The sequence below is a fragment of the Sorghum bicolor genome, chromosome 7 (assembly GCF_000003195.3).
Source record: "Sorghum bicolor cultivar BTx623 chromosome 7, Sorghum_bicolor_NCBIv3, whole genome shotgun sequence".
NCBI classification, from domain to species: domain Eukaryota; kingdom Viridiplantae; phylum Streptophyta; class Magnoliopsida; order Poales; family Poaceae; genus Sorghum; species Sorghum bicolor.
This window is the reverse complement of record NC_012876.2, coordinates 5185325-5255962: the sequence shown is the minus strand read 5'-3', so window position 1 is coordinate 5255962 and position 70638 is coordinate 5185325. Positions and strand designations below refer to the sequence as shown.

The window sequence follows — 70638 nt, the reverse complement described above, 5'->3', positions numbered from 1 at the left end:
CACGGCATGGGGAGTCGACGGCGGCTGAGACGTCGCCCTCTCGTGGAGCTCGCAAGGACAGGGAAGAGACGAGTCGAGAGATTTTTTTTCCAAAAGGAGAAGAAGAATCAGAAGCCATCATATATATATATATATATATATATATATATATATATATATATATATATATATATATATATATATATATATATATATATATTCAGTGGGTTGGCTTCGAACAGAAGCCGCACAAAGCTGATTGAAGCCTAGAAAGAACAATGAAGCCGCTTCATGGCGAAGCCACTAATGGAAAATCCAACTGCCTGCCAGGTTCTCTAGGGGAGAATCAGCAAAGGCGATCACTGCATATATATATATATTTATATATTTGCCCTATTGGTGCACCTACACATGCACACCGTTGGAGTGCAATCGTGTAGGAGTATGTAGGAGCTGGAAGACCGGATGATACTGGTACGTGTCAAAGAAGCATGGACCTGCTGGGAAAGAACCGAATGCTTTCTCGTGCTGGCAAGTGGGGCACTCCGTGCCTTCCGAGTTTTGGAACATGAAAAAAAAAAGATGCGGTATGATCGTTCTTGCCGGCTTTAAACCCGTACTATGTGTCAGTGTTGCCGACCCAATCATCTACCAGTGGCTAGTGGCATACTGGCATGTGCGTCCTTTCCCCATCCACGCCGGTTAAGAAGCCTTTATCTAGGGATGTCAATAGAACGTGTACTCCCTTTGTCTTAAATTACAGGATTTAAATTTTATCCTAAAATAATTAACTGACTTTTCAATGCACTTTTCTCTTATCCTATACATTTTTTAATACATACATCTGTATCTCTACTTATCTCCATCTTTCTCCTTGTTTTCCTCTCTTTTGGGACGAAGCGAGTACTCTGGGTCACAAAATAAGGTCAAACTTTTTTATATTTGTCTAGGTTTGTAGAAAATATTACTGTCTCTGTTCTAAATTATAAGTTGATTTTGACTTTTATGGTACATCTATTTTGCTATGCATCTGAACAAAAAAATCAAAACGATTTATAATTTGGAATGGAGGGAGTAACAACATTTGTATCTTCAAATAATCTTATTATAAAAATAGATTCAATGATCTATCTAATGAGGTTTTCAAATAAGTTTATTATGAAAATAGATTTCCGTAATGTTTAGGTGAAGTTTTCTCAAAATTTCACATTGTGGATCGACACAGACAAATTAGAGTCTGTTGGACCACTATTTTCTTTCATCATGTCTAAAATGAAGTTTTAGGATATATTAGAGCACCTCCAAGGGCTATGCATTTAGACTTTGTATTTACTAATTTGCAAAAAAAACTTAAAATGTGCTATCCAATGGTTTTACAATTAGACTTTGCAATTTGCATAACTTGGCATTTAGAGGTCTAGACTTGGCATATATGCCAAGCCCCCAGGCTTTGCAAATCGTGATCGTCCTCACGCCCATGCGATTCGGGCTGCGTTCCGTCCACCCGCACGACTCCTCCACGCGCGAGCGCCGCCAAGTTTTGCCGTAGAGGATTAGGACGGGATGAGGTTCAGGACGGGCGAGGTTCAGGACGGGACGAGGTTCATGACGGGTGAGGACCAAACAACGCGGCGCGAGGACCTGGACAGGGTGACGACGGCTGAGCGAGGAATACCACGATACAAAGGCGCGCGACGCGCGAAGAATTACCGGCGACGAAGAAAATCGCGCGCCAAGAGAAAAATCTTCAGGGGAAAAAAAGTGTGGGCCCAAAATTCCCTCAAATGCCAAGTGAAAATGCAAAACCGTTGGAGATCACGCCTTTTTATCCTTGCTATTTTCATTTAGAACTTTGCAAACTCCATCAAATACAATAAATGCATAACCCTTAGCCCTAGAGATGCTCTAAAGCTCCGTCACGGAGGGCCAACCATCCCGATAACGTACTTTCTTAGTCCCAGAATAAATATGTATCTCGTATTCTGAGAAGTTAATCAATTTTGAGTTTAGCAAGATTTATAGAAAATAGTATTGACACTTGTTTCTCTAATTAAGTTTAATATGAAAATGTATAGCATGATTAATCTAATTATGTGTACTTTGTATCACATTAGTTGATTCCTGAAAATGTGGCATGTGTAATAGAGTTATTTGGTACTCCCTCAGTCGAGGAAAAAAATCTCATTTTTGAAGAGTCAAACAATTTGAACTTTGACTCAAGATATAAAATAAGTAATGTTGGATTAGTTATTGAAAATATTTTTATAACAAATTTTGTTTGAAGACAAATGCTAATATTATTACTATATACTAGATTAAATTTGAGTTACTTTAATTGACACGGAAACCATAATTATATATTTTTCTAGAGAAGGTAAATTAGACCTTACATCTAAAAATTAAAAACTTTTTAAGATTCTTTATCACATCGAATCTTACGGCGCATGTATTAAACATTAAGTATAGATAAAAAATAACTAATTATATAATTTATCTATAATTTACGAGATGAATCTTTTGAGCTTAGTTAGTATATTATTAGATAATAATTATTAAATACAAATAGAAGTATTACAATATCTAATTCTAAAAATAAAGTTTTGGACTTAAACAAGTCCTTAGGTGCCCATGTCAGTGCAGCTTCTGGTGCAAGTGCGAGTGGCAGTGACACGCCTCCTTTGACTTTTACATGTCAGTACGGCTAAAGCTTGTAATCTCAAAAAAAAAAAGTACGGCTATAGCTGAGGGCCTGGCTTGTTTAGTTCATCCCGAAATCCAAAAAGTTTTAAAGATTCTCTGTCACATCGAATCTTACGGCACATGCATGAAGTATTAAATATATACGAAAACAAAAACTAATCACACAGTTTGACTGTAAAACGGAAGACGAATCTTTGACTCTAGTTAGTGTATGATTAGACAATATTACCACAAACAAACAAAAATGCTACAGTAGCGAAATCCAAAAAATTTTCACATCTAAACAAGGCCGATCCATCCAAAAAACCAAAATTTTTCAAGATTCCCCGTCACATCGAATCTTTAGACGTATGCATGAAGTATTAAATATGGACGAAATTAAAAACTAATTACACAGTTTGGTCGAAATTGACAAGACGAATCTTTTGAGCCTAGTTAGTCCATAGTTTGACAATAATTACCACAAACAAACGAAAGTGCTACAGTGTCACGAAATTTTTTCCTTCATGAATTAAACACGGATCACCACCTCCGTATATGCGATCCAATGGGGCATCTTTCCTCTTTCCTTCCTCTGCCGTTTGCACACATAGCATTTTCGTTTATATTTAATAATTATTATTTAATTATAGACTAACTAGATTTAAAAAAATGTATGTGGTAAATTACAAACAAAGTGTGTAATTAGTTTAGATTTTGCCTATATTTAGTATTTTATATATACGTTTAAAGATTTGATGTGATAAGAAATTTTAAATTTTTTTTAAAACTATCAGACCTAAGATAAGATGGAGAGAGAAAGCTGACTGTTAAGGAGGTAAGGCCACAGTATCAGCAGGTTTGGCTGGTATGCACCGTGCACATGCGCAAAACTGAAGCTACCACCTTCGTACTCGTACTGCCCTGCCACGTGTTTGCATGTTTTTTCACTTTAGGCCTTGTTTAGATCCAAAAAATTTTTGGATTTTAACATTATAGTATTTTCGTTTTTATTTCACAAACATTGTCCAATTATGAAGTCACTAGCCTTAAAAGATTCGTCTTACGATTTACAGGCAAACTTGCAATTAGTTTTTGTTTCCATCTATGTTTAATGCTCCATGTATGTGCTGTAAGATTTGATGTGACGAGAAAATCTTCAAAAGTTTTTGGGTTTTGGGGTGAACTAAACAAAGCCTTAGAAGTGTTTAGTTCTCATTTCATACAAAAACTTTCTGGATTTTGATTCATCATTTTATATAATGAAATTAAACACCATGCAATTTTTTGGCAAATGGTTGTTATTCTCTATTTTGGATTTTGTCTTGAGAGGTTAAAACCCCCCAAAAAAAAGCCCCAAAAGACTATAATGTGGGCAATAAATTCTGCATTTTGGATGAGACTAAGGCCCTGTTTTTTTTGCGAACGAAGGCCCTATTTAGTTACACCCGAAATCCAAAAAAATTTTTTAAGATTCGCCATCACATCAGCACATGCATGAAGAATTAAATATAGATAAAAAATAAACTAATTGCACAGTTTACATGTGATTGAAAAGATAAATCTTTTGAGCCTAGTTAGTCCATGATTGGACAATAATTGCCAAATACAAACGAAAGTGCTACGGTACCCAAAAACTTAGAAAACTAAACAGGCCCTTATTGCTTTTATGAGATGTTCTGTTTTCTCTTCTCAATGCCTTTTCTGCAATTGTTGGGAGCATGACTACTAGAGCGGTTTCAACCTAGTAACTGTGATATAGTTTCTTTACGAGTCAATTCATGTGGATTTTACATCTAAAAGCATATTCCCAATATTTTTTTTAGATAGTTTCTCTAAAATAATTTCTTGTTCAATCACATGTGTTCCCACTTCTACCATCAACCTATCATGTACTATCTTTACATTTTGGTTCCCTCTGGACATAATTTCTTATCTAAAAAATAGTTTCACAACAACTATGGCGTGGCACCTGTATATATCATTCTCATGAAACCATGGAGGTCAACACTATTAGTATCTTTCGATTTCCTGTGGTTAGGTGTTTTCTTTCACGGGTCATATTCTGGATTTGGTTCATAATCGGAGGATCCATATTGTAAACATGAAAAAGTAGAAACTTAGCGGGTCCTTGCTCCTCTTTATCTGATCAAAAGGGAAAGGCCCCGCATAATTCTTATTGTTATTATAACACGGTTTTATTGCGTAACCTAGAAATTGGTTCCCTTTTTCTATTTGTAAAATATAATAAAGAGAAAAGTTTTGCTCCGACGGTTGGAATCCCTCTATCCATTCTTTTGTTTGTTAATGATGTTAGTGACTGAAGCAATCCATCAGTCGATTTAAAGCCCATGCCTTTCGTTCGTAAAATGGATTCACTCTTACAAAGCAACAAAGAAAGAGGGGGAGACCTATTCTTTTGTTTGTTAATGATGTTAGTTAGTGATGCAAGTACAACTGACCAGTAGCCTTACCATTTTGTTTCATCACAGTGACCTGCGTGCCAAGTGGGCACACACACGAACAGTACTTGCATTGTTCCTGCATGTTATCACGCTGATTAGACAAGACTCGCCCGGGCAGAGTACGTACCAATTCCTTTGCCACGCCTACCTTCGCTTTTGCGCACCTGTTGGCCATCTGCCATTGGCCAAAGTTGCACTGCGGGCTGGTCCGCTTTTTACATCGTGCTGTGTCCACAACCTCACAAGCAGCAACCGTACGTACGTGTGTAATAAAATGGAGAGGCACACGTGTTGATGTTAATTCGGTCCATTGGTTGCGTTGTCACAGTCCTGACTTTTTGTTTAATTATTAATCTTTTCAGATTAGAGTACAGATCTTGGGTCCTGTTTAGATGGAACCAAACAACCAAAACTTTTGGAGAAATGAGCATTTTTTGGAAGAATAGATCTAAACAGGGGGTTTGTAAAACTTGGCTATAAAAATTTAGAATTTAGGACCTTAGAGCCCTAAAACTTTGTAAATTTGCTTAGGGACCCGTGTCTTGTGTGTTGCAGACCAAAAAATTTAAGAAGCATCTAAACACCTATTTGAATATAAAGTTTACGGCCAAAAGTTTTGGGATATAAAAATTTAGGATCTAAACAGACCCTTAGATCAAGTGCTGGTTACTGGAAGGTCAAATTTTTATTCATACAATAATTAAAAGTCAACACGGTTTAGATCACAAGAAAATCATACCGAGGAAATTCGTGGAAATAACCACCAAATTCTGGCAGGGTGATTCTATCATAGAGTTTAAAAGTTATTTATTATCTCGAACAATGTGAACTTTGAGTCTAAATGAAACTTAGAGTCTTAATTTTCTACCTCTTTCTTTAATATAAATATGCTACCACATCAGCAAAATACCATAAATAATATGTAATTAATTGTCTTGGATTCTGTAATAGAGTCTTGTGAGTGTCTTAGGCCAGTCTCAGTGGCCCGTTTCAATGCACTGTTTCCAAAACAAATCCGCTGACAGGGCATCAATGAAACGAATAATGAAACAACCTCCACAATGCATGAGTTTTACCTCGACGTTTCCTAGGCTGGGCAAAACATTTAATTACTACAAAATAATTAGATCACATGCAAGATGACGAAACGATTTAGCCCTCAGTGGGGATTTCATCCCGTTTCACTGCGTGGGAAACAACGCCCGCGGGGTTTCACCATGGTGAAACTACTTCCTTCTCTCTCCTCTTCGTTTCATGCAAAAAGTGCAGTTTCGCTGACGTGGCGCTCTAATAAATGTGCATGACATCCTGGTGAAACCCCCACTGAGACTGGCCTTAGGTCAGTCTCAATGCATAGTTTCATAGCATAGTTACCAAGACTATAAACTAGGTAACCGAGCCATATGAGTTTCATATGGATGAAACTACTCTCTCATCTGATGAAACTTCTTCATTTAATAACTTTGCCAAGTCAGCAATTTTGCTTATGTGGTATCATATTTAATGTGTATGACACTTTCATGAAATATGCATTGAGCCGCGGTCTAGCGAAATCGCTAGCTTATGTGGCGCTAAAATAAAATAAAAAAAGTGCTCAAATCTGCATGTCCTGAAATAACGGGATGAATAGAGACTCAACATTCTTCGGTACCCGTGCGAGACTATGGTTAGCTAGATCGTCAGCTAAGGGCCGTCGATTTCTTGACGTTATTTCCAAGAGAGAAAAAGAGTAATTAATGTTAATAGAAACCATCTCTCCCAATAGATAGTTTCTATGACTTTGTCCATACAAAAAATAAATTAAATGCAACACAAAAAGAGTGCAGATCAGCTGTGGCAATCATCCGTGTAGCCTCCACAACACGCAATTTGTACCGACACTAGCATGCACACAAGCTTCAGAACACACTTTTTGAATTTTGCCAATACTAGTCCATCGGGCAGTGGTTGTGATACATACGTACACTAGAATATCACATCCAACAATCTACGAGGTAGATCAGAGTACAGCTGACAAGAAGAAACTTGAAATAAGTAAATGCACACATTGTTCTACTTCAGCTCCCTCCAAATCTGCAGATCAATATCGCAATTCAACTACCCAGATTTTCAGATAATGAAATATTCTGACCTCACGGATGCATAGATGCAGATCGAAGGGCCTAAAACCAAAATTACATTGTTTCCGTATACTAGGCCGAAAAAACATGAGCAAATTCAAACACGTCACACGCCCCCACACCTCACAAAGAAAACTATCCACATCCACCATGAGATCCACGTACCAGGAGCTCCAAGCCCACATTCTCCCACGGACACCGCGCCAGATCTACTGAAACCGGACAAGAAACGACAGGCGAGCAAGGCAGAGAGGAGGAACGCGGTGACGAAGAGCACCCTCGACGAAAGAGACGACCCCCGTCTCGGCAGCTGCGGCGGCGGCATTGAGGCTACTACCGGGCGGGAGCAGGAGGCAGGTGCCGCGGCGATGGGGACCTGGCCTGTGGAGCTCTCTCTGGGATCGAGACGACCGGACGGGAAAAGGGAGGAGCTCGCGCGGGAAGGGAAGGGAGAGCGCGGGAGAAGCGGAGGCCGCGCGCGGGAGAAGCTCAGGCCACGCGCGCGAGCGAGATTGCGGGAGAAGCAGGCCGGCGGCGACGGCACACTCGATCCGCATCAATGCGGATGGAAACGTTTAGTTTCTTATTAAAGCCTCGTTGCGAGCGTCGACGTCGTTTCGTTCATTCTTCAGTCTCTTTCTTCATTAATTCCACTGCCACATCAGCAAAATGATGAGTTGTTAAGATAATTAATAGAGATAGAAACTATCATTAATATCCCATTGGGACTGCCCTAACAATTACTCCATCCCGTTTTACTCGGCGTGAGAGCCCGGATTACAGATACCAACAGGAGTACACGGGGTATGCGAAGCGTATTAAGTACACGTACGTCCTAAATAGCACCGTGCCGCCGGCCGCCACGAGTCATCCTTAATCCCGGTTCCGGTTAGGATTCTGCAGCCCAGTTTGCTTCCGGCTGATATCTCGCACTTCTGGCTATTTTTTTTTATCTTGACTACTATATCACTTTCGTTTGTATTTAGTAATTATTATCTAATCATGAACTAATTACATTTAAAAGATTCGTCTATATCGCAAAATTTGATGTGACAGGAAATAAGTAAACAGCCAACAACCAATCTGATGCTACTTTGTTACTAGCATTTAGGGCAGTCTCAATGGGAGTTTCATGTGAGTTTCATTTGCATTAAATAAGTTACCACATAGGTTTTTTATGACATGACAGTGTATTTAAGAAAAAAGAGAAGAAATGGGTTTCAACTCTCTTGTCACGATTACTAACTCTTTATGAGTCTTGGAATTAAATGCCGATGAAAAATCTCCATTGAAAATGACATGGCAGTTTTGGAAACAACGCCATGAAACTTCTCAATGAGACTGGCCTTAATGAATGTTCGTTACCCCTTTTAAATTTGAACAGGTGGCTGGTGCCCATGACCTTGAGCAAATAAATTAAATGCTCATTTGCCTAAAGTCAGTGTCAATGCATAATTTCATGGCACAATTACCAAAATTATAAACTAGTTAACCGAGCCACATGAATTTTATAGGGACGAAACTCTTCTCTCATCTGATGAAACTCCTTCATTTAATGATCTTGTTAGCAATTTTAGAAATTTTTTGCAAACTAAACAAGACCATGTGGGGCAACATGAAAAGTGGTATTTGCAGCACATGGCACCAACCTTTGAGCTTGCAAGGCCAACATCGGTGGTACGCGTAGCAGCAGAGGCAGCATGCATGTGATGGTCCCCAATCCTACACACATGCATGCATGCAGTGGTACCACTGTACCAGCACTCAGTACCATCTCCCTCTGTGCACGTAGGGGAGTACTACTACTAGAGATCCGGTTAGATCGCCACCTAGACTACTCGTCATCTACTTCAACTAAAGTTTTGCTTAGGTCTTGTTTAGTTCGGAAAAGATTTGGGATTTTATTATTGTAGCATTTTTGTTTTTTTGTTGCAAATATTGTCCAATCGTAAACTAACTAAGTTCAAAAGAATTCGTCTAGTAAATCTATACCTATCTATAAAGAGCCAAAATTTCAGTTTGCCTAGATTTCTATCCGTCACCCGCGCCAGCCACGACTCCGACTCAAGACCGATATCCATAGTGTCGACACGAAACGAAGTCTTGAATTGCGGCAACCATCGCTGCCGACCAGTCGGACCCAATCCTCCCACGAGGGCGAGCGCAGCCATCTATTTTCGTTGCACGTTGGCCCATCTACGTTTCTGTGAGCTCGGGTCAGTAATCTTTGGAACAACGTTCACATCTCCCTGTCCGAGGTCCAAGGTATGTATGATCCTTTCTTTTCTTTCTTCCTTTTTTGAGAATTTCTTTTTCTTTTTTCTTTTTTTGTTCTCCGTGTATTTTCTTATTTTCATATTATCAATATTTATTTTATTGTTTATTCTGCATAATTATTTCTTTCATTTATTTATTTTTAGTTTCCTTTTTATTCTTTCTTCTATTCTATTTTTTCTGTCTCGTTTAACAACACCATGTGGGACCTAGAAAGGTAACTATTATAATATCGTATCAATGGATTGATAGTAAAATAAATTTTCAATATATTTATTTGGGAGTTATAAATATCAATAATACTTTCTATATAGTGGGTTAAATTCAAGAAAGTTTAAATCAATGTAAATCTAAAATTATAAGTACTCCTATCTTTTTATTTAAGGATGGAGATGGAGAGGTAATACGTGTCATGTTCTCATTTTTTTTCCAAAGATTATGGCATGAGGACTCCTGGTCCAATTGGGTTCTCGGGCTTGATAGAATTCAAGCAAAGGACGCCACATACATGCTACTTGGTGCTCTCGTTCATCTAAACAGTGTATAATCAAATTAGCATTATTAGCAATTAAACAACTTTGTTTTGTTTTCCTTGGACATCCACATAGCTGCTTGCAATTGAACTCTATCATCGAGTACCAAATGGACGCGACTGTTTTTCCTTGGGCATCCACAAAGCTCCTTGCAATTAAACTCCATCATCGAGTACCAAACGGACGCGATTGTGCATAGCCTCGTCAACATCCATAGCCCTACATCCTAGACGTATGGATACATATTGGCATTGGTTCTGAGTCATATTAGGAAGGACATAGATATGTTGGAGCCAGATTCGATTGATTAGTTCGAAGTAGGATAGACGAGGACAATAGCCATACCAGTATGTCCTCCTGGCATATGCGTCTAGATAAAGCTATACCTTTTCACCCGTTGCAACGCACGGGCACTTTTGCTAGTTACAGATAAACTGTGCAATTAGTTTTTGTTTTCTTCTATATTTAGTGCTTCATGCATTACCACAAGATTTGATGTGACGGGGAATCTTGAAAGTTTTTTAATTTTAGGGTGAACTAAACAAGGCCTTAGAGCAACTCCAACAGATATGCTATCCATCTTGTCTAGGCTATTTTTACATTTTTAAAGTAAAAGTTAAACTCCAACAGATGTGCTATCTGGTTTGCTAAAATAACAAGTTTGCTATTCCTAAACTTTCGCTTGTCATATATACCATATCGTCCTCACTAGCTATCCTATACAAAGTCTGTTGTGGAACTCTATGCTTTGAGTGAATTTTTTATTTTGCACAATAGCTAAATCTTATAATTTAGAATATAATTTTAGCTAGTCTCTTGGAGATGCTCTTAGGCCTTGCTAGTTCACCACAAAAATAAAAAACTTTTCAAGATTTCTCGTCACATCGAATCTTGCGGCACATGCATGGAGCACTAAATATGGATGAAAATAAAAATTAACTGCACAGTTTATCTGTAAATCACGAGATGAATCTTTTAAGCCTAGTTACTTCATAATTGGACAATATTTATCAAATAAAAACGAAAGTGCTACAGTTCCGAAAACCCAAAAGTTTTCGCAACTAAACAAGGCCTTAGGTCTTCATAAAAAACCAAAAAAAAATCAAGATTCACCATCACATCAAATCTTGCAGCATATGCATAAAACATTAAATATAGACGAAAATAAAAATTAATTACACTGTTTGCTTGTAATTAAATCGAGAGATAAATCTTTTGAGCCTAATTAGTTTATGTTTGGACAATAATTGTCAAACGAAAGTACTACAGTACCAAAACAAAAAAAAATTAAAACTAAACAAGGCCTTAAAAATCTGGATCTTTAAGTACATTATTTGAATGAACTGTAGAAAGCAAATTTTATGACCTCCTTCTCAAAAAGAATATAATTCTAGATGTATTCTCAATCAAAGTGCGTAATATGTAATGAGATATATAGATAAAAAATATTAATGTGTCGGCGTCTAGACTCGTGGTCTAGGCACTAACAAGTATAAATCTGCGTGCCTACCCAAATTTGGATGGTGATGCAAGTGAGACACAGAGAGTTTATACTGGTTCGGGCCAAGAATGCCCTACGTCCAGTGTGGTTGTGGATTCTGTATGACCTTGCACCCAAAGGTGCTTGTAGTAGGGGGTACAAGCTGGTTGCGAGAGAGGGCTAAGTCCCAGGTCTCGGCTTGGTGGTGGACAGAGTGGTGATCGCTGCTCTGTGGAGGAGTGTGACGGTAGTGTGTGTGTGTGTGTTTTCTGAACTTCCCTGCCTCTAGCTATGAGTCCCGGCTCCCCTTTTATAGCCTCAAGGGGAGACAAAGATTTACATGAGTTGATTTCCCTGGGTGGAACGGTGAAACCACAGTCCCGACCCTGTTAGAGCTGGTCCATCTTGTCCTTGAGGGATGGTTGACGGTATGGCTGCCCCTATAGAGGGTTACCGAGCCCTGTAGGGGTCGCGGGGGTCGGATCGCCAGCACTGCTGCACATCCTGTCAACAGTGGGAAAAGACCTCAAATAGTGGTGCTGATTAACCTCTCCCATTCCCTTCCTACTGTGCGGCAGTGCGCTACAGTGAAAGGGGTAAGGATGTATAGTGACAGAGGTAAGGCCACAGTGACCGGGGTGGTTGGAACAGTTGGCACCCTGCCCTGCCACGGTATGGAAGTCATCGCGTTTGTCACCTCGCGGGTATGGGCGCCGTATGGTGAAAGTCTTGTTGACCTGGTGGATCGGGATCCGGCGTCCGGGCCCATAAGGGGTCGGGCGAGACGGAACCTGCGTCCGAGACCCTGAGGGGTCGGGCGAATCGGGACTTGCGTCCGAGACCCTGAGGGGTCGGGCGAGTCGGAACTTGCGTCCGAGACCCTAGGGGGTCGGGCGAGTCGGACCTTGCGTCCGAGGCCCTGCGGGGTCGGGCGAGTCGGACCTTGCGTCCGAGGCCCTGAGGGGTCGGGTGAGTTGAATGAACTGAGACCCGTACCCCGGTGATTGTGGTTAGTATGTTTTTTGCGTTTTTTCATTGCTCTGATTTGGGTATCCCTTATTATGGTACCCAACTGTAGCCCACGAGCCTCTGAAGGGGTGAGGTCACCTCTTTAGAGGTTCTTTCCCCACGGACTGTAGTTGACTCGGAGCCTTTTACTTTTCTCCGGGGGGTGCGCACGAGCGCACCCGCCGGGTGTAGCCCCCGAGCCTTTTGGAGGAATGGTGTTATTCCTTCAAAGGCTTTCACCCCTTGACAGCTATAGTCTGGAGTGTTTTAAGGGATAGGTTGCGTGTTCTTTACACGTAGTGCCTGTTCCCATGGTGCGAGGAAGCCCCCGAGCCCTTTCCCCGCGAGGGTCAATCAGGTTCTTTCTCGTCTTGTAATTACGTCCCTCATTCTTCCTTTCGCTCGGAGGAGGGGTGGGTCGTGCCGTACTACCCTCGATGGGCGAGTGACGACGCTTCCCGGAAGCTACAGGCGGGTAGATCCGAGTGGATGTCCGAGTCCCGTTCGATTGGGGTCGGCTAGTGGCCTTATGGGCACATCTCAAAAAGTATCCGAGGGCAGTCACGGTGGATGTCGGAACCGTTCGTTAGGTTCCGAGGGCTCGATGCCTCCCTCGATGGGATCCCACTCACGTGACACCCGCATGGGTCTCGGATATGACTTGCAAAGATGCGCCGACTCCCTGTTGGGCTCGGACCTTGGCCTCTATTGTGCTCATCTCCAGTCATCCCTCGCTCAGTCATCCTGAGGCGACTGTTCGAACCTGTGTCGCAGGTCAGTCTCGCAACCTCTGGAACGTAGGTGGCCATGGCCTGGGGATTTTGGGCCTCGAAAGGCTTTCTTCAGACTCGTTCTTTAGTGTCGGGCTCGGGCGAGACGGAATCTGCGCCCGAGGTGAAACCGCCTTGCAACTTTAGCTCGGGGTCTTGATGGGGTCGGGCGAGACGGAATCTCGTGCCCGACGGAGACCTCCCTGTGACGCTTGGTCCGCGGGGGGTCGGGCGCCGCGTCCCCTGGAAGGAACCGTCCTGACATGACTTTTCAGGGCGCTCCTTTTGAGGCGCGGCGCGTGGGGACTCGAAACGGCCGTGCCGTCTCGCCCCGGCTGGATGGGACGTTTCGCCTGCGAAATTAATGCGCGCGTGCGGCGGGCGCGGGAATCGAAGGGAGTTGGCGCTTCGAGTTTTTCACCTGAGTGGGTGACAGTTGCTCTCTCTCCCGCTTGGCCTTCCTTGTAGGGGCGTGGTCGTGGCTCGCCCCCTTCTATAAAAGCGGCCGCTGGGGGTTTGGATTCTTTCCTCTCGCTCTTGCGCCACAAAACCTTTGCCTCCTGCCCCTTCTTCTGCCGCCATCTCTTCCACCTCCACCGCGCAGACTCTCCTCTTCCTCCCAGAGCCATGGCCGGCGTCGAGGCGTGGCCGCCCAGCAATGTGACCAAGTCCGCGCTGGAGGCGCGCGTGAAGGCCGGGATTCTCCGTCCTCTCAAGGACGTCGGGTTCCCGGAGTGGATCGTTCCCTCGGCGAACGATAGGGAGCCAAACCCGCCGCCGGGCTATGTGGTGTGCTTCCTGTCGTTCTTAGACCGGGGGTTTGGGGTTCCGGCCGGCCGCCTGATCAAGGCCATCCTCCACTACTACGAGGTGGAGTTACACAACCTGAACCCAAACTCGGTGATGCAGGCCGCCGTCTTCACCACGGTTTGTGAGGGATTCCTGGGGGTTCCAGTCAACTGGAATCTCTGGCTTCACCTCTTCAAGGCGGAGATGGCGGCCCGTTACGTGGGGAAGGAGAAATTCCCCCTGCGGGCCGGTGGCTGCACGCTGCAGCTCCGTCAGCAGCGGGCCGGGCTGTACGTCTGGAGTTCGATGCCCTCGTCGAACCGGGGGTGGCAGAGCGGGTGGTTCTACCTCCGGAATGACGGCGGCCTGCTGCCGAAGTACACCGGGAAAATGGTGACGGAGGTTCCCATGAAGTGGGTGTGGGTTGCTCCGGCCGAGGAGCAGAAGAAGCTCGCCCCGCTTCTCGCGGGGCTTCAGAAGTTGCGAGATGCCGAAGTCACCGCGGCCACGGTGGCAATCGCCTTCCACAAGAGGAGTTTGCTTCCGCTGGCGCAGCGGCGAATGCCCATGTTCGAGATGACCCGGGGGTCCCTTGGGCAGGGACGAGGATGTTAGCCGAGCCGATATCGGCTTCGGACATCACCGCCCGGGTGGAGAGGACGACTCACTCGGACATGAAGAACTTCCGGGTGGTTCCGATGCGCCCGGAGAAGGGTTATTTTTCTCTGGTAAGTGTAGATATTCGCGCTTTCTTCTCTTTTTCTTTCTGCGTTTTTCTTGATCCCTGATTGTTTGCAGAGGATGGGAGTTGTCAAGGATTCCCTACCCCCTGTCCCGGAGGACAAGGAGATCCGGGCCAAGAATCGGGCCCGAAACGAGGAGCAAAAGAAGGCCAAGGAGGACAAGAAGGCCAAAGCAGCGCGGAAAGCGGAGCGGCGGGAGATCTCCGCCAAAAATCACCGTGAAGCCGAGAAGGCGGGGGTCGCCCCGCCTCCGTCTCCCGAGACTTCGGTCTCGGAGATAGAGGGCGGAGGAGACAACACCGACTGGCTCGACGAGCTAGCGGAGGAGGATGACGTTATCCCTCCGGCCGGCGGGGGGATCGAGGCCCCGGAGGGGTCGAAGGCCCGAGGGGGGTCGGAGGCCCCCCAGGGGGCCCAAGCGCTGGGGGGCAGACAGGCCGCCCCCCACATCATTGTGGATGATGAGGACAACGCCCCTCGTGAGGGTTCAGCCCCGGTGGGTCCTCAAGAAGGGGAGAAGGCGTCGGAGGTCGGATCCGAGGCGCCACCTCAACCGGTAGTGCCAGAGGCTCTAGCCGAGCCCGCCCCAGCGTCCCGGGCGGGAACCGGTGCCTTGGTGGAGGCGTCGCAGGATGAGACCACCGTGGTGTCTCCTGCGCCGTCGGCAGGCGAGGCGAGGGTCGGACCGGCGGCCCCTGGCGCCGGGAGAGGCCCCCTAGGAGCTCCGAGCTCCCAGAAGAAGTCTGCTCCCCGAGCGAGGTATGTATAGGATTTCTGATTCCTCTGCTGATTTTTTGTTTTTCTCTTTCTTATAACTTGATGTTGTTCCCCCAGCCGTAAGCAAAAGGCGCCTTCGGTGGCGCTGGCCCCCCTGAAAGCTGTGAAGAGGGGGGCTCAGTCGACTCCCGGGTCGGCTTTTTAGGCCCGTGTCGCCGCCGCCTCCGGGCTACGAGGAGGGAGGGCGCCACCAGGAGCAAGACACGGGGGCGCCGAAGCCCCAAGGACAGGAGGAGACGGCCCTTGCCCCCGGGGCTGCGCCTCCTTCGGGAGATGCTGATCTGGGGGGCGCGGTCCGACCTGCGCATACCGAGGAAGGCCGAGCCATCATGGTGTCCAGCGCGGCGCCCGAGGCCCCCGCGGCGGGAAGGGAGGAGGATGCGGGATGGGGAAAGAGCCCCGTAATCTGGCCCAACCTCGGCGATGCCGAGGGGGGAGCCAGATTCGTTCTGGATGACCCGTCAGAGAATTACCTCTGGCAGGGTCTGGACGCGTGTGGGCGTGCCGGTGTCGAGGCCCTCAACCGAGCTTCTTAGCTCGTGGCCCGTGACATGTTCAATCTGGCTCAGGTAAGATTTTTACCCGTGCTGTGAAGTAGTTTTGTCCTTACTTTGCGATACTGACTCCCTGTGTGACTTCCGATCTTGTAGGCGCTCAAGGCCACCTCCCTGGAGAAGTCAGTATTTCTCCGTCGTGAGAGGGACGCTCAGGCGTCCTTTGAGAACGAGAGGGCCGCCAGGGAGGCGGCTGAGGGAGAGCTCGCGAAGGAGTGCGAGATTTCTGCCGAACTTCGGCAGAAGTACTCGGCACTGGCCACCGAGGCTCGGGAGGCACGGGACAAGGTCGCCCCCTGGAGGAGAGAATTGGGGTCCTTGCCCGGGAATCTGAGGTGCAGAAGGCGGCGGCTGAGGGGTACAAGGGTGAGTTTGCTCGGCTTGAAGCTTTGCTCGCCGAAAAAGACCTTGCCTTGAACCAAGCTCAGACCGACCTAGCCGGGGCTCTGAGCCAGGTGGCCCGCTGGCATCAGAGCTCGGCGGAGCACGAGAAGCGTGCCGAGGGTAAGGCTTGCACCCTTTTCCTTGGACCTCTTTGTACTTTTGAATTGGTCTTTCCTGACTCCTTATTTCTTGTTGTATTTTTTGATCAGAATTGGAGATGAAGGTAGTCGAGACGACCTCTACTGCCGAGGCCCTGCAAAAGTCCCTCGACGCCGAGGCTTCGGACCGCTCGGCTCTTGAAGCCGTGGTCACCTCGGCGTGTGAGGGGCTCGGGGTATCGGTGTCGGGGTCGTCGCTGCGCAGTCGGATCGAAGCCCTTTACTCCCGGGCCGGGGAGAGGATGAGGGAGGCGCTCCACACCGGGGTGAAGAAGGCCCTGGCGGTGGTGAGCTCTCACTATGCCGGCATTGACTTGCCGGCGGTTTGTGAGGGCTACGTTCTCCCTGATGACGAAACAGAGGCCCAGGAGGAGGTGCAGAGGCTTGACGATGCCGCGACTGTCCCTGGAGACGCCTTGGCCGCCTTCTTCGACGATGAGGCGGAGCTTCCCCCCCTCGGGGCTCAAGGACCTGGGCAGACAGGGCAGTAGGATTCTTAGTTTTCTTTTTTCTTTTCGTGGGTGTTGAGGCCAGTAGGCCTTGTATTATACAATGTTTAATGTTGAATGCAGACATTTGTGTAAGTGCTCTTTAAGCTTTTTTCGTAAATGTCTTGTTTTCTTTTTCCTTATGCCGATCCGACCTCGGCAGCGCGAGGTCGGGGGAGCTACTTAGATTTTTGCGCTAGCCAGAGTCCCCGAGCCTAAGTGCTTTTCCTTTTTCCTTAGTAACTCTTGAAAGTCCGAATTCGTTCCCCGACTCTAAGGTGAGTAGAGGCGGTCTTTGCTCGTGAGCGCAGATCCTTCCTCGGGCTCATGCCTTAAGATTTAGGGGACGGATTTTCGGTTTCTTAAGTCTTTTTAGGAGGGAGGAGGAAGACCTTGGGTCGGGGTTCTTTTAATTTGCACGAAAAACGAAAAAAGGAAAAAGATTTGGAGTTGACACGAGGGGTTCCCCCCCCCCATGTAGCCCCCGAGGGAGGCTCGGACTCTGCTGGGCAGGTCCGAGGCTCCCCTATTAAAAAGGGCCATATAACTTAAATTTTCATTTATTCCTCCAAGGTGGTGAACAAACAAAAAATTTTACAAAAGTTCTAAGGGTAAAAGCGACGTAGCTGTTCTATGTTCCATGCGTTTTTGAAGACCTCTCCTGCTTCATTGGCGAGCTTGTAGGTGCCGGGTCGGAGAACCTCAGCGATGACGAAAGGTCCTTCCCAGGGGGGTGTGAGCTTGTGACGACCCTTGTTGCTCTGTCTGAGCCTTAGCACCAAGTCGCCGACTTGAAAGGCTCGGCCTCGGATTCGTCGTGCGTGGTATCGGTGGAGGGCCTGCTGGTATTTGGCAGAGTGTAGGAGGGCTACATCCCTGGCTTCATCCAGCTGGTCCAGCGCGTCTTCTTGGAACGTTTTGCCGCTATTTTCGTCGTAGGCTTGTACCCTCGGGGACCCGTACTCCAGATCAGTGGGGAGGACAGCTTCTGATCCGTAGACCATGAAGAACGGGGTGAAGCCTGTGGCTCGGCTTCGGGAGGTTCTCAGACTCTAGACCACGGCTGGTAGCTCTTTGAGCCACCTTTTTCCAAACTTGTTCAGACGGTTGAAAATCCTGGGCTTCAAACCCTGGAGGATCATGCCATTGGCACGCTCCACTTGACCGTTGGTCTTGGGGTGAGCCACTGCCGCCCAGTCCACACGTATGTGGTATCTGTCGCAGAATTGCAAGAACTTTCGCCCGGTGAACTGTGTGCCGTTGTCGGTGATTATGGAGTTTGGTATTCCAAATCGATGGATGATGTCTGTGAAGAACAACACTGCTTGCTCAGCCTTGATCCTTGTAATGGGTCGGACTTCGATCCACTTGGAGAACTTGTCGATTGCGACAAGCAAGTGTGTGAAGCCCCCGGGCGCTTTCTGTAGAGGCCCGACCAGGTCGAGGCCCCAGACAGCGAAAGGCCAGGTGATGGGGATCGTTTGTAGGGCCTGAGCGGGTAGATGTATCTGCCGAGCATAAAACTGGCATCCCTTACAGGCCCTGACGATCTCTGTGGCGTCGACTACGGCGGTGGGCCAGTAGAAACCTTGTCGGAAGGCATTTCCTACCAACGTCCGAGGTGCGGCGTGATGGCCACAAGCCCCCGAGTGAATGTCCTGTAGGAGCTTGACCCCCTCTTGACGTGGGATGCACCGCATGAGGACGCCCGAGGGGCTTCGCTTGTACATCTCCCCATCAAGGAGGATAAAGGTCTTGGCACGACGAGCCACGTGCCTTGCTTCGGCCTGGTCCAGGGGCAAAGTGCCGTCGACCAGGCGTTGAAGCAAAGGGTAGCGCCAGTTAGGCGAGTCGTCAGGTGCAGGTGGCTCTGGCTCGATGTCCATGGCCTCCTGTTCTTGAGCGGCAGTGTCCTTGGGGTCGGAACTCTGTTCGTCTGGGGGTTCGTCCGACCCCCCGTCGTCCTTGTAGTCGACGGAAGGTTTGTAAAGATCGCTGACGAAAACGTCCGGGGGGACCGTGGCCCGCTCGGATGCCATCTTGGCGAGCGCGTCGGCGGCCTCATTATACTTCCTTAACACGTGGTTAAGTTCGAGGCCGTCGAACTTTTCTTCCAGGCGTCGAAACGCTTTGCAGTACGCGTCCATCTTGGGGTCATGGCAGCTAGACTCTTTCATGACTTGATCGATGATGAGTCTAGAATCGCCTCGAATGTCGAGCCGTTTGATCCCAAGCTCGATCGCGATGTGGAGACCGTTAACAAGGGCCTCGTACTCTGCTGCATTGTTCGAAGGAGGGAAATGGAGCCGGATTGCGTATCGCATCCTTACCCCGAGGGGGGAGATGAAGACAAGGCCCGCGCCAGCCCCAGTTTTCATCAAAGACCCGTCGAAGTACAAGGTCCAGCACTCGTGCTGGATTTGAGGTGGCGGGAGCTGAGTCCCAGTCCACTCTGCCACAAAGTCTGCCAGAACCTGGGACTTTATGGCTGTGCGAGGCTCATAGATGATCCCATCGTCCATGAGTTCTATGGCCCATTTGGCAATCCTTCCGTTGGCCTCTCGGTTCTGAATCACTTCTCCCAGAGGGAAAGATGAGACCATTGAGACCGGGTGGGATTCAAAGTAATGTCGGAGCTTGCGCCGGGCCAATACTACTGCGTAGAGTAATTTTTGGATCTGGGGGTATCGGGTCTTTGTGTCGGAGAGTGCTTCACTGATGAAGTATACCGGCCTTTGGACCGGCAGGGCGTGCCCTTCTTCCTTCCTCTCGACCACGATAGCTGCGCTGGCCACCTGATCAGTGGCTGCGACGTAGAGAAATAGTGGTCCCCCTCGGCGGGGGGTACCAGGATGGGAGGGTTGGTGAGCAGAGCCTTGAGCTTGTCAAGGGCTTCCTGGGCCTCGGGGGTCCAGGAAAAGTGCTCAGATTTCCTAAGTAACCTATACAGAGGCAGCCCTCTTTCCCCGAGGCGAGAAATGAAACGGCTTAGGGAGGCTAGGCATCCCATCACCCTCTGTACTCCCTTTAGGTTACGAATCGGGCCCATATTTGCGATGGCCGAGACCTTTTCTGGGTTGGTCTCGATCCCCCGCTCAGACACAATAAACCCAAGGAGCATGCCTCGGGGGACCCCGAAAACGCACTTTTCGGGGTTGAGTCTGATCCCTTTCGCCCTAAGGCATCGGAATGTTTCTTCTAGGTCGGCAACCAGGCCGCTTGCTTCCCTGGACTTGACGACAATGTCGTCTACATAAGCCTCTACCGTTTTGCCTATGAGGTTCCCAAAAACCTGGAGCATACATCGTTGATATGTAGCCCCCGCGTTCTCGAGGCCAAAAGGCATGGTAACGTAGCAATACATTCCGAAAGGGGTGATGAATGAAGTCGCAAGCTGGTCGGACTCTTTCATCTTGATTTAGTGGTAGCCGGAATAAGCATCAAGAAAAGACAAAATTTCACATCCCGCGGTAGAGTCAACTATCTGATCAATACGAGGTAACGGAAAGGGATTCTTTGGACATGCTTTATTTAAACTAGTATAATCTACACACATCCTCCACTTCCCATTTTTCTTTTTAACTAGCACGGGGTTGGCTAACCACTCGGGATGGAATACCTCCTTGATGAATCCGGCCGCCAGCAGCTTGTGGATCTCCTCCCCGATGGCCCGACGCTTCTCCTCGTCGAATCGGCGCAGGCGTTGCTTCACGGGCTTGGAGCCGGCTCGGATGTCCAAGGAGTGCTCGGCGACTTCCCTCGGTATTCCAAGCATGTCCGAGGGACTCCACGCAAATATGTCGGCGTTTGCGCGGAGAAAGTCGACGAGCACCACTTCCTATTTGGGGTCGAGGCTGGAGCTGATCCTCAACGCCTTGCCCTCACAGGTTCCGGGGTCGAGGAAGACTAGCTTAGTTTCCTCCGCCGGTTCGAAGCTCCCGGCGTGACGTTTTGGGTCGGGGACGTCCTGGTCGCAGTCGCCGAGGCCGGTAAGGATGGCCAGAGACTCTGCCAGAGCCTCGGCCTGCTCGACGCACTCGACGTCGCACTGGTAGGCGTGCTGGCTGGTCGTGCTGACGGTGATGATGCCCTTTGGCCCTGGCATCTTGAGCTTGAGGTAAGTGTAGTTGGGGACGGCCATGAACTTGGCGTAGCATGGTCGTCCCAGGATCGCGTGATAGGTCCCTGGGAACCCGACCACGTCGAAGGTGAGGATTTCCTGTCTAAAGTTGTCAGGGGTCCCGAAGCAGACGGACAGATCGATCTGTCCGAGGGGGTGGGCACGATGCCCCGGCACCACTCCGTGGAACGGCGCGGTGTCGTTCCTCAGCCGGGACTTGCTGATCCCCATGAGGGCCAGAGTCTCGGCATAGAGGATGTTGAGGCCGCTGCCTCCATCCATCAGCACCTTAGTGAGACGGGTCTCGGCGATGATGGGGTCGACGATCAGAGGATAGCTCCCGGGATTGGGGATCCGATCCGGGTGATCCTGTCTGTCGAACGTGATCGCGCTCTCAGACCATTTGAGGTACGAGGGCGCGGCCGTGCTGACTGTGCAGACTTCTCGTAGTTCGCGCTTCCTCTGACTCGCAGTGAGGCGAGCCGCTCGTCCCCCAAAGATCAGAAGGCAGTTCTTGACCTTGGGGAAATCCTCCCCCTGGAGGTCGTCGTCCTTGGGAGGCTCTTCGGCACTCTCCTTGGTGATGATGTCGGTGTAGTACTGACAAAGGACGGTGCACTCCTCAAGGGTGTGTTTGGTTGGCCCCCTGTGATAGGGGCACGGCTTCTTCAACATTTCGTCGAAGAGACCGGGGCCAGCAGGAGCCCGCTTGGGGTTCTTGCGATCTGCCGCGGCGACCAGGTTGTCGTCCGACTGTCCCTGCTTCCCCTTGCGACCCTTCTTCTTCTTCTTTGGGTCGCGTGAGCCCGAGGCCTCGGTGGCCTCAGCCTTCTGTTTCCCCTTGGCTGTGCTGTCGGAGAAAATGGCGCCAACTGCTTCTTCGCCTGAGGCAAAGTTGGTGGCGATGTCGAGCAGCTGGCTAGTGCTCGTGGAGGTCTTGCGTCCGAGCTCGTGTACGAGCTCTTTGCAAGTGGTGCCAGAAATGAAGGCTCCGATGACATCGGAGTCCGTGATGTTGGGGAGCTCGGTGCACTGCTTGGAGAATCGATTGATGAAATCTCGAAGAGACTCATCGGGCTTCTGCCGGCAACTCCTGAGGTCCCAGGAGTTCCCAGGGCGTACGTACGTGCCCTGGAAGTTCCCAACGAAGATCCTAACCAGGTCGGCCCAGTCGTGGATCATGCGCTCAGGAAGGTGCTCAAGCCACGCCCTGGCCGTGTCGGCCAGATGCAGTGGGAGGTTGCGGATGATGAGCAGGTCGTCATCCGCTCCGCCTAGCTAGCATGCCAGGCGGTAATCCGCCAGCCAGAGCTCAGGGTTAGTTTCTCCTGAGTACTTGGCGAGGTTGGCGGGCTGTCGGAATCGCGTCGGGAATTTGGCTCTGCGTATGACCTCGCTGAAGACGCGGGGACCCGGAGGCTCTGGTGACGTGCTTCGGTCGTGATCGGGGTCGTACCTCCCGCCTCGGCGTGGTCGGTAACGTCGGGACTCGGCCTCGTCCCTGTCACGTCGCCTGGCCTCGAGGGTGGCCCGTACGTCCGCGTCAGCTCCGACGCGCTCGTGTACTGACGGGGCTCTGTTGCCCCCTTGTGGGTTAGGGGGTGGCAGACCCTGTATCGTTGGTGCCTTGTTAGGAGGGGGTCGGTCCCCACGACGTCTCGTGCTATGGGATTGTGAAGCAGAACTTTCCGCGTTCTGCACCACAGCCTGCTCCAGGAGACCACGCAGCCCCTGGCGCACTCTCCTTCCCTCAGGAGTCGAAGGCTCGGGCATCGCCCTGAGGAGGAGCGCGGCGGCCATCACATTCTGGCTGGCCGTGCTGAAGACTGGGGCGTCTTCCCCTTGGTCCGCGACAATGCGACGGTTGACGTCACGGGTGCGACGTCTGGCTTCACCCCCGTCTCCACGGCCTGACGGCTCTCGGACCAGGGCCTCGCGGAGTTGGCGGAGGCGTGCGCGCTCTTCTTCGAGCCTGGCCTCCAGCTCATCGAGCTGTGCGAGGTCAGGACGGTGTCCCCCAGCGGGGGCAGATGCTACCCCACGGGCGCCGGGATTGGTTCCGGGAGTTGGATTGGGAGGTGGAGTTGCATCCTCTTGCCTAGAGGGCCCTGCGTCCCCCTGGGCGCTATGCGGCGTGCCTCCGACTTCTAAGTTGAAGCACTCTCGTGACGGGTCGTAGCTTCCGTCGTCGGAGTCGGAGTAGCCGAGACAATAGTTGCTGGCCTCCAAGAAATGCATGAAGGTCTCCGGGTCGCCACACCCGGAGAAATCAGTGCCAGCCCACTCGTCGTCGCCCGAGGTGAGGTCCTCTGGGTATGATGAGACGGGCGGTGTGGAGACGAGGTCCAGAGTAGACCTCAAGTGGTGCCCTGGAAGTTCCGCGTACGCACTTAATGAAGTGCTCACGGAAGAGGCGTAGGTGGCGGCGGCATTCCTGAGCCCAAAAGGTAACTCAGGAGGTGCCGCTGCTGCTCCTTCATCCGTAGGTGGATGAGGACGGGACGTTGAGGCCCCTTTATCCCCCTTACGGGGGACGGGCGCGGGCCGTGCCTTCCCCTTCGAACGGGGTGGGACGGGTGGCCGCGATGATCCTCTGTTGGTCCTGGGAGCGGAGCTTGATGCCCCGCGAGCCCTTCCTCTAGCGCCTGTCGGGCCGGAGGAGCGGGCGACCTGGTGAGGAATATGCGGGGGGAGGACTGGACGGATCCTGGCCTCAGTGGTGGGGTCGGAGATCCTAGATCTCTGACGCCCCCGCCGGGCGCCCCCCGCATGGTGTCCCGAACGGTTCCCTCACAACGACTGTGGCGGGATCGGTTCGGAACTGGGCTCGGCATCACCACGTGGCGGGAGGAGGACCATGTCATAGCCGGATCCGAGGGACATGAACTCCAAACTTCCGAACATCATGATGGTGCCGCGACGGAGTGGGTGAAATCCGTGTGCCATCCAAACCTTCCTAGTAGGGACGGGTGAATGTCACGCAGAAGGCCCCTACCTGGCGCGCCAACTGTCGGCGTCTAGACTCATGGTCTAGGCACTAACAAGTATAAATCTGCGTGCCTACCCAAATTTGGATGGTGATGCAAGTGAGACACAGAGAGTTTATACTGGTTCGGGCCAAGAATGCCCTACGTCCAGTGTGGCTGTGGATTCTGTATGACCTTGCACCCAAAGGTGCTTGTAGTAGGGGGTACAAGCTGGTTGCGAGAGAGGGCTAAGTCCCAGGTCTCGGCTTGGTGGTGGACAGAGTGGTGATCGCTGCTCTGTGGAGGAGTGTGACGGTAGTGTGTGTGTTTTCTAAACTTCCCTGCCTCTAGCTATGAGTCCCGGCTCCCCTTTTATAGCCTCAAGGGGAGACAAAGATTTACATGAGTTGATTTCCCTGGGTGGAACGGTGAAACCACAGTCCCGACTCTGTTGGAGCTGGTCCATCTTGTCCTTGAGGGATGGTTGACGGTATGGCTGCCCCTGTAGAGGGTTACCGAGCCCTGTAGGGGTCGCGGGGGTCGGATCGCCAGCACTGCTGCACATCCTGTCAATAGTGGGAAAAGACCTCAAATAGTGGTGCTGATTAACCTCTCCCATTCCCTTCCTACTGTGCGGCAGTGCGCTACAGTGAAAGGGGTAAGGATGTATAGTGACAGAGGTAAGGCCACAGTGACCGGGGTGGTTGGAACAGTTGGCACCCTGCCCTGTCACGGTATGGAAGTCATCGCGTTTGTCACCTCGCGGGTATGGGCGCCGTATGGTGAAAGTCTTGTTGACCTGGTGGATCGGGATCCGGCGTCCGGGCCCATAAGGGGTCGGGCGAGACGGAACCTGCGTCCGAGACCCTGAGGGGTCGGGCGAATCGGGACTTGCGTCCGAGACCCTGAGGGGTCGGGCGAGTCGGAACTTGCGTCCAAGACCCTAGGGGGTCGGGCGAGTCGGACCTTGCGTCCGAGGCCCTGGGGGGTCGGGCGAGTCGGACCTTGCGTCCGAGGCCCTGAGGGGTCGGGTGAGTTGAATGAACTGAGACCCGTACCCCGGTGATTGTGGTTAGTATGTTTTTTGCGTTTTTTCATTGCTCTGATTTGGGTATCCCTTATTATGGTACCCAACATAATGCTTAGGACATCCAATGTATTGTAAAAATATGTTTCATAACGAATCTAATAATATCTATTTAATTTGATAAATATTGGTATTTTTTATATATAATAAATTTGGCTAAACTTTAGTTTATTATATAAAATTAGGGGGCTAGTTATTAGTCCACTAAAATTGTTAGTCCTCCTGTTTGTATTCATAAACTAACTGAATAATCTTTAGTCTCTAAAGCATCGAAGCATGCAGACTAATTGTTAGTCTATTAGGGCACTCTAGAGTCTAAAGTTATTTATTACCTCGAACAATGTGGACTTAGAGTCTAAATAAGACTGCGTCTTATTTTTTCTACCTTTTTCTTCAATAAATATGCTGCCACATCAACAAAATACCATAAATAATATATAATTAATTGTCTTAGACTTTGTGGTAGAGTCTTGTATTGTGAGTGCCCTTAGTAATGGACTAGTTGTTAGGCCAGTCTCAATGCATAGTTTTATGACACAGTTACTAAGACTATACACTAGATAACCGAGCCACATGAGTTTCATGGGGATGAAACTCCTTTCTCATCAAATGGAACTCATTCATTTAATGATCCTATTAAGTCAATAATTTTGCTTATGTGGTACCCTATTTAAGTGCACGATACTTTTATAAAACATGCTTTGAGACTGACCTAAGCGGGGACTAGTGAACTCCAAACTGACCCTAACATAGGACGGTTTCAGAATTGCATCCTTTCTAGTCCGTAATAGTGAGTACAGTAGACCCTAAGCACCGTAGCATAGCACGCAGGGAGGGGGGTCCCTTCCACACTGTTTGTGTCTCTATCTAGGCACTAGGCAGTAGTACTATACCAGTAGGGCAGGGAGAGAGAGAGAGTGAACGAGAGAGATCAGGGCCTTGTTTATACCTTGATACACCCAAAAACCTAAAATTTTATAAGATTCTTCATCACATCAAATCTTGCAAGACATACATGAAACATTAAATATAGATAAAAAAAGATAACTAATTGCACAGATTAGCTGTAAATCACAAGACGAATCTTTTGATCCTAGTCCGTCCATGATTAGATAATATTTGTCACAAACAAACGAAAGTACTACATTAGCGAAATCTAAATTTTTTTCACATCTAAACAAGACCCTGAAAAAAAAAAGTTTGTGGTGATGCTGGGTGGGTGGGAGGACGTCGCCATCGGGGCTCGCAGAAAGAAGGTGCGGCTGGATTAGTGGAGTCACGACGTCGCAATCTAAGTCCATCTATCCCTAAAGAAATGAGGCAATCAAACCCCATGCTCCTCTCACAGCCAACCAACAACCGAGCACGAGAGATCAAAAAAAAAAAAAAACCGAGCACGAGCAGAGCTCGGCGGTATCTCACGGGTGGCACCGGCACGGCTCCGTTTCTCGTGTCATGTCGCGCGCGGGGGCCGGGGAAAACGGTGAGATCTCGTGGCGAAACCCCCCCGCGATGTGGCGAGCCGCAGCCCGAGACAACGAGATGCCGGGGGGGGGGGCTGCCCGAGAAATCGGCTCGGCACGCTCCGTGGTGGCTGTCGTGAAATCTCCTTTTCTCGCGCTAATTGCGTGGCCATTGCACGGACGGACGATAAATTTTACTGTTGTGTTGCTGCAGCGGGTGAAAAGGACTGGACAGGTGGGGTTGGAGGTCAGGTGCAGGTGCAGGTGGTGGACCATCCCATCCGTCTCCCACCACCACCACCACTCTTCCTACCTCCCCACCATTCCATGCAGGATCGCTTTTCTTTTATTCTATCTATATTCTATTCTATTCTACGGAGTATTTGTTTGTTTGTTTTTTCTACGCAAGTACCAGAAAAAAAGACACGGTCCTAGTTCTCCATCCATAGTCAAACAACATATTTGATCAAATCTATTAGAAAAGGTATTAATATTTATCACATCAAATATATATATATATATATATATATATATATATATATATATATATATATATATATATATATATATATATATATATATATTCCATAATAAATCCAATGATACTTAATAAATATGATATAAATGTTTATTATAATTTTCTTTTATCCAATCGTGGTATAGATGCAGATACTCATACATGCACCCACACTCACCCCACATAAGCACATATATATACATATTCGAGTACCTTCAAATTAGTCCATCTATATGCCTTTTGTTGTTGATAGATAGTCGTCTACCACTAAGGCCTTGTTTAGTTCACCCTGAAAACCAAAAAGTTTTCAAGATTCTCCGTCACATCGAATCTTGTGGCACATGCATGAAACATTAAATATAGACGAAAACAAAAACTAATTACACAGTTTAGCTGTAAATCACAAGATGAATCTTTTGATCCTAGTTAGTCTATGATTGGATAATATTTGTCACAAACAAACGAAAGTGCTACAGTACCGAAAACTTTTCACTTTTCAGAGCTAAACAAGGCCTAAATGAACAACACCATTACATACATGAAAATACGAGCACCTGGATCAAGTCAACAACCCAAATGGATAGGTTACAACAGAGAAAAAAAAATCCAAGACACATGATTCGCAAGTATTGATATTTTTAATATAAATTTGGTCAAACTTAGAAATGGTTTCACTTGATACTATACTAGAGTTGTAACTCCGTCGTTCTCAAAATAAACACACATCTCGCTTCTCCAAGATTCAAACCTTTTAAGATTGATGAAATACTAATATTTAAGATTTATAATTGGCATTATTTGATTGAGCATTAAACATACTTTAAGAATAAACTTATTTTTGAAGCTACAAATTAAAGTTCATATTATTTTTTTATTTTTTTAGTATTTTGTTTTAAAAAATTGGCTCTTTGATAGCAATATTTGCATGTGTTTATTTTGGAGTTGGATGGACAGAACTGGCTTTCGGCGAAAGATAACACGGCCAGCGGTAGGTTTACGTTTCAAAGTCCTTGTACGAGACGACACGACGGCTTGGTTGCAAGATTTGACGTTGCATTTGTCAACTTTGTCGTTGCGAACTTGCGACGCTGATAGAGCTATCACGATCACGTGTCTGATGAACAGTCATTGCGTTTCTTCCATCCGAAAGTTTTGGGTGGTTTATGACTCGCTTCGTTATATGTCGCCGGTTTGATTTGATGTGAGCAACGGAGGAAGAAGAGGAGAAAGGCAACAAGGAACCTACAACCAGATTGCGCAAACTAGCATGTTCAATTCAGGCTTTGGAACTTGGGCCTTGTTTAGTTCCGAAAAGTGAAAACTTTTCGGAACTGTAGCACTTTCGTTTGTTTGTGACAAATATTATCCAATTATGGACTAACTAGGATCAAAATATTCGTTTCGTGATTTCCAGCTAAACTGTGTAATTAGTTTTTGTTTTCGTCTATATTTAATGTTTCATGCATGTGCCACGAGATTCGATGTGACGGAGAATCTTGAAAACTTTTTAGATTTCAGGGTGAACTAAACAAGGCCCAAGGCACATGATAGCACGTCAAAAACGACAGCATAGCACGTGATCATGATGCAATGCAAGTTTGCAACGTGTGTGTTCAGGCTTTCTTTCTGCAGCTTGGGAGGATCACTGAGGCCTTGTTTAGTTCGCAAAAATTTTCAAGATTCTCCGTCACATGGGTGATGGGTGATGGCGACCCCTCCTCCTCGTCTGAAAAAAATCAATAAAAAAACACAGCTAGCTGCTGATAGAGCTTCATCATCTTCAGGGTTGAAAAAAAAATCAATACAAAATCACACCAGGGCTGCAAAAACTCAAATCAAAACAGAGCTATGTGTTTATATATTTTTAGACTACTGGATTAGAAAAGTCAGTGCATTTCTTTCAGGTTTGTTCCTTTGCGAGAGTGAGAGTTGCTGTCACGGTGTCACCCCATGTTGGTTGCATTGGCTCGTTTGGCATCTCAAATTTTTGGTCCCCGGGAGTGAGCCTTTCCCTTCCCTTCCCTTTTAGCCCAAGACAAGAATCTCCACGCCACAGGCCTTTTTCTAGCTTTAGCTAAATATATATTCAAATTCGTCCAGAGACATCTGATCTCACGTCACCGTCTCACTCCATCTCATCTTTTAATAACAATATACAGTATAGTATATCTTTATTCAAAGGGAACAGAAAAAAGGCACAAAGATGCGCTTGGACATGCTCTGAGGCCTTTTTCTATCTCACTTCCCCAAACCCCATGCAAAGTAGAGCTGGGGGTTGGCATTAGCTCAACCTTGTGCATGTCCACCTAAACAAAGCAAATTGATCATGTCTTTGCACCTCTGTTCTTGTGCAATCAATTTGGACTTGACCACCCATCCCAAACTATTTTGTTTTGAAGGTTCATGTCAAAAAAATTATTGTATAGAGTATGTACATGCTTTGCAACAACCGTGTAATGTAGGCCTTTTTATGGCCAACTTCACTTTCCAAGCCCAATGTCAGCCCATTAGCCTAATCCTATGCATGTCCAGCCAAGAAAAGAAACTGTGCATGTCTTTGGTTTTAGATTTTTGGCAATGATGGACTGGTAGGAATTGTCCGGTCTGTAGGAGTGGGTAGCAACGTTGATGCAGTAAATTCTGAAGACATTAGACGTACATCTCCACATGCAGTACAAAACGAAGAAACTAGGCCCATGATAATCCTTCAAGTGTAGTAAAAGGCCATAACAAATTATTTACAGAAGACATAGACGAACATGTATGTAAGAACCTTCAAAGTATTTTTTCCTAGAGAAAGGAAAGTTTAAGAGTCCATTTATAGAAACATTTACAAATCTGAAGCCATTATATATTTTTTTCAGAAGATCTCTTATGACAAGGCAAATCCCTAAAAGAAATTGTTGGTTACGTAATTCAACTTGGTCAAATCTAAAAGATATTTCAACGAACCTTGTGCTTAAGGAAATGTTTGGCTAATGTTATGTTTTGTAGAAAATTTTAATTAAACTATTTGAACCCCTCTCTAGTCATCCAAAAGTCTCGCTCAGCTTCGCGGGGGTTTGCGGCGTTGGTGGCTAGAACCAAATATGGTGGCAGAGGAGGTGCGTTGGGTGTCCGTGCTGGCACCAGTGGCCTAGTGGGAAAAGAGAGGGCAAACGGAGAAAAACAGGGATCTGAATGAATGTGGGTTTATTTGGATGATCTGAGGGATACATTTCTTTTTAGGTTCATGTTTTATCCCTTATTTTTGATAGGTTTATTAGTTGAGAAACCTTATTTTGTGATGTGGTTGCTTTATGTGCTAAATTTAGAATTGAGAACTTGTTGCTTATGTCTAGTCTATATACACTAGGATTTGCACACTCACAAATGATAATAAGCAATATTTCTGAATTGTGCACAAGCATTGTAAACTAGGATTTAGAAATATTGCAATAGCCACAAAATGAACTTCAGTGCAATATTTCTGTATACTAGTTGGTATAGCCTCTTTATACTAAATTAATTGTCGATAGTTTTCCAACTGAAGTTGGCGAATTGAACTTCGACAATAATTGAGGGAGGTTAAATAAATTTTTCTTAGCTCAATATTGTGCATGTCCACCTCAAAAAAAAAAAAACGCTCATGTCTTCACACCTGTGTTCTTGTGCAATCATTATGGACTTGTCGACCCATCCTAAACTTGTAGTGCATGCTTTCAAACAACTTCGGTTCGGTTTGTTCGATTTTCAAGAATCAGTAGCCATTCGGTTAACTACAGAACATAGAACCGAACAACCTGTGATGTAGGCCTTTTTTTAGGCCCACTTAAGTTCCCCAAGCCCCATGTGAGTCCATTAGCCAACCTTATACATGTCCACCTAGATAGAAGAAACGGTGCATGCCTTTGCTCCTACACTATTCTTGTGCAATCACACTGTAAATGGACTTCAAGCGAACAGGGCTCTACTGAGCAAGACACAGGGTTTAGCAACAAAATTATAGGGTGACACTGACTGGACTACAAGTGTAGATAATAATACAGACACTGCCTCTGGTAACAGTCCTACACTACATACATCCTCCTTTCAGGGAGCTGCAACATATAAAGGCTAAAGGCTAAAGGCGAAGAGGTTCATATTGAGCGCATGCTAGCGCTTGGGCATAATTCAGGCACAACCCAACTGGTTCACATGTCGGACCACGTGAGCACATCTGGCAACAGTCAATGTTTACTCGCACTTGATGGAGCGGTAGATGTGCCGCACGAAGAAGAGCGATGCGCGGAAACCGACGGTGCCCAGCATGAGGAAGAAGCCAAAGCAGACGCAGGTCATGTAGCCGAAGAAGAAGGATGTCTGCATGAAGCCTGACATGTCGGACCGCGCATGGTAGTAGTAGATGCAGTAGAAGAAGATGAATATGCCCGTGGAGCCTCCACACAGGACAGATCTGCAAGCATAAATTTTTATTGGTTTATAATTGTATTCCATGTGGAAGATAATAACACTGCAAGACGGAGAATAGAAAACATGAACCTACAAATTAGAACAGACATCTAACAAGTTTATCCAGATATGGTTCCCTAATGCACACATAAATTCTGAATTCTCTGCTACAGACCACGATTCCAAAAATGTATATGCTCATTCATTATGCATCCACATCTTGAGTGTCCTATATCCATCAGCCTTATTTTAGCACCAAACTTTATCCAAGCATCACTTGATACAAGACAACAGCAGATGATATAGCTCAACTCAGTGGTTGCTGAAATACAACTTCTTAAAGGTGCAGTTAGAAGTTTATTCTAATTTGCCATTGGATGCCCGAGTGTTTATTAAGTTCCAGTACTTTCAGTAACATCACAAATGCATTTTCTACAAACATTTCAAAAGGGAGCTCTGATCAAGCAATCCATGTACTAAAATAGTTGCTACAGACTGCACCTTGTGCTTCTCATTTCTAGTTTTGATGGTTGGCATTTTCAAAGACAATAAAAAAGTAACCACAAACAAGAACAAAAATAAGGGATAAAAGCACAAAGATGAGTTGATATTCCAAACACTGACCTCCACCACCACTCATGATCCTCAACAGCAAGCTGGAAGTACGTAAGTGCCACTGTGACAAAGGCAGTGACAATGATGAGGATAATGAACACAATAAAGAGAATGCTGTAGATGGTGTATATCTTATGCCCCCAGATACTGGCAAATATGTAGTACAGCTCGATGTAAATTGCGCTGAAAGGGAGGAACCCTGCCATTGCCATCTGAGGAATGGTGCTTCGGTACCATGGAAGCTGAGGGATTTCCCTCGGGTACTTGGTTGTGCGGCAGGGGGCTTGGAATTCTGTATTACTATTTTTCCCGGCTATACCACCCAACACAAGGAGAGGAGAGGTTACAAGTGCCCAGATGAGGATAATGACAATGATAGTGCCGAAAGGCAAAGCTGCTGTAGCACTGTACGCTATTGCAACTGTATTTAGGAAACAGAATGTCAAGAAGAGAGGTCCACAGAATAAGCAGCCAGTCAATATTAGATTCCTAACCTGAAACACATAGACACGATGTGTAAACACACAGCAGCAAAGGATTGAAAAAAGATGATCATTAAAGCAGGGTTTACCCAGTTTGTTCCCTCCAGTTGCAGATAGAAAGAAGTGGCTGTGTATCCAGCAATACCGGACGTAAGAGCATAGATGACAACAAGGGCAGTAAAAAGAGCTCCCCGGTTGTATGGATAAAAGACACCAACAAGAGCGAGGAGGAAGATAAAAATTGCACTGTGAAACAAGAATCATTTATAACGGTTAGGATCATTTCAAAGCTTGACTAATAAGATAATCTAAAGTGACAGAGGTCTTACAGGGCAAGAAGCTGAGTTCCAGATCCAATAATTGCTGCAAAAATGGACTTCTGTTTGGGGAAACGGAAGACATCACCGTGAATATACTTCCATCCAGTCTCCTCTTGGTCTTCAAGGGACTCATCTTCATGAGAATACCTTCAAGGGAAATTATGCATCTAGTAAACTGCAAGCTAGGTGACTAGAATGGAACCCAGTAGCTAATATCTTACTTGATGAAATCGTTCTTGAGAACACGCATCAGGATTGTAGCCAGGAAACCAGTCAGGAGGAGAACTGTAACACACGAGTTAATTATGGAAAACCAATGGATCTCTAGATGTTGTGGCATAGAGGAAGACTTGGAGTACTTATCCATTCTTTTCTCAAAAGGAATATCTGTCTTTTTCCATGTCACTGAATAAGAGAACTCTATTGGCACTTCCTTGTCCTCTGTGATATCCACAGCCACATTTGGATCAGTCTGTACATTTATTTCTATGACACGGTTATCATTGTACATGATGTCAAAGTGGATGTGTTTAAACAGTAGGTACTTCGCATCTCCTTGCTCCTTGTCCTTGTCCAGTTTACCAAGGAATCCCCATAACGGCAAATCATCGTAGTACATCTGGAAGTAGTAATCCTTGGCAACTGCATCCCGGAGCTTGGCAACTTGCTGTTTTGACAATACTTTCTTGCAGAGAACCTTGGAGTTCCTATCTTCCTTGAAGTCCAACTCATATGGGGCATCAACCAACCGGTCACCATTTAGAACCTCGCCAAGAGCTTCCTTTTTGTCCTTTGGATGTTCTATTACAAGCCAGCATTTAACAGAAAGAAGCAATACATGGTCAGAACCAGTCAAAGAGATCGCTAAAGCAAACAACAGCAGAAAAGGTTGGGATTTGTATACCTGGTGCACAAAAGGGTAGATCATAGTACCGGTACGTCTCACTGCAATACACGACAACTCATGATCAAACAAAAGCAAAACAGTGCTAACAAGATGCTCAATAGAGACATCGCATGTTTATTCCCTTGTAGATTCTGTTTTTTAAGCATTAACAAAAATATGAAAATGCCATAGCTCACATGACATAACTGCCCATATAACCTATCCTCGATCGAGATATCCATACTGCTTATTTCTAGCTAGTGTGTGTCGAACCACAAAGACACTGTAACAGCAACCAAGAGCATCTGTAAAGCAATTCCTCCAGCCATATATTGAGTTTCTTGGTAAAAAAACACCGTCAACAGCACCCCAAAATTGATCTCCAATTATCGCCATACCACAACCTGCAATCCTCGCTTAGCTAGAGGTGGAGAGTCGACTCCACTCTGAACCCGGAGTCATGAAAACCTTCCCACACAGGCAAGAAGCACAGCATTCCTTCCCTGCGCACGCAAATCCTTTTCCCACCCGGTCTGCCTATTGCCACACTCCCCTTCCCACATGCCACCGTTTCTGCAGATATGCCATGTTGGCGTACTCCATGAAGCAATTGTGCAGCCCATGACCTGGCAAGGAGCACAGCATTCCTTCCCTGCGCACGCAAAACCTTTCCCCGCGACCCGCGTGGTCTGCCTATTGCCACACTCCCCCTCCCACATGCCACCGTTTCTGCAGATATGCCATGTTGGCATACTCCATGAAGCAATTGTGCAGCCCATGGCCTGGGGAGAACTCAATTGTGGTGCCGGCAGGTCGATCCACATCCCCAGATGCTTGGCAGTGGTGAATTCTTTTCGTTCCAGTCAGCAGGTGGGGGAGACAGACTCCAGTTAGGGCAACGGCTGTCAGCCCATGCATTGGCTGAAAGATGATGATCCGCTCAGCAGTTTTTGTTTTGTTTGATTCTGCAACCGGCTAGGGTGAAGCTCTGTCTTGTGTCTGAGTTATGGATAAGATCATCTATTGGGAGAACAGAATCTGAAGTACTTGCTTAAAAAAATCAGCACATATAATTCTCCCATTTAGGCCAGTGGCCAGCCCCTCATGTGGATCTAACATTGATTTTCCCCCGGGTTACATCTCAGGTGTTAAACTGTTTTGTTTGAAAAGTAAATTGTTTTATCTGCGAAAAGCAAACTCTTGTGCTCAATGCAATAGCGGGGAAACTATAAAAAATAAATAAGTGATAGTAGCTCAGCTGGTAGAGTCTTCACTTTGTGAGACCATGAGCAGTACTACTAGCTAGTACTTGCATATGTAATTTAGTTGTTATTTTCTGTTCACTTGCAGCCTCTATTCAGTATTCAATTTGTTAGACCATAAGTGATACTACTAGTTTAGCTGCGCTTTCTTTTATGTTCTTTTCCATTCATAGAGAGGCTCTGTAATGTTTTTGCAGGACATATACATGGAGGGTGATATTTCACAACCTTGATTAGAGATGGTACTGATGCTGTTGGTTTGAGTGCTCAGATTAGCCAATCTGAGGAGCAAATACCAGCACAAGAAAGGATTAAACTTGATAAGTCTAAATTTGAGTTTAAGAGGATGTTGGATGAAGAGAGAATTATGAAACAACATTAGTCCTTGGTACAATGTCCATCACTCAGCAGGAATACGACAAAAGCCTGTAGGATGGTATTCTTACTCGTTATCTCAGAATGCAGATTCATAACTTTTATGCTAAGCCCTATAATTGAGAAGTACATGACCTATGACACACTTAGTAATATTTAAGCTGCTGTGTCCAAACTATTAGTGATCCAATTGTAACGTAACCATCAACATAAACAGCAAGCTTATTAAAACTCGCATTGTAAGAACTGACACCATAGTACAACATAATGCTGATTCCATGTTTAAAGTTTGTGCATTGCAAGAGTGTGCCGTACCTTGGATTGTGGAAAGGCCCGACCTTGTTGGCATAGAGCGGAACATGATCCCCTTCCTTGTACTTGTGATCAGATCCATCAGCTCTGGCTCCCAGTGCACAAGCCAAAACCACCACAGCAAGAACAGCACCCACCCCCGCGGTCGCCATCTCCGCAAGCCACCGGCGGAGCCAAGGCCCGGCCACCCTGGGCAGCTGGCCGGGCTCCCACGTTACAGCAGAGGCGGGAGGGGGAGAGGGAGGTGCGTACGCAGGGTCGCCGGCCGGTGCGCGGAGGACGGAGGCGAAGGCGCGAGGCGACTGGCGAGAGGCGGGAGGGGGAGCCGCCGACGCCGCCGCCGAGACTGGGACTGCCCCTCCGTCGCTGGACGCCGTCGAAGGGGAGCCGCCGACGCGCGGAAGAAGATCTGCGCTGAGGACCGAGCCTGAGCGGGGCTGCGAGGAAGAGAGCGTCTGCAAGGAGCCGGCCGTGCGTGGGTTTGATGGGCCACTAAATAAAAGTCCGTACAATTTTTTTTTCTTTCTAACATCTTTTGACAAATTAGCACCTATACAATTAATATCTATATATTTAGAAAAATATACGTTAGGAATCATAATAGTGTCTACAGAGTCCAATCACATAACATTATGATATAATTATTTCTCTAAAAATATCTTTTAAAATACAAACCCTATTAGAGAAAATTATGAAAATTTTCCCTCACACCTTTCTTATAAAAAAGGAAAGAGGAGAGATAGACAAGGATATTCATTTGCTCTTTCTCAATTGCTCTCTACTCTCTCCTCTGTTTATTTGGTTTAAGATTAAAATTGTAATGTCTACTACATCACATAACTCTTAAGGGATTAGTGACGCTTAAGCATGTTTAAACTTAGTCAGCGAGTCACTGATCACTTAGCACTTAACCTCTATTAGTATGACATTACACCCAGGCTTTATAAAATCTTGGCTCCGCCACTACCGCAAGCACCTGTTCAAGAGCACCGACAGAACTAAAGCCAGAGAGATCATGCAACGCGCAAAAGGCGAGAGATCCTTGCGACCAAAAAGTTTTTAAGATTCCCCGTCACATTGAATCTTGCACCACATGCATGAAGCATTAAATATAGACGAAAATAAAAACTAATTACACAGTTTGCCTGTAAATCACGAGATGAATCTTTTGATCCTATACCACAAACAAACGAAAATGCTACAGTAGCGAAATCCAAAAAAAAAAACACATCTAAACAAGACCTAAGACTATCTCTAACAAAGTATACAATTGGTCACCCAAACCTAAAATGTATTTTACACAGTAAAAAACTCCCTTCCAACGGAGTAGGCAATCATAGTACCTAATTTACATAGGAGAGAGGGGACACAAATATGCGTTTTATCGACGTACGGCCCAAATATCTAGTGTGTTTTATCGACGTACGGCCCAAATCTCTAGCGCGGAGAAGACAGGTGGACCAGGTGGCGTGCTAAAGCTGCACCGGTGCTTCCTCCCTCGCCGACGGCTTGGACTACTTCTCTCCTACGGCAACAGTGACTCCCCCTTCGAGCCGACGGCCTAAACTGCTCCTCCCCTATGGGCTCCTAGCTTGCGTGGATGCGGTCTAGCGTCGGCATGGCTTGACTCATGTGCACAGGGCTCCCTGGCCGCGACGCGGCCCACCTTGCTTGGATGGCGGCGCCGATGGAGGAACGGATGGCCTCCCGTGGATGGCGGCCCCGATTGTGAGAGAGAAGGGCGAAGCGAGGCGGAGGGCGGAGCGAGGAAGATCTGGTGGAGAGTGGGTGCGCGCGAAGGGTAGAGCGAGGGAGATCTTGACAGAGACCAGAGAGAGAAGGGCAGAGCGAATCGGAAGGTGAAAGAAGTCTTCTCGTTTGTGTCGCCTATTGGAGACAAGAGTTTTGGGTGTTGTAACTCTTTCACTGTGCGTGAGGAAAACCAGTGAATACCTCCCATTTTTAGGTTTAAACAGTTGGAGACAGGCTAGAGATCAAATTGGTTACCGATACGGGTCTAGTCCATGAACACATCAGAACCATAGTGCACAATGCTCGCACATAAGCAGCAAGGCTATCAACCACTTTATTCTAGATATCGGACAAGACCAGACCTCGCACTGAAAGATCCATTCATAATTTCCTTTATATGATGAATTCCTTTGTATGGTGAAAGATGCAACCTTCTCTAAATTTGTTCCATCAATCCGAAGAATAATTTTGGTCATTCCTAGTTGTACCGCCCTCTAAAAACTTGGCAACGCTGCAAGTGCTTCAGCATGTATTTTGGTAATTTGGGCAGTGATCGATAGCATTTGTTATAGTGAAATGAAAAATCAAGTTATTTACCCCCCTCGGTCACTCTAATTTAATTAGCAAATGTGATTAAATTTCTTCATACTTGACAAAGGTGATATAGAACATATATAGTTCCATTTTTTTGTGAGACAAGGCCAGATTCTATTATTTGCAACATATGTAATTTCAAATCTGTTCAAAACATTGTTTTTGACAAAATTGCATCAGTGAACAGCTAATAGTTTTTTATACTCACTAATATTTTCTCTTCCTTATCAGTCCATATGTAACAAGTGTATCTCTAGTAACTTCAATCCTAGCAACCCGCAATTGTAACATGGATGTTGGTCAGTTTAGATTTCGCTGATTGTACTACTAACTAAGATATGTTAGGCCAGACAGTTGAAACAGTAGTCAGTGTGATGATGAAATTTTGGAAGGCATGACAGAGTGCGCAAGGTCCGACCAAGCCTTTTTGCACCACCCTCCTTTGAAGAGATGAACAGGACAAGCAAAGCCAAGAAAAGTAATATTTGGGATGGTTGGAAGTATAGTAATGGGCTATGCTATAAAACATTAGTTTATAATTATTTCATCAAAACTCCTGAAATGGCTAAGTCAATTGATGACTACATATACAAGCAACAGACATATGAACAAAGGATAATGGGATGAAAAATAACTACACATATGACGTCCCGGCCAATTTAGAATTTGGTCTAGTAGGCCATGTGCATGTTAATGATATAGGGGGGAGGAGGGGTTTAGTCTCACCTTAATTGTTAAAGGTGGGTTAGACCAACATATGAGGCTTATAGAATCCATTATTTACTGGGTTAATCCTTTTACGTGAAACGAGTACGAAAGCGTACAAGTAGGATAGTGGTTGATGTGGCTCACTCAATGTGCAGAGTGGATCTAAATCGTTTGCCTAAGTGGGATAGGGTAGGTGTGGTTCACTCAACGTGCAGAGTGGATCGATCAATTACGGTCCAAATAGACGAGCGCATAATCATAGTTGCGCCGGAATAGAGTTTTCTAGTTCAATTCAATTTTTCAACTAATAGGTGATAGACAAAGAAGATTAAGACCTTGTTTAGTTCACCCCAAAAACCAAAAAGTTTTCAAGATTCTCTGTCACATCGAATCTTACGGCACATGCATGAAGTATTAAATATAGACGAAAACAAAAACTAATCATACAGTTTGATTGTAAATCGCGAGACGAATCTTTTGACCCTAGTTAGTCTATGATTGGATAATATTTACTACAAACAAACGAAAGTGCTACAGTAGCGAAATCCAAAATTTTTTCACATCTAAACAAGGCCTAAGAAGAATTATATTACATGACTAAAGCTAACCTGTGTGGTGGCAAGCTCGAGTTTAGCATCAAGCTCGATGGGTTAATCATGACTCAAAGGGTTTAGATTTCGAGGGCTGTTTAGTTGGCTTTCAATTTTTGTCCAACTAAAATCATGATAATTCAAAAATTTTAGTCATCAATTGGTTCATTGCCAAAGAATTGGCATACTAATATTCATGGTCAAAGTAAGTTTTTAGAAATTTCATAAATTGCATATAAGAAATAAAAATATATGTTTGCAGCTAATCAGTCGGATCTACCAGCCATTCAGCAGTGTTTTTCACTTACAACAAATTAGCCAACAGTACTTTCTACCATGGTTTATCAGCGAGCATGTTACGTCAAGATGACATGTAATAGAAGATAGCGTGCACCTAGCAATAGTAAATTACTTGACCACTTTCACACTCTCGGACTATGACTTTGCTCATTTGGATGATAAGCTAACTGTTGGCTGATTTATTGTAAGAGAAAAATATTGCTGGATGGCTGATAGTTTTGGCTGATAAGCTTAAACGAACAGGCTTTGCATTATCTTGGTTGGCTGTGATTGGAAGTGCTTCTACAGCACTTTTTGCTTGCTGCAGCCACACCACTCGGCGGCTAGTGTATATTGCCTTGTTTGCTTGAGTTTATCAGCCGAATCTATCAGCCATTCTCAGCAGTGTTTTTCTCTTATAAAAATTAGCCAGCAATACTTTCTACCATGCAACAATTTCAGTAGAGCTGCCGTAACCGAGCAGGACGAAAGAAAATATAATTTAAGTAAACAACACTATCTGTTTGCTTGTAGTCTGGCCGGCTGTCTCCGCTCATGTGGTTATCCAATTATATATGAGCATTATTTTCTCTCTGAAAGAGATGAAGCCTCTCAAGCAAGTGATGAGGATCAGAAGATCGATGGGGGGTCTGATGGTGTCCAATATATGTGTTGCTCCGCTGAGAAGAATTGAACAGTGAGCGACCATTTGTGTTCAGCTGGAATGTGGCAGTTTCGTTTCACTACCAAACATCACCACGCCGGCGATAGTTTTTTAGGTAGTTCTTTGGTGTTGCAATTATAAAGTACCATATTTTTTAGTATTATGTCTCACATGTTATAGACTCACTTCTTACCAAATTTTGCCACAATATGACTTTAATTTTTCTCGTTACACTTTCTTTCCGTGACATCCATAGTTTGTCTAAAGTTAGGTGGGATAATGTTTGGGATACATACACACATTCCATCAGATGCATAATCATTTTTCCAGATTGTTCAAAAAGCTAGGAATTTATGTCTCGGATGTCTGGGTTGTAATAAGACTACCACAAGCAACAATTAATTTCTACTATTTATGCTAGTATATATGACCTTGAATTTCATACATCGAACGTTAAGACAACCCTTCATATTTTATGCCTAGGAATAAAAGAGGTGTGGATAATTCTTCGATCCGATCAGATCCTAATCTGGATTTTGAGGATATCAACAAGAGTTTTTAATATCCATACAGATATGGATAATCCAATTCTCATTCTAATTGTGTGCGGATGCTGAATAGGATATGGAGTTAGCAAAATCCAGCATATATGAATTTAGCGGCAAATTCTATGTGGACAATCCGATGCTTAAAATAGGATATCCGATAATATTTTTCCATAGACTAAAAACCAGAGAAGGAATTCATGATTTAGAAAAAAAAAACTTGTTAAACACGTGGAATCTTATTTGGTGGTATGATTGTTTTATGTTCTAAATAAATATTGAATTGAGAACTTACAGGTAGTTATTGCTTATTGGCTACTAATTTAACGTTTGAGCATGGATACCTTATTAAGTGTTAATTAGAGCATCTCCAACAGTTATGCAATTGGATTTTGCATTCTTGAAATTTGCCAAAAACCTTAAAAATTGTTCTCCAACAATTTTGCATTTGACTTATGCATTTTGGCAAACTTGGCATTTGATGGACCAAACTTGGTATTTTTGCATAGGCACAATGGCTTGGCAATTTTGATATCCCAAAAATCTTGGATTCCTTGTCGTGCCCGTACTCCCCACGTCGCGGTAGTTTCCCGCGAGACGACTCCTCTCCGCGCGCGACTCTTTTCTTTCCCCCGCGTGCTGCCTCCTTTCTTCACGCGCCGCCTCCTTTCTTCGCGCGGGGACGAAGGAGATCCATCGCCGCCTACTTTTCTTGCAGCGACGCGTGGCTACCTCGAGCAGATGTCGCCGGCCTGGATCAAGCAGCGACCTCTTTTGGCGACCTCGAAGCCCTCCTTGCAGAAGCCTTGGGACTTGGATGTTGCGGTGCTACCTGGGACTGGTGCCTCGATTGGATCTCGACGACCTGGATCAAGCGGCGACGTGGACTTGCGGGATGAACACGGCCGCGCGACGCGCGAGAATTGGCGGCGACAAGCGAAAGAATTGCGCGCGACGGGCGAAGGAATTGCGCGCGAAAAAAAGCCCCACGCGACGCGCGAGAGACTTTACCGCGTAGATGAAAGATTCCTAGACAAAAATAGTTGGGTCTACTATTTTGGGAAATGCCAAGTCATAAATGCCAAACACTTGGAGATGAACTTATTTTTCCTTTGGCAAAACGTTTAGAGACTTGGCAAACTTCAACAAATGGCAAATTCCAATTGCATAACTGTTGGAGATGCTCGGTGTGATAGCTACAACATGGACAGCAACTCATACTGCTTGGAAATAACTCTTTCCTAAATTAATTCTTGATGGTGTATAATTGAAGCGCCCCTGGTAAACCAGGAACTCAAATGTGATACAATACTAGTCCCAGGAGGCTAGTAACACATTTATTACATCAGATAAGTTTCAGCGCAGTAGTCTCGGAAAGCGTGGACAAGGAAGGCACGCTATAATAATAAGACACCAAAATACAACACCGGTCCAAAGGACCCAGAAACAAACGATATCGCCATCGAACATCTGACAAGTCCCAATGCCACAGGCTTAGTTGGGTGCAGACACGACCTTACTCGAACGCCACTTCGGGATCAAAGTCCGGATCTTCCTCTGTTTAATAAAGCAAGGGTGAGTACAAAGTACTCAGTAAATCCAACCTTACCCTACGGAAGGGGATAACAGTATATATGCATATGGATAAATCAAGGATGAGGCTTAGTTTTATTTGCATAAAGCTATCTTTTTACACATGCAAGGTTTCATTTCACAAATACTGTTGTAAAAGAACTCTTTTTCCACATATGATAGTATTTCTGAAAATGGGGGTTTGTTCACAATTTTAAGTGTTGTTGAACCCTTGTTCCCACAACACAATGGCAGTCAACCATTTATTTCCAAAATCACACTCTCTTACATGCTTTCACTCATACCAACCCATCTAGTTGTTGAAACCAAACCATAACCCGTCCGAGACCGCGGACACGGCTATCCAGATAGATTTACACTCTGCAGAGGTTGTACACTTTTCCCACAAGTAGGATACCATAACTTACACCGTCGTGCAAGCACAGATCCATCAAAGTCATTACCTTCCATAGCTAAGTAATGACGCTCACCACGGGAACACTAAGGCTACATCTCATGATACCACAATAATTCACAAAGCTCTTTTCATACATTTCCACAATTTCACATGCATCACTTAGTGTCCCGTTGCACACCTACCTCCAGGTGATTGCCATACTAACTAGAGAGATTTAGACTAAGCCTTTCCCATGCAAGGCGAGTGGTTGTACGATAAATGAGTTAGGCAAGATGAATCATCAACTCAGTCCTTAATTGAGATAAGGCGGATATCTTCACGCTTAACCTCGCAAGGTATAAGCCACAACACCAAGGCATCCCCAAAAAAGATCTCATCCGCCTCATCTCTATAGTAATCACATCTATAACTTGTTCATTAATCCTTTCACAATACCCACAATTTATTTTCACCACTCACACCTTTTACTTTTAAAATCATTATATTTGAGAAAATATAGCGATGAGTATCCAGGATGAGTAACAAGTCCTAAGCATACTAAATAATAATATTTTTGTCATAGCATATTATTTGTTCCTAGGTTCGAACAAGACAATTACCGGGTAATATCAATTCAAGAATGGCTATTCAACAGGTTTTAACTAAGCAGCAAAAATACTTCGTATATATATCGTACATGCAATATTTAAAACGGCTTCTACGGGTTGTGTTTAAAAATAGGATCAATATGCATCAAAGGGGATCGGTTGGACTTGCCTCCGTCGGCGTCCTCGGCAAACTCCTGCTGACAGTCCGGGTCCTCGGCGTCAAACTCGCGGTACTCGTCTCCAACGTTCTCGTTTTCCGGCTCGTTCACTCCGTCAACTAAAATACGCGACGAACGACACAGACAACAGGCACAGATAAATAATCATATAAATTCAAATGAGCTCCAAAAATCATAAAATTAATATGGAAGGTAGATCATGATTTTAGATGAATTTAGGAAAAAGAATTATTGAAATCAGAGTTAGCATGTGGTATTTGTAAAATGGCCGGACTTTAATCATGCGAAAAAGGCTAACGATGATTAAGAAATGGATGCTTCACGAGATGATTTTTGGCTGGTAGTGTATGGTGCATGCATGTACTATTTGGAGTTAATGCTTATGGCCCACGCATGCATGGTTAGAGAGAAATTAGTAGGGGTCATTAGAGCTCTTCTGTATGTCATGGTTCTTTTCGTGGAGTTCTTGGCAGTGAACCGGTACAGACAAATACAAGGAAAAATACAGAAAAATACTACAGAAAGACAGAGAAGAGCAAGGAGATGCTCATGAGCTGCTCACCTCGTCTTGCGACCACAGTCGAGCTCGGCTTGTGCGTATGGCCGTATACGGTATACGCGAAGTGAGAGTGAGTGAGCGAGTGAGTGAACGTGCTTCTCGGCTGGTGAGAGTGAGCACCCGAGGCTGGCTTTTTATAGGCCAAAGCGCTCAGCTGCGTGCCATTAAAAATGCTACTGTAGCGCATGGTCGGTACCTAATTTGCATGCACGATGCATGCAAATGGACGGTGCCTAATCACCGTGTCCTTGCATGCAGGTGCATGCAAATGGACGGTGGCATGTCCTGCATGCATGCATGAGATATATATTCGTGTAGGTGCACTGCTATGTTTTCTTGCATGTAAGCTTGCTGGTACTCGCTGTTATTTATGCAAGAAAAAAAATATGGATGGATTAGATGGAGATACTATAGAGCTCAAATTATTTTATAGTTTTTGAAATATATTTTGAAAATAATTTTTAATGTGAGTGATTTATGAATGTGAATTTTTGGGATGTTACAATAATTCTCCGCATATGCAACTATTACTTGATTATTTAAATATGTATCCAATCCGATTTCACTAAATCTCTATATCATTTTCGACATCCGAAAAATGTTCATTCACATCCACATCCGTATTATCCACTCCAATCTAAATCCGACAAAGAAAAACGGATTAGAATACAGGAGAGACACTATGCGCTCTGACCCAATCTATTTTAATCCCTACTCATGTTTGTGTATGTAACAGTAATAATTGATGGCCCATTAGTTTTCTGCAAATCCGGCTGGAGCATCTATGGGATGTTTTTCTGAGATGTTACAAGTTTAGGGTTGACCTACTGACGACAATAATAGTACAATACTGCCACAGAAAATGTCAATGGTAGGAATACCGTATATATATAACCCATCTTGATCAACTCCTTTTCCTATAATACAAGCTGTACGGCGGTTTAGAACACAAAAACATACTTTTTTTTTTTGACAACAAACACAAAAACATACTTTTTTGTTGACAACAAAAACACAAAAACATACTTGGACCTACACCAGAGATATACTAGTATTTTTTTGTTTCTTATATTCATCCACTCGCATGTTTTCCAACACTTGTGTTACTATAAACGCACTCTAAACAAAATTGCACAAACCTAATCCTAAAGAGAGAGCGTTAACTAGCATATACTATAACATAATAAAAAGAATAGGGCCTTGTTTAGTTCACCCCGAAAACCAAAAAGTTTTCAAGATTCCTCGTCATATCGAAATCTTTCGACACATGCATGAAACATTAAATATAAACGAAAATAAAAACTAATTACACAGTTTACCTGTAAATCACGAGACGAATCTTTTGATACCTAGTTAATCTATAATTGGACAATATTTGTCACAAACAAACGAAAGTACTACAGTAGCAAAATTCAAAATCTTTTCACATCTAAACAAGGCCTAGAGTCTGGTCTCGTTCCAGCTTGCAAAAGAGACAAAGCAGCGTAAGATCTAGCATGTCTGCTTGCTCGTTTTCTGTACGGGCGGCAGGCAACGTGCAGAGATCCTAATCGTGCCTCCCTCAACTAGCTTACGCTTTTTTTCTTGCTTCGATCCCTCTTGCTACCTCCACTCTCTTTGTCTACCCGCCCACTACTACTTGCAATGTCATCTACCGACTTCTCGATATGTTTATTGTACAACATTCGCATAACGTATAATGTATGCTAGAATTTCAATTCTATTATTTGTAGCAAGCATTTGTTTTCAAACAGTTCTAGATCGGCAATCCAGCGATGAAGAATGGGTGTTTTATTATAACTATTCATGACTATGCTAATGATGGCTAGTTTTTGTGTCAAAACAATGACTTACTCTTCTAATAAGGACATGTCTAACACGTCTTCTTACGACTCCGGCTCCTCCTAAACCAGTGCCTGTAACCATACCGTTCATGGGAGCCATTTTCTTTCTCTCTCTCTCTATGAAATGAACATAGAGTCGAGAGAAGCCATAATTTATGGCTCCTGGTACTGTAATGAGGAGGCGGAGCCCAGCCAAACATGCCCTAAAGCCTTTTCTCTTATTCGTTTATGGTGTTAGGGTTTCCCGATTGTAGTGAAAAGCAAAACTTAAGTTGTCATGGAATCAAACCATATTGAATCAAACTACTAGAATATTCGATGCATGGGGCATGGGCAGGTAAGAGAAGAAAAGTTTTGACTCCTTTAAATGACGATGCAAGCATATTATTGTTGCCTAAGTTTGTCCATGGGGTACTAAAGATATCATTGCAATGTTATCTTTATCTATTTATTAATCTTATTGTAGAGTTACTTGTTCAAGGTCAATTTTTTATATAGAACAATATAGACGGTGGCGATGGAATGATGCACCTTAGTTTGGAAGGGTAATTAATCCCAAAAAAGAGACATTCAACCAAGTAACAATTAAAATGTTGCGTATACAAGCCACACTAGAAGTCCTATTTTTGCTATCCAATGAGGACCACTAATACGACAATTCCCTATCAACATCTCTACAACCAAAACATATATATTGTAAAAATGAAACACGCGGAAATCATTTCTAGCCAAAAAGCACCCCAGACAATCCCTTCAAACACGCCTCTCGCATGTCCTTGTCCCCAAGCAAAACAGAGCATCATCCAGAAATGCTCAAATACGCACACAAAACAATCCCAGGAGCCAGACAGCCAGGTGGGTTTCGCGAGGCCCACATGTCGGTCCCAGCGGGGACGCCCCGGGATACGTTTCCCCGGTGGCGCGTAGCTATTTTTTGCAAACGGAAGCCGGATTTGGGCCAATAATAGCGCGTCTCCCCTGTTTCTTCTCCCTGTCGTCTACGTCCCTTCCGGCCGCGTCCTTCGCCTTCGCCTCCCAAGATCTCCCCCCCGTTGTCTCCTTCCCCCGGCCATCTCCGGCACCGGATTTTCGTCGCCGCCTTGCCCTGTCACTTTCCGCGAAGACCCATTCCCACACACTGCTTTAAGCCAACAAGTTGCCGCCTCCGCGTATTGGCGCGCAGCGCGGTCGGTGTCCCGCCTTGATTGGCCCAGGAGCACGGCGAAAGGCGGCCGGCGCTGAATTGGTTGCCGCCGCCGCTGCTGGTGCCGCGGTTTGAGAGTGCGCCGAAGGGTTTTCGCTCATCCTGTCTTGCCTTGTGTGGGGAGCTGTCGGCAGGCAGGGTCAAAGGAGGCGGTTTTTCCTCTTGTCCCAATCGCATTGTTGATCTGACGCGGTTCTTGGGGAATTCGGATTGGGGATAGGCGGAGGGGGGGAGTCGTCTTCAAGGAGACTGCAGTGGTTCGCGTGGATCCAGGAAGGGATTTGATCGCGTTGGGATTTGGGAGGTGGTGGCTGCTCTGTTGCTGCTCCTGTGTTCTGTTGCTGCTCTTGCTGTTCTTGGCATGAGCGTTGGAGATGGGGACGGACTACTACAATGTGCTCAAGGTGAACCGGAACGCCACGGAGGAGGACCTCAAGAAGTCGTACCGCCGGCTGGCCATGAAGTGGCACCCTGACAAGAACCCTGGCGACGTCAAGAAGGAAGCCGAGGCCAAATTCAAGAAGATCTCCGAGGCCTACGAGGTTTGGAAATTGCAGCTCAACACTTTTTTTTTACTTTGCAGTTACGTTGGATGCAACTGCAGCGCCTCCTGTTTACGCTTTGGAGTATTTGCTACTGGTTTTAGCTCTGAATTGCAAGCATAGTTTGGATATGTTTTCATGTGCTTGTTACAGAGAAAATCCATGTTGACTAGAGATTAATAGTACCACCAGTTGTTTTGTTTGCGAACTGGAGATATCATGGAGATTCGTGCTCACTGTGTTATGTCGCTTTTCAATATGTAGCTCTGTGGTATCCTGCCTGGAGTGATAACATTGTGTGTCATTTCTATTGCTGCTCATTTCTGCTCCTTCAGATATGACGGGAAAGTTTTTGAAAAGAGAAGCTGACAGAAAATGCACGCTTCTTTCAGGTTTTGAGTGATCCCCAGAAGAGGGCGATATATGATCAGTATGGTGAGGAAGGTCTGAAGGCTGCAGATGGTGGTGGTTCCACATCCATGAACGGGGCTGCCAAGCAACGTTTCAATCCTCGCAATGCTGAAGACGTGTTTGCTGAGTTCTTTGGCAGCAGCAAGCCTTTCGAGAACATGGGGCGAGCGAAGTCAATGAGGTTCCAGACGGAAGGTGCTGGCACTTTCGGTGGGTTCGGTGGGAATGAGAACAAGTTTAGATCATACAATGATTCGTCGGTTGGCACCAGTTCAAGTCAGGCTCGAAAGCCACCGCCTGTGGAAACCAAACTGCCCTGCTCACTTGAAGAGTTATACGCAGGTTCAACACGCAAGATGAAGATATCCAGGAACGTTGTCAAGCCCAATGGGTAAGCATTTTTTGTAGATGGATTCTTGTTTGCATCATCTTTCACATTTGAGACTACTCAGCTTTATTTACAATTAGAAGCGGACGTGTTTCATCACTACGAAAGCACAACACTATTCCCTTGTTTGTAGTTACAAGGATAGTGTCTATGAATTTTCAGGTCATAAATAAACTATAAAAAATGGTAGTTTTAGTCTTACCTCTGTTCTCCTACTGCTGGGTTTTAAACAGGCAACTAGGGACCGAATCGGAGATTTTAACAATCGATATAAAGCCTGGCTGGAAGAAGGGAACGAAGATCACATTCCCTGACAAGGGCAACGAGCAGCCAAACCAGCTCCCTGCCGATCTCGTCTTTGTTATCGATGAGAAGCCCCATGATCTGTACACAAGGGAAAGCAACGATCTCCTGGTCCACCGGAAGATTGATTTGGTGGATGCATTGGCAGGAACTACGGTCAATCTGAAGACACTCGACGGGCGTGACCTGGTGATTAAGCTCACTGATGTGGTGACACCTGGTTATGAGCTTGTGATTGCAAAGGAGGGGATGCCTATTGTCAAGGAGAACGGGAGAAGAGGCAACCTGAGGATCAAGTTCGATGTCAATTTTCCTAAGAGGTTGTCGTCAGAGCAGCGGCACAGCATTAGGAAGGTTCTTGGAGCTCAACCTCAGCAGCAGTGAGCAGAGATTTTCGAAACAAGATCACCTGCCCACAGACTAATTCAGATATTCTTCTCTTTGTTCGGCTGGCTCGTATGTTTAGTCAATTTTCCTTTGTGCTATTTTCTGATCTTCTCCCTTATTGGAAAAATAGTGATGTTGAAGACAACAGGTGTAATACAAGAATGTTGTCTTTGTGTCTTCACTTACATATTTCAGTGTTAGCGCTGTCCATATCCTTTTTCTATGAAATCTGTTTATTGATGTAAACAACCTGATATCGGCGTTGCACAACGATGAAGGTTACAATCATGGTATTATGTGAAAAAAGACTAAATTTTCTGAAGGTTAACATGCTTGCAGCCCAAAACCCCAGGTGCATTATTATTAGTAAAAATGCCAAATGCTTTTGAGGATTCATTCAAGAAAAAAGCGCAGGAACCTCAAACATTTTCCAAATCCTCTTTTCATTTGCCTGGAATTATACATTTCATAGCAACAATAATAGGAGTCGAATTAAATCAGCATGTCCAGACTCTTAACCCCATTCAGTTCATCATAAGGCAGTCCTGAAAGGGCAGCCTTCCCATTTTGTTGCACTTTGTTGCACTGATGCGGTGACGCCCATAAGATCACACCCAGGTTTAGAGCATAGCAGGAAGGAGAACATGTGATTGGTTTTTAGCAATTGGCATAGTTTCGGGGAAAAAAAAGAAAAAGAAAATATCAAACTTCTTGGAAATGCAAACATTTTTCTAGACGTTGCGAATAAGAAATTTCACAGAGAGCATCTCCAACAGTTTGGTATATGACTTGCTAAAATTTAAAATTTGGTAAAACATAGAAAAAACGTTCTCCAACAGTTTGCTAAACTTGCTTGCCATCTTGTTCCACTTGCTATCCGTCCGAGCCGCGTGCGTATATTTGTGCGTGCGTATCTGGTTTGCCATCGCTGGCGAGCGCCTCTCGTTCGCGGTCACTTCCCGCGCGCCGCATCCACTTCCCCGCGCGTTCACGGCCACTTCCCGCGCGCTGCATCCAGACCATACTAGATTCGTAGAGTCCTTTAGGGCTGTAGGAGATCAAGCTCTGCTAATAGGACAGGGAGACATGGCGGAGTACCTGGACGCGAATTGTTATAGTCCTATAGGAGCTCAACAACTGAATCTGGTGGGCCATCCTCTTTTTTTTTATTTGGCAAGTGACATATAGCAAATTGTTGGAGATGATCTCTTTTCAACTTGATAAATAATTATAGCAACTTGCTAAAACACAGAATTTGGCAAGTGAGAAATAACAAACTGTTGGAGATGCTCACAACAAATGAAGTAAATAACCACACTATGTATACATACCACCGAGCATGCCGTTCCGTAAATAGCAACGGCCTCCCACGAATTGTGCGAAATGTGGGACCCACAGCGTTCCTGCAATCTACCAACCGTCACTTTTTTCCCTTTGCCGTTCCAGTTGTGCCGGTCGTTATTTTCCCGCGTCCACCAAAACCGTTGCCGCCCTTTTTTTCGTCGCCACGGACCAGGATCCAGCGGTGCCGATGAAGCCAGCGGAGGACGCGGACGTCCAGGAGGCGATGGTGACGGCGACGGCGGCGGCGGCGGCGGCGCAGACAGTTTGGTACGATCCCATGTCTTCGCCACAGGCGCCGGCGCCGCACCAGCAGCCGGCGATAGAGACTGCGGAGGCGGCCTCGCCGTCGATGAGCTCCGACGCGCGGCCTCTCAGGGTGTATGCCGACGGCATCTACGATCTCTTCCACTTCGGCCATGCGCGCGCGCTCGAACAGGCTAAGAAATCGTGAGCGCCTCGTCATGCATCAGATCTCTAATTTCCCTCCAGATCATGTGCTTATTGTCTTGTTCCAAATCATGTGCTTACCTCGCAACTGGATTATTCAGAGATCCTGTTAAGTCGCTCAGATTGTTTTTTTTTTTCGTTCACTCATCAAGCTGAACATGAAAAACAAAATCGTATATATGATGATTAAGGGGGTGTTTAGTTCCCCTTTTTTCCCAAAAAAAAATTTGGGTTTTGGTCCATCATTTTTACAAAATGAAACTAAACGCCATGCAAATTTTTTAGCAAAAAGGTGGTTATTCTCCATTTTAGATTTTGGCCTCAAAAGGCCAAAAAAATCCAAAAAGAGTGTCAAGAGGCTCTCATGAAGGCAATAAATTCTGCATTTTGAATGGAACTAAACATGACGATGAAAATTTTGGCATTTTACATTTCATCACTCCCCCAAAGTAGTTGCCATTTTGCATTTTGGATTCTATGGGAACTAAACACCCCCTAATTGTCATTAATTGTCCTGAAAAGATTGGCAGACCACTTGTTGATTTTTGGCGATATTATATAAATCGTATATGTGGTTTAGTTAAGAAATAATGAAAAGGCCGGAAGTTCATATATATTCTGGTATCAGTTTTTAAACTTACATTCTGCTAAGTTTCTCTCGGCAGATTTCCCAACACCTACTTGCTGGTAGGTTGCTGCAGTGATGAGATCACCCACATGTACAAAGGAAAGACCGTCATGACCGAGGACGAGCGCTATGAATCACTTCGGCATTGCAAGTAAGCTTCCACCTCCCCATTTTTCAGGGTTTCAGTGGTGGCACTGCCACCGAAACTGATGGGGATTCTCTCTGACTATTTTGGTTACCTGGACTGAATTCCAAAGGTGGGTTGACGAGGTTATACCAGATGCTCCATGGGTGATCAACCAGGAGTTCATCGACAAACACAACATCGACTATGTCGCTCATGATGCGCTCCCGTAAGTGTGTGTTTATGTAACAAATTTGGCCAAATGATCTCCATTTTTTTGTGAATTCCCAGTTGATCTAAAGAAAGGTAACAATCTGCCTGTTTCAGATATGCTGACACGAGTGGAGCTGCCAATGATGTCTATGAATTTGTTAGGACCTCTCAATCTCTTTTTTTAATCTATTTATAATATATTTATAAGCAGTAGGGGGCAACTCCTGCTGATCCCTCAAAAAAAACCTCCCCACTGTCATTTGGGCATCTATGAATTCTGATGATCTAGTGATGGAATGCCTGATCTTTGTGTCTATGCAGGTGAAAGCTATTGGGAAGTTCAAGGAGACGAAGCGCACCGAGGGCATCTCTACATCGGACATCATCATGAGGATCTTGAAGGACTACAACCAGTACATTATGCGGAATCTCACCCGTGGGTACAGCCGTAAAGACCTCGGCGTCAGCTATGTTAAGGTGATTTGTTCGTCCACAAGAATGTCTCCCAAAGACAGGGAAATGAAAAAAGGCTCTCAATTGTGTCATTTTGTTGTGATTTGATCAGGAGAAGCAACTGAGAGTCAACATGGGGATTAGCAAGCTAAGGGAGAAGGTGAAGGAGCATCAAGAGAAGGTGATCAAGTTGCTTTGCAACTATTTTGAGACAGATCTTCACATGATTCGTAAAACTCTGATATCAAATGCACTGCACATGCAGTTTCACAGTGCGGCAAAGATCGCTGGAACCAACCCTGTGGAGTGGATGGAGAATGCAGACCGTTGGATTGTTGGGTTCCTTGAGAAGTTTGAGGAAGGTTGCCACATGATGGTAAGCAAATTATATAAGGAAGATTCTAGTATCATTTCTAGAAGTAATTTGTGACCACCAACTGCATTTTGTTTGGTTGTGTTCCTTCGATAGGAAACTGCCATTAAAGATCGAATTCAGGAGGGATTGAAGAGGCAAGGCAGGTCAGAGTCAAACCTTTCTGGAGAGGACTCCGACTCGTAATGTTCTGTAATATCCAAATCAAACTAGATAAAAACAGAACTGAGACCATATTCCCACAGTTTGTGTAACAGTATGAGATTGATTAGCATGTTCTTGTAGGACATCAGGAATCATTGTTTAGTTGTACCAGGAGATTATGTAATGTTAAGAACAATCGTATTTCTGTGTGCAATCAGTTGTTGTTCCTTGATTGAGCATCTGCATCTGGCACCTGCTAGGTGCTGTTATTATTTCCATAGAACTAAAGATGTGAAGAATCTGACCTTTTTCTTCTGAGTATGTGCCGACCTATGTGCTACACTGCCAAATGAACTGAATATTGCTCATGTATCTATGCTTTTTTAATTTATTGTCCCATTGCTGAGACTCCATTTTTTGTGGTCGTAGCTAAGAGTAGATACTTCGTAATATTGTTGGTTCGTTCATCACACGGTCAATCTCGCTTGTGTCTCACAAGTGAGATTGTGCCGGTCCGAAACATCTAAAACTCAGGCCTTCTTAATGAAATACGGGCTAAACCCGATCGCGAAAAAAAGCTAGGAGTAAATACCGCAAAATTCGCTCATCTGTTGATATTTCAAAATTTTCAGATGAGCACCATTCCATGGATCAAAACAGGAGTTAGAGTCAACTGAGAAAGTTTTTACCTTAATTTTAGAAGGATGCATGTTTGTCTTAACTCTTAAGGGATGGATGGATAGTCAGTTCTATTGAACAGCCCCAAATGGGGTATATGTAGTACATGAGAGCACCCAAATACTAGATTAGTACAATGACTATAATACCCTTAACACGAAGGAAACTGATAAATCTGAAATAGATTGGAAACATAAACACATGCAACTATTAACTTGGGGATGTCAAATGGTGGAACACGCATGCTATCCTGACCAAAGGATTAACATCTGCTCATAGCATTTCCTTTCTAAAACTCTGCAACTGATTTTTTGAGGGGGGACTAACACTACCATACAAACATAGAAATAGATCTGAACACAACAATAACTAGGCACAGCCTTCTAAAAAAAAATCTTCTAAAAAATAACTAGGCACAGAGAATTCATTATTTTCTAATCTTGAACTTTCTGTTTACACCCTGTCACTCTGATATTGCTCTCAGATAAACTACTTTTCTGAATGACTTCATTATCTCATTGCCAGTCTTCACCTATGCCCTCTGAAATACATGTACACTCTCTGCAAAAAGAGTTACAAAAAAGAGAGGGATCAGGATCATGTTATCACCAGTTTAGTATACAGTTGCAGTAAATTTAATGATACTGCAAAAACTTATCAGATGCAGTAATTGAGTGAGGAATTTATAAAATTCATGCAATAGATGCTAGGACTTCCATCTTTGCCAAATCAGATGAGTTCATAAAAATAAACTGTAATAAGCAGCTAAACAAGAAAAGGATGAAATAAATGAAATAAATGAAGGAATAGGCTGACCTCAAGCACCCAGATGCTTATAAGAGATTCGAAGGTAAACAGTGCAAAACCGAAAAGATAAAGCGCCTGCAATACTCCAAAAAATCTGACTATTAGTTCTCTCAGAAGGGATTTCACTTAGCTTAAAGGATCAAGAACTGAGATAAAAATGTTATTAAAAAAATAAAATAATGTAGGACAGCTTACTCCAGCGAATATATCTCCATCTAAAACTTCTATTGCAACAAGAATACCCCTGATTTAGTAAAGAAATGGTGGTGAGAAAGCGCAGAGGAAATTCAGAAAAAAAATACAACTTTACTAATTATACTCACGTGAGAGTTTTCCCCCTAAATATTATTGGAGGAGCGATTGCAGCAATGACACAAAATCCAACATGCACCTGGCACATATCAAGCCATTGTGATGCTCAGTACATAGAATTCCATTATATGATGAGAAGATGAAGAGTGAGAAAACTTTTCTAATTGAAAAAGTGAGAAAATTCAAGCTATGAAAATATATTAGTTGAAATTTTACTGTTCTAGAATTTTCCAAGATTTTAAATTTGAGATTCATGAAACTTGACTAAACACAGAAAAAATACCGAGTAGAAGACGAAGAACTGGCCGAAGGTTACCACGCTGTCAGTTCTGGAAAACAGATGGTAGAGAACCAAGTTCAAAATTTGCATATCTATAAAGTGCTGTTTAATGATGACTGAAACTTGAAATAGTTTGAAGAAACCTCATCGCACGGTACAGAGGTCTGTACCAAAGTATGTATGAAAGAGGACACCCGGATATTGCATAGATTACAGCGAGGAGGAAAATAACGATATCTGCAAATCAGAAATCTATCAGAAAAAATGTACATATATACTGAAGAGGATGACTGGACGTTGAAACATTAGTCACCATCAGTATGAATTGATTCCACCAACACAGCAAACAGATTCCAAACGAGACAGGCAATCAGTCCTGGAAAAAAGAACCAACACAAAGATGAACTCTATGAATGGCAATTCAGGGTGAAAAAATATCAGCTATGATTTCAAAGAAATAAGGAAAGATATATAGGTTCAAAGTCAAGTACCAAGCCAGCTAGCAAATGCTGTGTATTGCAACTTTTGAGCATGGATTGGTATTTCGCCGGCTATATCATGATGTATGATGGGATAGAACTGCGGCCAATTTCTCACTTCCACAGTGACACCAGCTGCGCAAACAAATGAATCTTCAGTACTCTGACGAAACTGAACACACTGAAGCTTAAAGCAAATGGTATAGTAGATCTACCTCTGTTCATTGCATCCTCCCTCCGTTTAATATCCTGCAGAAAATCCCACACATTTTAGGACTTGGTTAACAAAAAGAACACGGAGAAAGAGTTCTATACCAATTAAAATGAACACATGGCACCTAAAAGATTCTAGTTGATTATTGAAGTGATCTGATAGGATCAAATAGGAATGAAAAGGTGTTCTACTGAACCTGTTCCCGCCGTTTCAGGTCCTGCTCCCATGCCAGTAGCTCTTTCTCCTTCTTCTTAGGATCCTACAAGCAACAGAACACCGTAAGACAGGGATAAAACGTCATGCTAATCTTGCAAGAACACCAAGATTATGGAGTGAGCATCGACTTTCAGTACAAGAACATTGAACAATTCAATAATGTACCCCAAGGGGAATGTCGATGGTTGCACCATGCTTGCCACTTCCTCCGAAGCCTGCCGGGAGCCATGATTTCCTGGACGGCACAGAAGCTGTTGTTGTTGTTGCTGCTGCTTTCTGAAAGGCATGGCAAATGATCAACCGATAATGTCATTTTGCTGCATTGAGAGTTTGACACCCTTCCTAAATTCATGGATATGTATTGGGTTGCATGGACGAGAACCCATGAGGAATGCAAGATCTAACATTAGATGCTTCTGGTAAATTTCAATTCATATATCAACAGTTATCTAACATTAGGAATGCAGACAGATCAGAATGCAAAATAATTTACCAGAAATCCCAAACGTTCCCAACCAGGACATTTATTTAACTTAGAACGTTGGTGCTTTTAGAACAAACTGTTCACATAATCTAGAGGTATTGATGCAAGATCTTCCAACACATGACTTCTTCCAAGAGAATAGATTGAACTATAGAAAATTGATGTTTATAAATGAAATGATCATCGAAAAGAATATGAATTTGAGTGAAAATGAATACCGCGGTAGGATTAACATTTTCTTCATCGAAGGGATTGTTGTTACGAGGCATGGAGAAGATCAACCACTTGGCGTGAATAAATCCTTGCGTCCTTTGGCCTCTGGGATGACCCCGAATCTGAGTGCCAAATGGTTTTCCTGTGGCCAGTGGAAAGAAGTTATTTTCAGTTAATGACCGTTTTTGCACTTTGGTCCTTGTCAGCGTCCAGGTCACCCCGATTTGCCCCTATACTGACAGGCTTGGGCTTTTTCAAATGCAAGGACAGGGAATTTTTTTTTTTTTGTGTGTGTGTGAATAAGGAAAGGGAAGTTTAGGAAATTCACGTCATGGATAAAAAAAAGAGACATAGAAATGCTTGCATTTTTTTTTGTTCACTTCGATACAACGCATCAGTGTTCTTATCCACAATCAAGTTGAGCTATGAATTGAATTCCATCTCAAAAAAGAATGACACACCAACTTTTTGATAAGTGTCAATCTCATGCTTTACGAAATATATTTGAAAAAATACTATATGATGTGTAATGAGTATTATTAGATGAATAACAACGCATATTTTCATAATAAACATAAGAGATACAAACACTGATACTATTTTCTATAGACTTAGTCAAACATAAAAAGGTTAAACCCCAAACACATTGATCTTTTTTGGGCAGAGGGAAAACAATTTAATTATTTGAACTTCTGAAGTCAAATAAAACACATTGATCTTGTAAGAACATGATGCAAACGGATACACAACCAAGAAAGCGGATAAAATGCTCAATGCAATCCTCGGAAGACTTGCAAAAGTTCTGAATCAAAGAATGTACGTAACTGAAGCACACGGATCCCAGAAGGCTCAGCAAGGAAAACGTCTGGATCATGGATATCCAGAAAATTAAAACTTCTGAGATTAAATTGCCCTCAGAATTAATTCTATACTTTTCATATTCAGAGTTGGATTTCAATACACACAGGCACACAGCTTGCATAGTGTTCTGAAAGGGGAGCACAATTCATCTATAGAAAAATCAACCCACAGTTAACACAGGATTATTAAAAGGTCATCCGAAAAGAGGATGATCATCAAAGGTAATATTTTGCCCTCAAGCATAGTACAAAGTACACTAGCAGTAGCAGAACATTGTGAAACAAATGTGCATGCACAAACTCCTCAACTCCAAACTTCTGCAGCGGTAAATGGCAGTATCTTCCCTGTTCAGTGATGGTGAACTTGAACATAACGGAGACCGCAGTATTTGCATACATTAGGTGCCTCCAGATCAAGGCAGATATACTCGATCGGGTGGCCAAGTCCAACACCTTCAGAAGCTGAAACAATGCAGCAAGGACACAGGTAAGTCAGTTTTACATAAAATGTATGATGCGATCATCAGTTTGAGAATGTGCAAGATAAATAGAGTTTGCATATTCAGCTTTGGTGCCTACCCCCTTCACAGACAGCAATGCGACCATCAACCTTGATTGGAGGTACCTCGTTGATCAGTTCCATTGGTGACTTCTTGCTCGTGTCCTAAAGCAAATAAAATTAATGAAAGAAAATTTGATTGGGAAGAAAAGTGATCCATATGAGAAGGGAGGGGGAAAAAGAAAAGGTCTGCAACTTCAGCAAATATCATAGCAACCAAAAAGCTAAAACTTTATCATGGTCTCAAATGATAAACTATTAAACTGGATGAGGACTCAGGTAGTCAGGTGGCAAGACTCATCTCATGTATGACTCGCACAGGGTTCAAATGCTGGTTTTACTTTTCCAATACAAACAAGGACTAACTGATGCTACCCACCAGATATAGATACAAATCCTGAAGTAGTTCCAAGTTTCAAAGATATTTATTGGAAACTACAGAATTAATAAATCATTTCTGGTAGCCATTTTGTTTCTACTAACAAGGAACTTTGGTCTTTACTCCATTCAATAAATCATTTCAGGAACATTCAGCATTCAGGATAGTGCTTGATGCGAAGTCATCGTAATACTAGATGAAAAACAAAATATAACAGCCATGTTGAGAACCTGCTTGGTCTGCTTGCGCTGCAACAACCACCTACCTTTTCCTAAGTGAAAAGAACTTGTTTCATGTGATCAACAATGGAAAGTCATCTCAACACACAAAAACATAATAACCTAGAGGACATGTTAAACATGTGGCGTGAAACTGTGCGATTCAAACATTTAATAGTGAGCTCCCATTCATCAGCTGAAAGACCTATACACATTGCATCAATCAAGATGATAGCTTCCATAGGAATCAGCTAAATAAAACGTAAATCCCACCCAGGCATAACTGAAGTCTGCAAAACTATATAAAATAAATTAATTACTTCAGAAAACAGTTCTTATATTACCTAAAGGTGCACCCTTAGGAATCAGTTAAAAAAAAACTTAAATCTAATCCAAGCATAACTGAATCTGCAAACCTATATAAATACATTCCTTTACTTTAGAAAACAGTGCTTATTACCTAAAGGCGCACCCACTACTTGTTAAGCTTATAGGTACTGCAGAAAAAACTATCGATTCCATCCCTGGGTCCTTGAAGGCACATAGGTATGTGAACAGGGCACGCTAAACAAAATGCCATATAGAAGCTGTGTCTACCAGAACTGCAAGTCACTGAAATGATCCTAGAGTCGTTCACAATGCTACTAGCCAACTCCTACAGTCAACAATTGCATAGGCATCAAAGCATACTTAGTTTACCAATGATGAAGAATATGTGATCTCTCATGGATTCACATACTCTAGCAATACAATGACGCCTGGTAAATCTAAAAGACAAGACCTGCAGATCTAACAATGAACAGACAGAAACGTCAACATAAAACATGCATCCAGCAACCTGTAAGAACTAATCGATGACCAGGACTCCTCAGGCGCATCAAAAATGTCTCAACAACAACACCGACGACGACCTAAACTAGAAAACGGCAGTGAACCAGTTAACCGGCGCGGCTGCACACCGAGCATAACCACACGCGTCACGCGGAACCCTAAAGGCGCGGTCTTCCCCGCCGAATCGGGCAAGAACCACACGGAAATGGTCTGGGTTCGCGAGGCCAAGGCGGATCGGAATCTAGAGATTGTGGGGGCACGGTGAGGAGAGGGGGTATTATATATGTATACACATACCTGCATCCACTTAGCGGTGTGGCTGCCGACGACGGCGGCGGCGCCGACAGCCTTCTCGGTGGAGAGGCCGCGCGCGCCGGCTGGTGCTAGGGTCTTGAGGAGCGCGGGCAGCAGCCTCCGCGTCGCGGTCGCCATGGCTGGGGGAAGGTTGCGAGCGAGGTGGACGCTGGGGAATTCGGGAAAGAACAAACAGGAGGAAGAGAAAGAGGAGGGCCCTTTTCTGCGGATGGACCTACTGGATCAAGCCCGGCCCGTTTTGGCCCAGTTTGTGGTATGGGCTTCTCATCCTGGGCTTAGAGAAGACAAGTAGGCCCAGCAAATAATGGATTGAATGTAATTCAGTATGGGCTCTAGTTAGGCTTTGTTTAGTTCTCCAAAATGTAAAATACAAAATATCAATAATTTTGTAATTATGAAATGCAAAATGCCAGAAATTTCAGGGTTATATTTAGTTTTATCTAAAATGCAGAGTTTTTTCAGGGGTAGTGAAGGCTGGCACGAGCTCCCAGGCTTTTTTGGGATTTTTTTGCCTCTTGAGGTCAAAATTCAGAATAGAAAATAACAATTATTTTGCTAAAATTTTTGGATAGTGTTTAGTTCTATTTTGCAGAATGGTAAGACAAAACTTAAAATTTTTTGGCTCAAATGGGGAACTAAACAAGCCCTTAATTTGATGCTAGTCTTTTCTCTTTTTTTCCGATGAGGCACAGCAGGTCAGCAGTCAGCAGACATACAAAAGCACACGCACCTTGTAAACGCATACTCGAGCTACACTGTTGAGACAAGTACTCCCTCTATATCATAAAAAAAACCGTTTTGGACAATATTTGAGTCAAATATTGGGAATATAAATTACGAATAACTTTTAAGTTGTTAAGTTTGGAAATATAAAAACTATATGAATAGATTTGTCTTGAAAAATACTTTTATAAAAATATACATATATCATTTTTTATATTTTTTACGAAAACAAGGAGTCAAAGCTAAGCTTTAGAGACCGTGTCGTTGTCTTAAACGACTTTTTTTTACGGATATGGAGGGAGTATACATTTGTAACCTCAGTTCAAAAAACATTCAGCCCAAGAAATTTTCAAATCACAACCTTGGCAACTTGAGTTTTTGTTTTTTTAAAAAAATACGTCCTCTGATTCTGCAACTCTCCTAATGGCCATGAATTGGTTGCTGAGCTGAGCTGGTCTCGGTCTCTCGCAGCTACTAGCTCCGTTCTTGTTTCATGTTGCATGCATCAAGATCAAGGTAGCAACTTGCATTGAGACCCGACACCCTCCCTGCAGCAAGACCCAAAACATTTCAATCTCTCGTGATCAGATCACGCCTCGCCATTTTGTCCGGTCAATTTGGTCTCATTGGACTTCTGCTTGTCTGTTGTCTCCCACCGGCCCTCAAGTTGCTCGGTGTCTCGCCGCGCACGTGGACGCACGTGCGCGCGAGTCCACGACAAGTGGACCGAAATTCAACGAGCCCACTTGTCAGCGAGTAATCATACGGGGAGTAATCTCCTGATTAATGACTATACTCAAATCATACTACGCATTGTGAGCAAGTAATCACATCATTGTGATATTGATCGTTCTTGGGACTCCGATATACTACTAAACAACCGTTGGAAGATCACGGTCGCTTTGCCCCAGAGGATCCGATGTTGAGTGGCTCAAGAGTGGTAACGATGCAAGTGCCCAGTTTTCTTTCGCATTATCATGCGTGCATGCACCTAAGCAAGCTAAGCACTTGTTTAAGTGGCCGGCCACATGCTTGGGTGTGTTGGCGGCATGGAATAATCCCCATGTCTTGCACTTGCTGGTGGCAGAGCAGGGGATATAGGGCCTTTTGTTTGTGAGTGTACAGTATTCTATTCGAAATCGAATCCTGATGCCATTAGCATATTAGTGCCTGTTTGGTTACGGATGGTAAAGTTTACCGTCCGTGACATCGAATGTTTAGATACATATATAGAGTACTAAATATGGAGTTCTAAATATAAACTATTTATGAAACTAAAACCATGGCTAGAGAGTAATTTGAGAGACAAATCTTTTGAGTTTAATTAGTCCATAATTAGACACTAGTTATGAAATAAAACAAAAATGCTACAGTACCTGTAAACTTTAATAATTCTAACCAAACATCCACTTAGCTACGACAACTGCCTGCACATTGCACAATGCCATTAGCTAGGTTGGTTGAATCGATCTAGGTCTTGGGGTGCTGAAACTGCTGAGCTGAGCTGAATTTATAGCACGGTATGGGAAGACGGGGGTTGGGTAATGGGTTGATGGAAATGGTCAGTCGGTCAGTCAACAGCGGAGCACACAAGTGGCTGCAATTGTGGATCTTTTGCATCCAGTGTAGGAGGGTGCTTCTTTTGGTTTTGGCACGAGAGAACTCGGTATATGGAAAGCAATGTTAGAGCATCTCTGGCAGAGCTTCTCTGCATGGGCTTGGTCGGCGAAGCCGGAGCATTCAGCCAGAGCCAGGTACCGACGAAGCCAAAGCCGATCGAAGTGGCACCAAGTTTGATTTTGTATAAATTTGGGCTACCCTGAGATAGTACTTGGGTTACCCTGAGATAGTGGTCTCAAGGAATCGTAGCTATTGATTTTTGAAATTTATCAAAACTTAAATAACCATAATAATCAGAAAGTGAAAAATAACTCCTTGCCATATCCGGCCCTTCCTTTTTTTTATGGAGGTAAACCTTACTCCCTCCATCACACAAATAAATGTATTTCTTTGACTACTACGATTTATGTTTGACCATTCGTTTTATTTAAATTTTTTGTGTAAATAATAAAATGGACAAATCATTATAAAATATATCTAACAATAAAATAAGTTATAAAAAAATAAATAATATTTATTAAATTTTTTTGAATAAGACGAACGGTCAAATATGAATCATAGAAGTCAAAGAAATGCAATTATTTGTGGGATGGAGGGAGTACTTTTATAAAAAGCAGTTGAGTTTAAAGTACAGACTCAACCAAAAAAAAGATAAGAAAAAACGCTCGATACAACTCTAGGTTCAGAAACATCATCAACGTAACGCCCTAGCTAGCTAGGTACCCAAACAACAGCATTTCATTCACTACAAATTTCATACTTATAGGAGTACCATTCTAGGTTTTTAAAGCATAGATTTAAACATGTTTTTTTAGATAATGATAGATTTAAACATGTTCCATTGCAACAATCTCTCTCTTTTTTAAAAATTTTTGGACATGTGTCATCCGAAATGTTACGTATGATTTGACACTTGTTTCCAAGTGTAGATCAAGAAGTTTATTTTAGGGAAGAGGAGGAGTTTGACCCCCTACTGAAATTTTATTAATAAAAAAAATTTACAGGTTACAAAGAGAGTGCCAAGACTAAAGTCACAAAACAAAGAAGGTAACAAAGAAAATGAAAAAAAATTACATGAAGTTCTGCAGCCATAAATAAATCTGTGGATGATATTTTGCTTTAGCTTGTAGAATAACTAGAGCAAATTCCTTCTTGAAAACTGATTTGCATCTTTGTACTGTATGCGAGATATTGTGGAAAATCAGGTCATTTCTCATCATCCAGATAGACCAACACATAGTGATAATGATTTCCATGAAGAAAGGCAATTGCAGCTGAACTTTGAGGCTCTCTACTATGGCCGGAGGATCCAGAGCATTAGGTATCACGAGATGAAGAGTGTTCCAGCAAGCCAGCGAGAAGGGACAATGAAATAGCAAAATGACTGATTTCTTCATCAATACCACAAGCGCAGAGGACACAACTGTAATCTTGCAGCTACATGTTCTTTCTTCTGAGGAGTGTCCTGGTATTCAATCTCCTATGAAGGACTAACCAAAAAAAGAATTTCCTTTTGTTTTGACAAGAAGATTTCCAAAGCCACTGGAAGGATGGATGGATCTGCCTATGACCAATGAGTTGTCTATAAGCTTTCTTGGAAGAAAAATCTGGAGAGCCCCAAATATAGGACCAAGTGTCCTTAACATCCTGTATCTGAAGATTTTGAATGAGCAACTCCAAATCCAAGTATTGAGCATAGGCTTCTGGAGGAAGAGGTAAATGAAACTGATCATGAAGGGGATTAGAATTGCGCGCCAAGAATACAGAGATGTCTGGGTTCTTCACAAAGGAAAAAAGTTCAGGAAAAGCTTGATTTAGAATCGTCTCATTCCAGAGATCTTGCCAAAAGAAACAAGACTTTCCATCATGAACTGTGACCATGGCAATCCCTTTAAAAGTATCCAAAAGTTTTAGGATGTCTTTCCACCAAAAAGATCCTCTAAAATTTGCCGTTACAATTGGAATTCTATTCCTTGTGTAGTACTTATCCCAGACCAGCTGAACCCAGTGAATTGAAGCTCTATTAAAGAATTTGTGAAGATGCTTGAGCAGTAAACTCTCATTTTGAGCATAGAGGTTTAAGACACCGAGTCCTCCTTCAGATTTGGGGAGGCAGACCAATGGCCAAGCTGCTTTTGGGGCTTTTTTACTTGTCATGTCCGAGCCCCTCCATAAACAATGTTTTCTATATTTGTCAAAAAAAAAACTCTGGGCATCATCACAATCTTCTTTCAAGTGCTTCATAGATCCACGAGCTCCAAGCTGAAAGGGACAACAATCTTCAAGAGTAGGAAGTCAATGGTGCTCGCTTAAAGACTCTCTAGTGCCACAAAGCTCAAGCTCTTGATACACTACACTAGTATGGTCCCAATTTCACCAAAAATACAATCATAAACAAAGTGTGTGCGAGAGAGAGGGGTGACCTCAGGAGAGGTTGCCGTCAGACATTAAGGACACAACAAGCTGCTGGCTTCTAGTAGCTCGAGGCCGGACGACCGCCCCGACTGCAGGTGGTTCCCTATGAGTAATCCTTTTTCTGTTCCCTTGCCCTGAGGCATCCTAGGCTGCTTTTAGGGAAGCGCTCCTCGCGCGTGTATGCTACTCTTATGCTTCTCCCTTATTATTAATCAAAGCCAGAGTTTATCCGGATCTTTAAAAAAAAGAGAGGGGTGACCAAGTATCTCAAGGAAGCTTTCCAAATAGCACAGATACCTTCCCATGACCGCGAGGGGTGTATATATGTTAAAGTAAATTTTGTCCTTTGGACCACAAAATTCACACTGAGATTCGTTCCCAGCAGAAAAAACGGCCTCTATGTATATATAGCTACCAACCATTTTCTAGACAATGTAATAAACTGAATTATTTTTTCCATGAAGAAATTAGGTATTTCTTTTATCTATATTTAATGCTTTATGAAGGAATTTGAATTTTTTTACAATTTTTTTGAAACTAAACAAGGTCTAATTTTGTTTGTTTGACTCGATCTGGACCCACTGAAAGTGCAATCAGAAAGCTCTGCAGGATAAATGGATGTAGTACTGTAGTAGACTAGTACTGTATGCTGTTTGCCCTGCTCAATTGATAATATAATAACCCAGATAATCCAAGGGATTTGACAGATATAAAAACTAGGAAGTAGTAGGAGCATATTCTCTCAGTCCCATTAAAAATATTATTTTTTACTTTTAGGTATCGTATTTGATTATTCGTCTTATCTTTTTATAAATTATAAAATAAATAAATTATTATTAAAGTATCTTCATAATAAAATAAATCATATAACAAAATAATTAACATTTATATAAAATTTTTGAATATAGTATGAAGTTTAAAATGTCATTTTTAATGGAATGAAGAGAGTATACTAGTCTTTTATCCTGATCCCAGAGATGGCCATACAGATCGATAGCCACGTACTCCTAGGGACAAGGTGACAAACAAGCGAGCAGGCAGCAGAGGGAACGAAAAGGCCGGCAAAAGAAAGCCTTTGTTTTTGGCCTTTGGAGACCCTAAAGAATTTGTTCGTGCGTAATGGAGACAAGGCCATAATCTCTAGGTAGAACATTTGTCACCTTTCCCTGTGCAAGATCTAGCTAGAGTGGTCCTCAGCTGGAAGCCGTCTCTTCCATTCCATCATCAAACGCCATCTTGGAGAAGAAGATGGGAACGAACACTGTGGTATGACAATAAAATTGTGGGAGAAGAAGATGAGAACACTTCTCCTACAATTTTACTGAAATTTTTACACACACTGGTCAGTAAATTTGCTGTGTCAAAATTTAAAAGCCGTGACCTTATGCAGTCATGGGTGTGTTGACAAGTCACTCCATTTGGCATAGTTTCTGTGCCAAATGAACTGGACTGGATAGAGTACAAAGGTAAAAACAGTAGGGCCATCCATGATCGGGCCATCCATGTAGCCGATGCGAGCAGGAGCACTGTGCTCCGAACAAAAGCTGCCACGATTTTGTCAGCTAATAAAGCCTTTTGGAATCCCTCCAACAGTGAAGGAAAAAAGTAGCAGAGGAGGAGATTGTTCACGTTGAGGCCTTGAGGCGTCCTTCCTGCTCCCCTGCTGCCTTTTACAACGGTAAATGTGACGCCATGCATCAGATCGCTCTAGTTTACCACCACATACTGAAATCATTGTACTCCACGTACGAGTACATACGTGAAGTGGTAAAGACTAAAGAGAGACGCTCGATTGAATTCGCGTGACACTTTGGCAATTTGGTATGATCGGCGACAGAAGATGATGTGCGAGTCTACTCTCTCTAGTACGTAATAAGTAGTACAGTGTTCAAACCTTCACATCAACGTCAAAGGTGCAAACTTTTTGCATTGGTGAAAGGCATTGAGAAAAAAGTTTGCGGCAACAAGTGAGGTTAGCACCAGCAAAATCTCCACATTTTGCACCCCCTCCTTTGGCGGCCGCTGGTCACTAACTTTGCAAATTCATTGGCCACCCAGTACATATCATACTATCATGTACAGTACTCTCAGTAGCTGCTTCTTGCATTGCATTGCATGTTGCAGCTTCTTTCAGGAGAGGAGAGACGAGACGAGACCGAGAGGGAGAGGGAGCCCTCTGCTCTGCATGCATCTGCATCTGCATCTGCATCTGCATCAAAGGGAAACCGGAAAGGCTACCCGCTCTGAATCCGGAGACGAGGACAGGGACCCATTACCCTTTTATTTTATTTGTGTTTGTGTAGGAAAGTACAGAGGGTTCAATTGATGTGCCCCCGTGCGCGCTGTTTGGCACAGAATCCACAATTGATAGGGGTCACCACAATCAGCCCCACGCGTTGAAATTAATAGTAGTAGACGCCTTCTTTCCTCCTGTGAGGTCCTACTGTACCCCACTTAGGCCCTGTTTAGATGGTGGAGAAAAAAATTTTGGGTGTCACATCGAATGTGTCGGAAGGATGTCGGGGAGGGTTTTTAGAAACTAATAAAAAACAAATTACATAGCTCGTCAGGAACTGCAAGACAAATCTATTAAGTATAATTAATCTATCATTAGCATACGTGGATTACTGTAGCATTTAAGGCTAATCATAAAGTAATTAGGCTTAAAAAAATCGTCTCGCGATTTTCAACCAAACTGTATAATTAGTTTATTTTTTTTATCTACATTTAATGTTCCATGCATTTGTCCAAAGATTCGATGGGATGGATGAAAAATTTTTGGGGAGTAACTAAACAGGGCCTTATCTATATCTAGTGGAGTGAGTACAACCTCCTCACAAGATCACATCTTTCAAGGACATGTATTTGCTGAGCCATTTTCCTGCTGCTTCAGGCTCAAACAACAGAGCTACTCACAAAAGCTTTTGTTAAGTACCACCACAAATGAACATGAAAGGAAGTGCTAAACCACCAAACCACCAAGTGCTCAACATGCATGGTCACGGGCATGCATGCACCTAGAATCGTGGAACAAAGCCAGGAATCCCTCTGCCAAACGTTGAAACAAGGAGATCAAAACCCTGTTGGGAATCATGAAAGGAGGAGTGGGGGAACAAAAAAAAAAAAAAAAAAAAAGAGTTCGGCAGGAAGGAGAGGGGGAGTTGCAGTTGCTACTTGCTCCTAGTAGGAGTAGAGAGTAGGAGCACTTGCTGGGATTATGGGAATGGGGTGGAGTGGACAGCCTAAACTCTAGCAAGTGGGTCTACTGAACTCTCAATTCCAGCCTACTGAAAACTGATGTGACCTTAAATCCTTTGTTTAAACAGAGCTCCTTGTCTTTTGCCAAAGCATGTAAACAACCTATGCCACCCTATATTAATTAATGTTTTCATTAGCGTAGATGCTATATCAGCACATGCAGATTGGGTCTTTGGGGGTCATGTTGTGCCGCGTGGTAGTGGTGGTGTGGCGATCTCATCAGATAAACCCAGTAGAGGTGCAAGTTTTCCGTTTTTTTTAACCTGTTGATGTCTTCCTTTACTTTCTTGACAGAATAACAAAGTGATCATACGTACTACTAGAAGTAATTTACAGCTTTAGCCTTTTTAATCACTAGAAGTAATTTATAGTTTTAACCTTTTTAAATAGTACATCTCATAAACACACACGAACACTAACACTTATGGACAATCCTGAGCATCACATCTCAGAAAAAGATGAAATCATTGTAGATGTATAACGGACACATCAACCATCATTGACTACCAGATTCGGCTGATAAGCTCAAGCAAACAGATCATGGTTCTGACTCCTCTACTATTCACTAGAAAATAACTCCTCCTAAAGTATTTAATACGGCTTCTCCGTAGAAGCTTAGTAGCCCGAGCCAAACCAAACAAGCACTAAACACATGTAATAAAAGCCACAAAATGCAAGTGCTTTGTATCAAGTCGATAATCTAAATCCAGGTGAGCATATTCCATCACCAAAGATATATTGGAGATTGCAGCTTTAAATTTAGATTACAATAACTAAAAGATATTATTAACATGTTGTAGGCATGGGTCACACATTTAGGTTTATGGTTAGAAGAAAATAATACGGAAGACAATTATTTACATTTAAATCATCCAGTGTCGTCTAGAAATATGCGGTTTTCCGTGCCCTGAGTTGTCCTCATCATGTAACAGAGTTATCATGAGAAACGTGAACGAACTTGACTAGGGCCTTGCTTAGTTCTGAAAATTTTTTGAATTTTGCTACTGTAGTACATTCGTTTTTATTTGATAAATATTATCTAATCATGAACTAACTAAGATTAAAAAATTCGTCTCACGATTTTACAGACAAACTGTATAATTAATTTTTCTTTTCGTCTATATTTAATGCTTAGTTAGTTCATAGAGAACACGCTAGCACTTGCAACAAAAGACAGGACCAAATTTTGGCACGATAGTTAACTCCCTAATTAAATGTCTCCTAAACACTAAAGCTTGACAAAAATAACACGATAGTAATTACAACAATCGCATCAGATTTTTTTTTATTTACAAAGAATTATCGTAGGTGTCCAAAAAATGACAGCTATGTTACTCGTGAAAAACACGAAAATGCACCACGAAAGATGTTCATGGAATTCATTGTTTCAAAAAAAATTTGTTCATGGAATTAATAACACATGAAACATCTCAAATATCCCCCAGAACGTGACAGTACGCACCCAACAAAGACTCCAATCTCCGTTTCGGCCTCATCCGGGCCGTCTGATACCACGATCAGACGGTCCTCTGTTCCTCGATCGGCGGAGGCACACGCGGCGCTGTTGCGGCGGCCTCACGCCGCCACGCTGCAGCGTGTCCGCTCCTCCCGTCCGTGCGGGTGCGGCGGCCCTCCGTGACGCGAGAAACAAAACAAAGGCTTTGTTTAGTTTTTTTTTTGTTTTAGCGATTTTTGTTTGTATTTAATTATTATTATTTAATTATAAATTAACTAGATTTAAAAGATTTATCTCATAAATTATAAATAATCTGTATAATTAACTTTTTATCTACATTTAATACTTTATGTATGTACCACAAAATTTAGGCTTTGTTTACTTACACCTAAAAACCTAAAATTTTTCAAGATTTCCCGTCACATCGAATTTTTAGATGTATGTATAGATTATTAAATATAGACAAAAATAAAAACTAATTACACAGTTTAGTCGGAATTGGCGAGACAAATCTTTTGAGCCTAGTTAGTCCATGGTTAAACAATAATTACCACAAACAAACGAAATGCTACAGTGTCACAAAATTTTTTCGTTCGGGAACTAAACAAGGCCTTAATGTAGGCCCTGTTTGGATCCGTTTGCTACATTTTAGTCAGCTAAAATTATTTTAGCTATTCTTGGGTGACTAGTGAGACTAAACTATTTTAGCTTCTTTTTAGTTAAGCCCTGTTTAGTTTTCCTTGCTAAATTTTAGCTAGCTAAACTTTAGTCACTTTAGTAGCTAAAGTATCAAACATATTGACTAAAAGGAGCTAAAATAGTTTAGTTCCATTAGTCACCCAAGAGTAGCTAAAATAATTTTAGCTAGCTAAAATTTAGCAAGGGGAACCAAACAGGGCTTTAGTGTATTTGGAAGTTTAGTTACTAAAGTGATTAAAATTTAGTTGCTAAAATTTAGTTGGCTAAAATTTAGGCTTTGTTTAGTTCCAAAAAATTTTGGGTTTGTAGTACTGTAGCACTTTTATTTTTATT

General features: G+C 43.9%; 5 protein-coding genes across 6 annotated transcripts; 2 read left to right on the top strand and 3 right to left on the bottom strand.

The window, feature by feature from the left end:
* LOC110437051 (transmembrane 9 superfamily member 3-like) lies at window positions 31282–36538 on the bottom strand. The gene is made up of 7 exons (XM_021465141.1): window positions 36041–36538; window positions 34107–34147; window positions 33424–34003; window positions 33212–33349; window positions 32972–33128; window positions 32410–32894; window positions 31282–31789 (listed from the first exon to the last, which is right to left on the bottom strand). Exons 1-7 carry the CDS (start codon window positions 36187–36189, stop codon window positions 31570–31572), a joined length of 1770 nt encoding a protein of 589 aa, XP_021320816.1. The 5' UTR covers window positions 36190–36538; the 3' UTR covers window positions 31282–31569.
* LOC8080857 (dnaJ homolog subfamily B member 4) lies at window positions 47314–49812 on the top strand. Its single transcript, XM_002445060.2, has 3 exons — window positions 47314–48074; window positions 48467–48876; window positions 49107–49812. The coding sequence occupies exons 1-3, from the start codon at window positions 47907–47909 to the stop codon at window positions 49558–49560; spliced, it is 1032 nt and encodes a 343-aa protein (XP_002445105.1). The 5' UTR covers window positions 47314–47906; the 3' UTR covers window positions 49561–49812.
* LOC8069640 (choline-phosphate cytidylyltransferase 2) lies at window positions 51025–53525 on the top strand. Of its 2 annotated transcripts, XM_002445059.2 has the most exons (8): window positions 51029–51354; window positions 52020–52133; window positions 52240–52335; window positions 52434–52476; window positions 52641–52796; window positions 52885–52953; window positions 53038–53148; window positions 53242–53525. In XM_002445059.2, exons 1-8 carry the CDS (start codon window positions 51095–51097, stop codon window positions 53329–53331), a joined length of 939 nt encoding a protein of 312 aa, XP_002445104.1. In that variant the 5' UTR covers window positions 51029–51094; the 3' UTR covers window positions 53332–53525. The 2 variants fall into 2 exon arrangements, with proteins under 2 accessions (XP_021321123.1, XP_002445104.1); XM_021465448.1 differs by having other exon boundaries at window positions 51025–51354; window positions 52885–53148.
* Window positions 54168–57704, bottom strand: LOC8069639 (secretory carrier-associated membrane protein 5). Its single transcript, XM_002443862.2, has 12 exons — window positions 56978–57704; window positions 56441–56551; window positions 56256–56318; window positions 56061–56094; window positions 55858–55980; window positions 55680–55742; window positions 55510–55603; window positions 55370–55415; window positions 55098–55165; window positions 54970–55018; window positions 54784–54849; window positions 54168–54528 (listed from the first exon to the last, which is right to left on the bottom strand). Exons 1-12 carry the CDS (start codon window positions 57026–57028, stop codon window positions 54496–54498), a joined length of 801 nt encoding a protein of 266 aa, XP_002443907.1. The 5' UTR covers window positions 57029–57704; the 3' UTR covers window positions 54168–54495.
* LOC8080856 (NADH dehydrogenase [ubiquinone] iron-sulfur protein 6, mitochondrial) lies at window positions 57852–60312 on the bottom strand. Its single transcript, XM_002443861.2, has 3 exons — window positions 60117–60312; window positions 58412–58496; window positions 57852–58294 (listed from the first exon to the last, which is right to left on the bottom strand). Exons 1-3 carry the CDS (start codon window positions 60249–60251, stop codon window positions 58182–58184), a joined length of 333 nt encoding a protein of 110 aa, XP_002443906.2. The 5' UTR covers window positions 60252–60312; the 3' UTR covers window positions 57852–58181.

Bases quoted from the DNA above. Each gene is read 5' to 3' on its own strand.
- LOC110437051 (XM_021465141.1), bottom strand. From the start codon at position 36,189: ATGGCGACCGCGGGGGTGGGTGCTGTTCTTGCTGTGGTGGTTTTGGCT. The intron at 33,350-33,423 runs GTAAGATATTAG...TTTCCCTTGAAG, and splicing joins CTCAAGAACGATTTCATCAA to GTATTCTCATGAAGATGAGT. The intron at 33,129-33,211 runs GTAAGACCTCTG...CTTGTTTCACAG, and splicing joins GGAACTCAGCTTCTTGCCCT to TGCAATTTTTATCTTCCTCC.
- LOC8080857 (XM_002445060.2), top strand. From the start codon at position 47,907: ATGGGGACGGACTACTACAATGTGCTCAAGGTGAACCGGAACGCCACG. The intron at 48,075-48,466 runs GTTTGGAAATTG...CGCTTCTTTCAG, and splicing joins AGATCTCCGAGGCCTACGAG to GTTTTGAGTGATCCCCAGAA. The intron at 48,877-49,106 runs GTAAGCATTTTT...GGTTTTAAACAG, and splicing joins AACGTTGTCAAGCCCAATGG to GCAACTAGGGACCGAATCGG.
- LOC8069640 (XM_021465448.1), top strand. From the start codon at position 51,095: ATGAAGCCAGCGGAGGACGCGGACGTCCAGGAGGCGATGGTGACGGCG. The intron at 51,355-52,019 runs GTGAGCGCCTCG...TTCTCTCGGCAG, and splicing joins CTCGAACAGGCTAAGAAATC to ATTTCCCAACACCTACTTGC. The intron at 52,336-52,433 runs GTAAGTGTGTGT...TGCCTGTTTCAG, and splicing joins GTCGCTCATGATGCGCTCCC to ATATGCTGACACGAGTGGAG.
- LOC8069639 (XM_002443862.2), bottom strand. From the start codon at position 57,028: ATGCCTCGTAACAACAATCCCTTCGATGAAGAAAATGTTAATCCTACC. The intron at 56,319-56,440 runs GTACATTATTGA...TGTTGCTTGTAG, and splicing joins CCATCGACATTCCCCTTGGG to GATCCTAAGAAGAAGGAGAA. The intron at 55,166-55,369 runs GTATTTTTTCTG...GATATGTGCCAG, and splicing joins AGTTCTTCGTCTTCTACTCG to GTGCATGTTGGATTTTGTGT.
- LOC8080856 (XM_002443861.2), bottom strand. From the start codon at position 60,251: ATGGCGACCGCGACGCGGAGGCTGCTGCCCGCGCTCCTCAAGACCCTA. The intron at 58,497-60,116 runs GTATGTGTATAC...TATTTGCTTTAG, and splicing joins ACACCGCTAAGTGGATGCAG to GACACGAGCAAGAAGTCACC. The intron at 58,295-58,411 runs GTAGGCACCAAA...GCATTGTTTCAG, and splicing joins CATTGCTGTCTGTGAAGGGG to CTTCTGAAGGTGTTGGACTT.